At 49.0% G+C, this 71,904-nt stretch overlaps 1 pseudogene; it reads right to left on the bottom strand.

Annotated features, from left to right (window-relative positions):
• Positions 1-25,988: 25,988 nt before the first annotated feature.
• LOC133751842 (large ribosomal subunit protein uL10-like) lies at positions 25,989-63,017 on the bottom strand (annotated as a pseudogene).
• Positions 63,018-71,904: the final 8,887 nt, after the last annotated feature.

The raw sequence follows: 71,904 nt of genomic DNA, 5'->3' as shown, positions 1-71,904 counted from the left end.
CAATAGTTACGAATATATACACAATAGGAGACAGAGAGCAACAGCAAGAAAACAATCATAGTAGCATTTGTAAGGTGGGTTGGCTAAAAGCCAGATTGGCAGGAGAGAGATTTTAATATCTCTAAATCTATGACAGATAAACTAGATGAAAATATTAAACCAGGATATAGATTATTCCAGTAACATAAATATGTAGTAGGTCCAACTGAGCATTGAACTCTGAAAAGCCTTTGGAATACCAAGGAAACCAATTTAAGTTGCTAAGGAGACTACATTGTATTCTAACACATAGAAATGAAGAAAAATTACTCTGTGATCACAATATGATAAAACAAGAAACCTGTGATGATACACTATGATAAAACAAAATCAGGAAGCAAGAAATTGAGATTTCAATGGTTTCACCCTTAAACACTCCCTAGTTCAAGGAGAGAATCAAAACTAAATTTTCAGAATCTCTAGAAAATAATATAAAATCATTATCCATCGCATCTATGGAGTAGAACCATAATAATACTCAGGAATCTTCAAATATTTAAATTATTATACAAATAAAATATTAACAACTGAAATATAAGAATTAAGTGTTTCACTTAAGTATTTTTAAACAGAAAACAAAATAAATTTAAAGAAAACAAAAAGGGGCTGGTGTTGTGATGGTGTAGTAGGTAAAGCCACCACCTGCAGGGCTGGCATGCCATATGGTGTTGGTTCATGTCCAGTGGCTCCACTTCTTTTATTTTTTTAAGATTTATTTATTTATCTGAAAGGCAGAGTTACACAGAGAGAGAAAGAGAGAGGTCTTCCACCCACTGGTTCACTCCCCAGATGGCCGCAACAGCAGAGCTGCACGATCCGAAGCCAGGAGCCAGGAGCTTCTTCTGGGTCTCCCGCATGGGTGCAGGGGCCCAAGGACTTGGGCCATCTTCTACTGCTTTTCCAGGCCATAGCAGAGAGCTAGATCAGAAACCAGGACTCAAACCTGTACCCATATAGGATGCTGGTACTGCAGGTGGCGGCTTTACCTGCTACACCACAGCGCCGGCTCCACAGCTCCACTTCTGATCCAGCTCCCTGCTGACGTACCTGCGAAAAGTGGCAGAAGATGGCTCTAGTGTTTGTATCCCTGCAACCCACATGGCAGAGTCCCAGATGAAGCTATGGGCTCCTGACTCCCAGCTCCTCCTTTGGCCTGGCCCAGCCCTGGCCATTGTGGCCATCTGGAGAGTGAATCGGGGATGAAAGATCTCCCTCCCTGTCTCTCTGTAGCTCTGACTTTCAAATAAATAAGTAAATCATCGGCCAGCGCCGTGGCTTAACAGGCTAATCCTCCGCCTTGCGGCACCGGCACACCGGGTTCTAGTCCCGGTTGGGGCGCCGGATTCTATCCCGGTTGCCCCTCTTCCAGGCCAGCTCTCTGCTATGGCCCGGGAAGGCAGTGGAGGATGGCCCAAGTCCTTGGGCCCTGCACCTGCAGGAGAATCACCTGGCTCCTGCCTTCAGATCAGCACGATGCGCCTGCTGCAGCGGCCATTGGAGGGTGAACCAACGGCAAAAAGGAAGACCTTTCTCTCTGTCTCTCTCACTCACTATCCACTCTGCCTGTCAAAAAAAAAAAAAAAAGAAAGTAAATCATTAAGAAAGACAGGAAGGAAGGAAGGATGGGAGGGAGGAAGGGAGGGATGGAGGAAAGGAAGGAAAGTAAAAAGAAAGAAAGGAAAAGATCCACGCCCAAGGCCCTTGAAAACTGACAGGTGCCATGGCTCTGCTGGTTTGCCAGCTGCACCTCACCTGCACAGGCCCACCCAGCAGCCCTGCCCCCTGGGGACCCATGCCAACAGATGGACACTCCGTACTCACAGCAGAAAATGTATTCAATAAAATTCAACATCCTTTCATGGAAAAAAAAAAAAAAAAAACCCTCCCAACATTAGTATAGAAGGAACATAACTCAGTAAGGGCTATTTGTGACAAATCCATCATTCCAAATGGGGAAAGCTGAAAGGCTCTCCTCTAAGATCAGGAACAAGACAAGGACACTTGCTTTGAACAGGCTTGTTCAATATGGTATCGGAAGTCTTATCCAGAGCAATAACGCTAGAGAAAGAGATGAAGGACATCTAACAGAGGCAGAGAGCATCCCATTACCCCTGTTTGAAGATGAAACTATTTTATAAATCGACAAATCTGAAGACTCCACCAAAAAAAGCCTGTTAGAATTGATTTAAAAATCCAGTAATGTTGCAGTATACCAAATTAACATATAAAAGTAAGCAGCTTTCATACACATCAATAACAAATTTGCTGAGAAAGAAATTTAAAAAGCAATCCCACTCACAACAGCTGCAAAAACAAAATGCTTAAGAATAAATTTAGCTAAGGAAGTGAATGCTCTCCACAATGAAATTATAAAACACTAATAAAAAAAAAAAATAGAGAATGCCCCAAAATGGAAAGACTGGGCAGGCAGTTAGGACATCACGTAAAATCACGTTGGACACCCACATCCTTTATCAGAGGACCTGGCTTTGAGTCCTGGCTGTACTCCTGGTTCCAGTCTCCTGTTAGTGTGCATCCTGGGAGATAGCAGGTGATGGCCCAAGTAGTTTGGTCCCTGCCATCCATGTGGGTACCCAGAATGAGTTATAGGCTCCTAGCTTTGATCGGGCCCAGTCCAGCTGTTGTGGACATCTCTCTCTCTCTCTCTCTCTCTCTCTCTCTCTCCCTCCTTTTCAAATAAAATTGATTAATTAAAAGATAACTTTAAAAATATAAATACATCCTATGTCATGAGTTGCAACAATAAATATTGTTGAGGCCAGCACTGTGGCACAGTGGGTTAACACCCTGGTCTGAAACACCAGCATCCCATATGGGCACCAGTTCGAGACCCGGCTGCTCCACTTCCGATCCATCTCTCTGCTATGGCCTGGGAAAGCAATGGAAGATGGCCCACGTCCTTGGGCCCCTGCACCCACCTGGGAGACCCGGAAGAAGATCTCTCTCTCTCTCTCTCTCTTTCTCTGCCTCTCTTCTCTGTGTAACTCTGACTTTCAAATAAATAAATCTTTTTTTAAAGACTTATTTATTTGAAAGACAGAGTTTTACATAGAGAGGTAGAGACAGACAGAGCAAGAGAGAGGTTTTCCATCCACTGGCTCACCTCCCAAATGGCCGATCTGAAGCCAGGAGCTTCTTCCGGGTCTCCCACATGGGCCATCTTCTACTGCTTTCCCAGGCCACAGCAGAGAGCTGGATTGGAAGAGAAGCAGCTGGGACTAGAACAGGTGCCCATATGGTTTGCCAGTGCTTCAGGCCAGGGCGTTAACCCACTGCGCCACAGTGCCGGCCCCCAAATAAATAAATCTTTAAAAAAAGAGAATAAATATTGTTAAAATGTCCATACTACCCAAAAAGATCTACAGATTCATAGCAATTGCCATAAAAAGCCAATATTCTTCATATAACCAGAAAAAATCAACCACAAAATTCATATAGAACTACAAAAGACCCTGAATTGTGAAAGCAATCCTGAGCAAGAATAAAGCTGGAGACATTACAATATGTGACTTCAAAACATACTACAAAGCTACAGTAACCAAAACATGGTACTAGATAAAAGCAGACACATTGACCAACGGAATAGAATACAAAATCTAGAAATAAATCCATGTATTTGCAGTTGGCTAACTTTTTGCAAGTGCAGCAAAAAAGCATTCATTGGAGAAAAGAAAAATCTCTTCTATAAGTGCTTCTGGGAAAACTGAATATCCACATGCAGAAGACAGACACTGAACCCCTAACTCATGATATACAAAAGTCCACTCAAAATGAATCAAATATTTAAATACAAGATCTAAAACTAAGAAACTAATAAAAGAAAACATAAGCGAAATGTTTCAGGATATTGTTCTGAGCAAAAATGTGATGGATATGACCCCAAAAGCACAAGCAACAAAAGGAGAAAAAATTGAAAACAGTGGGATGACAACAAACAAAAAGGCTTCTGCACTACAAAGGAAACAGTGGAGAGACAACCTAGGCATGGGAAAACACATTTGCAAGTGATTCCACTGGCAAGACTTTAGTTTCCAGAACATATAAGGAACCCAAACAGCTCAACAGCACAAAATCAAACAATCCAATTAAAATATGAGCAATGACCTGAATCGACATGTCCCCAAAGAGAATACGCAAATAACCGACCAGTATACGGAAAAATGAGCAGTGGAAATGCAAGTCAAAATCCCAATGAGATAGCATCTCACCCTACTTAGGATGGCTGTCGTCAAAAACAAAAAACAGGGGAGGGGTCAGCATCGTGGCATAGCAGATTCAGCCTCCCCCTGCGACACTGGCATCCCATACGGGCGGCGGGCCATGTCCCCACTGTGCCACTTCTGATCCAACTCCCTGCTAATGGACTGCAAAAAGCGGGGAAAGATGGCCCAAGGGTTTGGGCCCCTGCCACCCATGTGGGAGACCTGGAAGAAACTCTTGGCTTCTGGCTTCAACCTGGCAACCAACCCTGGTGGTTATGGACATCAAGGGGGTAAACCAGCAGATGGAAGATTCTCTCTGTCTCTCCCTCTCTCTTTGTAACTCTGACTTTCAAATAAATAAATAAATCTTTCAAAAAATATAATAGGGGTTTCTCACTAACTGTTGTAACATAGCTTGGTATACCCATCATGAAGAACAGTATGGATTGTTTTACAAAAAATTAAAAACACAACTACCATATGATCCAGAAACCCTGCTCCTGGGTCTAAAGGAACTGAAATCAGTATGCTGAAAATACATCTTCAATCACATGTTTGTTACAGCACTATTCACAACAGCCAAGACGTGGAAGCCACCTAGGTGTCCATCAATGAAAAAATGGATAAAGAAATCGTGTTATATATCCACACTGAATAATGTTCAGCCATAATGAATGGAACTGGAGGACATCATGTTAAGTGAAGCAAGCCAAGCGGTGAAAGACAAGTACTGCAGGTTCTCACTGACACATAGAAGCTGACAAGTTGACCTCATAGGAGTGGAGACCGGAGCCTGGGAATGAGAGGAAGGACGGAGAGAGGACGGGGGATGGGCACAAAAACAGCTGGATGGGAGGAATAACTTCTGATATTCCACAGCACAGTAGGTCAACAGGGTTGCCAATAAGTAATGGGATATTTCAAAATGATTTGTAGAAAGGACTTTGAATGTTCCCAGCTGCTGTGAACTGAACAGGGTTTGGCTCCCCAAACTCATCCAGATGCATCAAACTCAGGCTTGTGTGAGCGGCTGATGGATTTACGCTAGTGTTGGATGGGTAGGGTGGAGGCTTGACTCAACTGCGGCGTCTTCAGCTGGGGTCTTTGGAAGGTGATTTTGGATTGGATTAGGTTGCTAGGGTGACGGCTTTGCAAGCTCCTGTGTTGCTCTGCTTCCTGGTTCACCACAGGATCACTCCGCCCCCCCATGCTCCACCATTGCCCGCCTCTGCCGGACACCAGACTAATGAGGCTGCCAATCTTGGCCCATGAACCTCCAGGCGGAAATAAACTTTCTCCTCCCCTCAGTGGATCCCCTGTGTTATTTTACTTAAAGTAATGAAAGCTCACTAATACACCAGCAGAAGGGAGTGCCAAATGTCTGAAATGATAAGGACGCCAAATGGCAAAGGCATTGAGGCACAGCAGGGTAAGCTGCCACTTGCAACACCTGCACCCCTTATCAGAGTGCTGCTTTGAGTCCCTGCTCCTCCACTTCAAATCCAGCTTCCTGCTAATGTGCCTACAAAGGCAGTAGAGGATGTGCACTGAGTTCCAGGCTCCTGGCTTCAGCCTGGCCCAGTCCCAGTTGTGGCATTTGGGGAGTGAATCAGCAGATGGAAGATTCTCTCTCTCTTTCTCTCCACCCCATCCCATCTTTCAAATAAATCTTTTTTAAAAAATATGCAATTATACTGACCCAATCATTGCACATTGTATACATGTGACTTTAAAAAAAATCTTACATTCTCAATTACTTGACTCAAACTGACACTAAAATAACCTTGTACCCCCACCAGCAGCCAACCCCACTGAGTGAGCTCAGCTTGGACACTGGCTGGAGAGAATCCTCGAAATGGGTGAGGGGATGTGATTGTGAATTCACTCAACAACCAGACTAAAATGTCTCAGCAGTAAAGATGGCAGTTTATGTTCCACTTAGGTGTCCTCGGTAAGCCCCTGCCACAGATCCACAGATTTCCGTAGCAAGGGCTTGTTAACGAGAGAGGGGAAATGGAGGGAGAGAAGGGGGCATAGAGAGAAAGCCATGTGTCCCAGAGATGCGGGTGCTGCAAGGTGACAGGATGGGTGCCTCGTGGGTCCAAGCTCCCCTCGGTGCACGGCCCTAGCCCCAGCCCCTCTCATGGTCCCTGCCACCTGCTGCTTCTGGACACTCACCAACCTATGGCTCACAATGATGACTGCTGGGGAAAAACACAATGCCCCTCTCCCCAGCACTGGGGTCTTCCCAGGTGTCATAGGAAGACTTCAAGGCCTTTGTCAAGAGCTGGAGGTGTGAATTCCCAGTGTGCATTTCTGCCGGCCTGACCGGCAGAGGGGAGGACAGGGTTTCTGAGTCCAGGCCCACAGATCTCACCCAGGGACTCCCACTCTGAGCCTTCTCTCTGGGCTGAGCTCAGCCACGTCACAACTCGTGTGGCCAGATTAGATGATCATTGCCATGTCTGTCCCTCCTTCCTTGAAGCGAGAGAGCACATCTCTCACCTCGTCTGCCTGGTGCTGAGCACACAGTAGGTCTCAACAATCAAGAACTGGGAGTGCCTTTGTTAACTAACGCAGGCGGGCTTTGGCATGTCCAGTGTGAAGTCTACTCCAGGTCACTGCGCTGCTTGCCCAGATGACAAAGGTCACCAGCCACATAGGAATAGGACGCAGGGCAGAACGGGCCAGGCTTTCCCTCTGTGAGCCCAGTGCTCATGTACAGAGCCAGGGAGCACTGCGTGGGCCCACGCCCCAGCTAGGAATTCTCCCCAGTCCAAGTCACATTCCCTCCCTGAAGCTCCGTTTCCCCACCTGAACGACATGGGAATGGGATCAGGGGATCTGGGAAACCTGTCTGCTCTAACGTTTCCCAGCACAGAGACTTGGCTAGAGAGCAGGGAGGACACTCAGCATTGCCACCTCTCCATGGGCACCTGTAGATCTTCCAGACTGCAGTGAGCGGCTGGGGGTGGAGGAGGGGTTAGAGACTAGACTGGAACCTCCCTAGCAGAGAGAATAGAGACATGTGTCACAGGGCTGGCACTACTGATAGGCCACACCATGTCTGTTTCAAATGCCATCAAGGGTGGACAGTGACCCTCAGTTAACTGGGAGCTCTTTCCCTCCCGACTGCTGCTCTATCCATCTGCAGAGGGGCTAACCCCAGCGGAGCAGGCAAGGGCCTCCCAGGCAGGGCAAAGCAGGAGACTAATTCTGAGCGGGTGGGTCTCTGAATACAGTCTGTCACAACTGTGTCCAGAGAAAAGGGGGAAAGGCCCTGACGTCTTCCTGAGCAACTCCTGGAGACACGGTTGTCTAAAATCTATTTATTCATTTTGAAAGGCAGAAAATCCTGTATGACTTGTACCACAGCACCCACCTTGGTTCAGTCTGGCCGCATTGCGGGGGCTCAGTAGCCCCCTGCAACTGGGCGGCTGCCGTACTGGAGAGCTCTACACTGAAGTTAGACTTCACCCTATAGACAAGAGCCAGCCGAAAGGGATGTTATCAGAGGAGTGAAATGCACAAACAAGGCAGTTTAGGGAGTGTTCAGGGGCCTACCTCCCCCCTCCCCCATCCCAACCGTGGTCCAGGCTCTGGACTGAGACACAGACCCCCTACTTCCCATCTCCAGGGCCCTGCACCGAGAGCTCCTAGTGCTTCCTTGGGCTGAAACAATCAATCAACAAACCACCAGGAGAGGGGGCACTGCAGGGGTTTGGGAAGCAAGTTAGAGCGAGGGGTCCGGATGAGCACGAAGCTGGAGCCAGGGCTCGGGGAAGCGGGATGGAGCGGACGGATAGGGTGTGGGGAGAGCCCAAGAGGTTGCACGAGGGACAGGGGAGACCCAGAACGACTTTCACTCTGGGCCTGGAGGTGACAGGAGGCTGCTGAGACTGAACCTCTGGTTAGGGGAAGGCAGAACTGGAGCCGGGCGGGCGGAAGTCACTCAGCAGTCACCAGGAGGGACCAGCACTCTGAGCCAGAGCAGAGCCGACCAAGCACAGAAACGAGATGGGTGTAACAGCCACGGGGAATCGAAGTTCCTGGGGACACCGGGTCTCAGAGGCTTGGAGCGGCTGGGAAGGTGTGGCTGGAGGTGGCTGGAATCATTTGGAGAAGTGAGGAGGAGCCAGGGGGAATGGCCCCGGGCTTTGCCCAGCCAGGCAGGACACCCCCACCGACACAGCCCTGGTCAGACGCTTCATTAGCCACTGACGTCCCCGGGGACCTGGGGGCGCGGCTGCTCGGCTAAAGCAGCTGCTTTCACTTTAAACAGTTTTAGATCAAAGCCCGCAGCACGCGGGCGCCCAGTGTGACGCTGTTAATGAAGAAGTCTCCCAGCTGCTCAAAGAGGGGGAAAAATCATGCAAATAAAAGGTTGTGATATTCATCCAAAAGACACTGGCTCCTCGATAGCCACGACTTCCGTGAGCAAGTGTGTCAAGGACGCGAAAAGTCAAGGCTAATGAGTGAGCAGGGTGCGCCCCTTGCAGGATCCGAGCATGCTCAGTGAGCTGCCCGTGACCGGGAGAGCGGCCTCTGAACCCGGAATTAACAATCTCCTAAATTACCCAGCCCGGCTGCTCCTGCTACGCCAGAAACCCTCCCTGGGGAAGGGCAGAAGCATTGCATATTGCTATGAGGAAAGGATTAAAAGAACACATTCCTGTGATCAGGGAGATGGATCTCCAGCAGGCTGCGTGGAAACCCTCACTTTTGAACCTCACGGAAAGCTATGTCAATCAAACTGGCTAACGTCACCAACCAGACTTGACAGATGAGAAAATTGAGGCTGGGAGAGATTAAGGGACTTGCTCAAGGACACTATATTTATTCTTCCTGTGCAAAGGGGAACAGATGGGGCCAGGAAGAAGGGCCCAGACCGGCTTTAAGAGCACCTGCGCCTTGGGGCGCTCACCCTGCCAGGACCCCCTCACTCTCCGCCTCCTGTCGCTTCTCTGGCCTTGCTGCATCAGGCCAGCAGCTTCAGCGGCTCCAGGCTAATATCCAACAGCCTCCCAATGAATGAGGAAACCACATCTCTTCTGCCAGTGCCCTTAGCAGAACCTGGGAGAAACACTCTGCTTGGCTAGATGGGCTACAGCTATGACCGTGGCCATGGCGAAACACTGCTGGCCTAGCCCAGTCAGCAGGCTGCACCCACTCCTACCTGGGTGTGCTTGAATCTAGACTAAGAAGAGGAACAGGTGCTGGTAACCAAAACTCACAGCAACAAACCAAGGCAGAAGGCAGCCCTTCATCATCTGTGACAACTGTGTCAACAAGGACAAAGGCTCTCCAAGAAATCTGCAGGAAAATGAATGAAAAGATCATGCACACTTTCCACGAACGATTGCACTGGGTACCTAGCAATGACCTCTCTTAGCAACACACGATCTAGTAAGAGAGGCAGACAGTAAATTGGTAGGTTGTTTGTGACAAGCACATGAAGGAAGCCAACGGGACAAAGTGACAGAGAAGTAGGCAGTTACGCAGCTGGGATGTTGAGAGAAGGTTCTCAGGGGAGGGGCCTAAGACAATAAGGAAGGTAGTGGGGGGGAGTCATGGGGAGAGCATTCTGGGCCCAAGTGGTGGCTGTGTGTGCCCGTCGCCAATGTGAGGAACTAGGAGAAATCCAATGTGATTGGAACCCGGTAGCAAGGGGACAGTAGGCAGATCTGCACTTGAAGGGCAGGCAGGGTGCAAGCACACAGGGCAGGGCGCATGCTAAACCCATGCAAAGCCATTCACGGGTCTTTGAGCCTTTGAGTACTGTGACGCGATTTCTGTCTCACAAAATTTGTATACAGAAACTAACATGGAGGGAGACAGGAGTGGGCAGAGAATGGGACAGGGTGAGTGACTGTGAGTGCACACAACCAGCCAGAGTTGATGTGGCTGGAACCAGAGCAGCGGCAGTGGACGTGGAAGGAGTGGGGAAGATGAGAAATGCTTCTAGGAGCAGTAAAGACACGGAGCCTGTAGTAACAGATGCTCTGTCCGAAGGGTGCTGAATGGTGGGGTCATCTACAGAGGGAGGGCAAGTGTGCGGAAATGGAGATTACAGCTTTGAATAATGAATTTTGAGTTGACTGTGAGATTATGATGTCCAGGCACCTGGACATTTAATGCTAGAGTTTAACAGAAATTGGAGCTGGAGATTAAAAATTAGGAGATATCAAAACATAGGCAATATAGAAAAGCAAAGGCGTCCATGAGATTACTTAGGCAGTGACAATGGATAGAAATGAAAACAAAACCTAAGACTGAATCCCAGGAAACTCCAAAACATACAGGTAGCATGGGAGAGCCGAGCAAGGGGGCAGGAGAAGATGAGCAGGGAGATGGGAGGGAATGGTTCCCTGGAGACAAAAGAGGAGACTGTTTCAAAGAGGCAGAATTTGCCTCCAAGCTCCCGAGAGGTCAAGCACTGTCAGAGCAGAAGAGTGCCACTGATTTTGTCAACAAGGAGGCCATTGAGAACTTTGCCAAGAGCACTTTTGCTGGCAGGTGGGGATGACATCCAGACAGGAGTGGGTCCATGGGAGAGGGAGGGGAGTGTGGAGCGTGCAGACTGCCCATGCACACACCCTTTGCACACCCTTTCCAGTGTGGAGAGCCGTGGAGAAGAGGAACAATAGCTGGGAAGAAACTGGAGGTCAATAAGTGGTTTGAAAGAACCGGAGATAGTTACACAGGAGCTCTTCCGTCCACTCTGCAAATTGGCTGTGTGCAGGCAGCTCGCATCTGAACAGCACTCCCAGGCTCTAAAAGAGGCATTCCACGGGGCTAGATGTGCTCCAAGTCCCTTCATATCTGGCCTGAAGTTTTACAAGAATTCCTTCTCAAAGGTCAGAAAGAAAATATCCAGGACTGGTATTCAAGCAGCTCCCACCTCGTTGCTCAGTTCATTTATTTTTTTTAATGACAATTTTTTTAAAGTCTCGTTTATTTATTTGAAAGTCAGAGTTATAGAGAGAGAGAGAGAGAGAGAGAGAGAGAGAGAGGACTTCCATCTGATGGCCACAACTGCCGGAGTTGCGCCGATCCGAAGCCAGGAGCCAGGAGCCAGGAGCCAGGAGCCAGGAGCCTGGAGCTTCCTCCGGGTCTCCCACATGGGTGCAGGGGCCCAAGGACTTGGGCCATCTTCTACCGCTTTCCCAGGCCATAGCAGAGAGCTGGATTGGAAGTGGAGCAGCCGGGACTCGAACCAGTGCCCATGTGGGATGCTGGTGCTTCAGGCCAGGGCATTAACCCACTGCACCACAGCGCCAGCCTCACTCAGTTCATTTAGTCATGATTTTGACACCCACATCCCTAGAAGGTGAGTGTCACTAGGGCAGGGATTTTTGTTGTTATGTACAAATGGGCACACAGCAGGTGGGCAATAAATATTTGCTGAATGAATTCACAAATAGGTGGATTCCATAGTGGGCATAGAGTGTGTACACATGTGGAGCTCACTCAAGGTCCACTCAATAAATGTTACATGCTAACACATGCCAGGCTGCATGCTAAGCAAACCTCATTCAGCCCCTCCTAAAAGTGGTGGAAACTGAGCTGGAGCTGTGGCATACAAGGTTAAGCCTCCACCTGCAGTGCCAGCATCCCATTTGAGTGCTAGTTCCAGTCCTGGCTGCTGCAATTCTGATCCAGCTCCCTGCTAGTGCACCTGGGAAAGCAGCGAAGATGGCCCAAGTGCTTGGGCCCCTGCACCACGTGGGAAGAAGCTCTTGGCTCCTGGCTTTGGCCTGGCCCAGCCCTGGCCATTGCAGCCATTTGGAATGCAAGATATCTCTCTCTCTCCCTCTCTCTCTCCCTCTCTTTCTTCTCCCCCCCCCTTCTCTCTCTGTAACTCTGCCTTTCAAATAAATAAATAAATCTTTTTTAAAAAAAAGTGAGGGAAATGAGATCTGTTCCACCTGCTTTATGAGAATTACAGGCTTTCAAAACTTGGCAAATATTATAGTACCTTAGGAAGATAAAATGTATCACTAAATATCATTTCTGCCCTCAAGGCATTGTAGTAAAATTGAAGAAATGAGAAAGAAGCACATCAGAGTGCTAGAATCACTATTTAGTGGGTACCAAAGTGTGCATCGGGCCCTGGGGTGCTCCACAGGCCTCTCTCACCTGTTCTACCCACACCCCAAGGTGGGCGCCACTGCCCCATCATGGAGATGCAGAGACTGATACTTGGCAGGTTTAGAAATCGCATCATTACTCAGATGGTAAAAAAAAAAAAAAAAATGCATGAAAACTGAGGTCTGTCTATTCCCAAAACTCTTACTCATTCAAAAGTATATTTTTCATACAGAAGCAAATCTTAGAAAACATCTAAAGTCATTGTCCCTGAATTTCATGGAATGGGGAAGGAAGGCAGGAGTTATCATCTACTGCACGTTCATTAGTGCAAGACCCATCATTCATTCCTGTTTGCTATGTAGAGTTTACCCACTTCACACAATAACATGAATGTCTTGAAGTCCCCCAGTCTACTGAACTTTAACTAAAGTTGGCTTGAGCAGATCCTGTTATTCTGTGGGAAACCCAATTCTACTTCCAAGGTCTTTGAAAATTCCCAGGATTTCATGTTCTTAAGACAATTCCAGTTCCAAACACACCCATCTCATCACGCTGGTCACGCACAGAGGATCTCCCCCTTCTGCTGAGCACCAATCCAGAGCCTGGGACTCCACTCAGACCCCTGACCCAGGCCTTGAGAAGCCTATGGAAGGCTTTGCCATATGTTTGGGGAGCAGAATAGTTTGGCATCCCAGCAAAGCCAACAGCTCCAGCTCCCTGCTAATGCACCTGGGAAAGCAGCAGAAGGTGGCCCAAATACTTGGGCCCCTGCACCCCCCTGGGAAACCCAGATGAAGCTCCTGGCTCCTGGTTCCGCCTGGCCCAGCCCTGGCCCTTGTGGCCATTTGGAGAGTAAACCAGCAAAAAGAAGATATTCTCTCTCTCTCTCTCTCTCTCTCTCTCTCTCTGTAACTCTGCCCTTCAAATAAATAAATCTTAAAAAAAAAAAAAAAAGTTTGGATCTCAAGGACCCCTGCTCATCATACCCTCTGTTCAGGTGCTGCAGTGGGTTTCTCGTGCCCCCGTCTCCGCAGACCCCAGCCTTCCTCTGAAGACATCCCCCTCCATGTGAATTCCTCTAGTGAGCATTCAGGGACTTTCCAGCCTTTACCCCTTATGGGCCACAAGGTCCTCCCATGACCCTCCCTAGATGATTGGTCAAGATGTGGCCATCTAATCCATGTTCAACCAGTGAGACTCTTCCCTGGGACTTTTGGCATTTAAACTGGAGAGGTGATTGGGTCAGCCCCTCTCTGATGGTTGAGGCTATAAAGAATACAGTTCTGGAGGTGCAGGATGATATGGTTCAGCAGGTTAAAAAAAAAAAAAAAGCCAGTTTTCAGGATATTTAGAAAAAGAGTATGGAGGACAAAAAACAAGGGATGAAGAGAGGAAGAGAAGACAGTCGTGACTGGTTTGGGGTTCCCGGAGCCCAGATACATTCCTCCTTAGCAGATCCACCTCTCGGGCTGCTGCCTTATAGCAAGAGAAACTGTCAAAGGACTGATGGGTCGGTCTTCCTTCTCTCCTCCACATTCGTTGTGTGTGAATGAAACCCATCAGAGAGTTGCCACCCACCCTTATGAATATGTCTATAGTGTTACAAGACAGGGACCCTTGGCCGGCGCCGTGGCTTAACAGGCTAATCCTCCGCCTTGCAGCGCCTGCACACCGGGTTCTAGTCCTGGTTGGGGCACCGGATTCTATCCCGGTGGCCCCTCTTCCAGGCCAGCTCTCTGCTGTGGCCCGGGAGGGCAGTGGAGGATGACCCAAGTGCTTGGGCCCTGCACCTGCATGGGAGACCAGGAGAAGCACCTGGCTCCTGGCTTCGGATCAGCACGATGCGCCAGCTGCAACAGCCATTGGAGGGTGAACCAACGGCAAAAAGGAAGACCTTTCTCTCTGTCTCTCTCTCACTGTCCACTCTGCCTGTCAAAAAAAAAAAAAAAAAAAAAAACACGACGGGGACCCTTGGCTCCGCATGAAGAACTCAGCACAGATCAGCCCTGCCCAATTGTGACTTAAACATGGGCCCACTGTGTGCTTCCTACAAGGAGGCCCTATCGAGTGCCAGTGAGAATCAATGATCAGGGTTCTTATCACCACCGCCTCCCATGCCCTAGCCAAGGCTTGGCTTACACTGCTGGCTGCGCTGGGGGACGGGGGTGGGGGAAATTGTTCAGGAAGCCTTGTCTGTCTTCCCACCATGCACAAAAGGGAACAGGAATAACCAGAATCCCAAGAAGAAACTTAAAGAAATTGACAAATGGACAAGTGATATGGCACAGAGGGTTAAGCCACAGCCTGCGGTGCCAGCATCCCATATGGGCGCCAGTTCAAGTCCCAGCTGCTCCACTTCTGATCCAGCTCCCTGCTGATGTACCTGGAAAAGCAGTGGAAGATGGCCCAAGTGCTTAGAACTCTGCACCCATGTAGTAGACCCAGATGGAGCTCCTGGCCCCTGGCTTTGCGGCCATTTGGGGAACAAACTAATGGATGGAAGATCTCTCTCCCAGTCTTCCTCTCTGTAACTCTGCCTTTCAAATAAAATAAATATATCTTCAAAAAAGAGAAAGGACTTGTCAAAGTCAGAGCAAGGAAGACGCAGAAGCAGAATTTGAAACCAGGTCTGCATGTGTTTTGTTAACTCTATGGTGGACAGAATAGCAGGCCCAGGAGAGCAGGGCTGGGACGTGGGGCTGGGAGACACCCACCTGCCAGGGGTCTATGGAGCTCTCCATTTCCCATGTGGTTCTTCCTGTCTCTCCTCCCTCCTCTTTTCCCCACCTGTCATTCCTTTCGTCTTCTTCCTTGCTTCCCCTCCATGCCTCTGAGCCCGCGGGACTTCCGTGAACATGAAGGGACACAGGCGCCTTCGCTCTGACTGCTGACCATCCCCCTGAGGCCCATCGGGAGACCTCGAACAAATTCATCTTTGCAGAGAGGCCGCTGCGCCCCGCTAAGGACAGGTCGCAGCAGAGAAAATGCCGAGTGAAGGGGAAAAAACCCAAACCCTGGAGAGAGGGCTGCGCCTTGCTCACTGCAGTCCTTGAATAGCCTTCCTCAGATCCTCTCTCTTCTCATCCTTTACAAAATGAAAGCTAATAAGGTCTACCAAGGTCCACCGTCTATTGAAGCAAGGTTGTCCTCAGCCCTGCAGACCGTAATTCCAGCCGCTCTCCTGGTCTCCACAGCAGCAATCTGTGCGACCTTTGGAAAGACAGTTAAGAAGAAGCAAAAAAAGAAATCAAATCGCCCCGTAGAGTCTGGTCCAGATTGTACAAAGCCTGGGAGATGGATGCGTCCCTGCACAAAGAAAGAGGCCAACACGAAATGTGCCAAAATATTCTCCAGGGGCACATTCCAAGTAATGCCATCTTCGCATTTGTCTGTATTTCCCACCGTTTGTGCAAGGCACGTGCGTTACTTTTATAATTAGAAAATTCCTCACTGACTTTCCCTGGGCTTTGGTCTCCATGGGTATCGAGTGTGGGTCACACCTGCTTTGCTTCTGTCACAGAGCTATTTAGGGAAGGACTGAGATAATGCCTGAAACCACAGGAGCCACATCAGCACGCTGAGGTTACCACCATGAGCACGTTCCTTTCATTTTTCCAATTAATCACTTGAGCAGCTGCAAGCTGCTGTTATTAAGCAGTGCAGCATCCACCACCGTGCGGCCTCACCTCCGGCGCATGAAGAACGGGTTCCCCCGCAAACAGCAGCACACCCAACCCACAGCGGCTCGCACAAATAGGAGGCCATTTCTCTCTCATAACAAAGAAATACGGAGTGAAGTGGTGCAGGCCAGAATGCCACACCAAGGTGTCTTCAGGATCCGGGGCCCTGGCTCACCTCCCTCGGGCTGTGATGCACGTCTGTGGTCACGAGAAGGCTGCCTCACCACTAATCAGGAAGCAGAGGGAAGCACAAAGGGCAAAGAGATTTTTTTTTAATTATGATTTTCATTTTATTTGCAAGGCAGAGACACAGAGAGAAACAGAGACCTCTCATCCATGGGTTCACTCCTCAAATGCCCACAACAGTGAGTGTTGGTCCATGCTGAAGCCCAGGAACCCCATCCAGGCCTCCCATGTGGGTGGCAGGGACCCAAGTATTCGAGTCATCGCCTGCTGCTTGCCAGGGTGTGCATTAGCAGGAAGCTGGAATCAGAAGCAGAGCTAAGAGTCAAACCCAGATGCTCTGATACGGGAGGCAGGCATCCAGGCAGCATCTTAACGGCGGCAACAAATGCCTGCCTCCAGGCAAAGAGGTTTTGTCTTTTAATTTGGAATGGGGGGCGGGCGCTGTGGCATAGCAGGTAAAGCCACCACCTGCAATGCCGGCATCCCATATGGATGCTGTTCAAGTCCCAGCTGTTCTACTTCCAATCTGGCTCTCTGCTGTGGCCTGGGAAAGCTTTAAAAGATGGCCCAAGTCCTTGGGCCCCTGCACCCACATAGGAGACCCAGAAGAAGCTCCTGGCTCCTGGCTTAGGATCAGCACAGCTCAGACCGTTGCAGCCATTTGGGAAGTGAACCATGGATGGAAGACCTTTCTCTCTGTCTCTGCTTCTGCCTCTCTCTATGTGTAACTCTGACTTTCAAATAAATAAATAAATCTTTAAAAAAAATAAAAAATAAATTTGGAATGGGAATTCTTTGAACATCCCATTGTCTAGAACTACAACACAGGACCACCTCTTGCTGCAGGGGAAGCTGGGAACTTGAGTATGTTCATTTTCCAACCTCTCTCCTAGAAAGATGCAGAGGGTAGGGGAGAAGCTTAGAGTGGCTTTTGTTTAGCCAAATCCCTGAATCTACCACACCACTGAAGGGCTCCGGTTCTGAAGACCTGGTGGAGTGAGATCTGGAAACTGTCCCGTCCACAGGGAAGACCAGCTTTGCTTTGGCTGCCGTGCAGGGCCCGCCATTCACCACCCACCCCACACACTCAGGCCACCCCTCCCTCACTGCAGAGGGGATGCTCTCATTGCTCCAGTTGCCCGTATGGGCACGGGGCTCTCGTGCTTGACTGTCATGTTGCTGTCATTTAAGCCACACTGACGCGCCACTCCCATGGAGGGAGGCCGTCACCTCAGCCATGCTCTGTGTCGGAAATGGATCCTGTGGAATCCCAAGGGACCCAGTTCTGATGTCTTACTTCTTCCTGGAAGATCCCGGAGTAGATCCTGCCAACCCACCAGAAAAGGGCTAGTGCAGCTGAACCTCTAACTGGAGGCAGTTAGAACCTCGATGCCTTCCCCAGGGGTGGCTCCTCGACCCTACAGAAACGTGTGCACCTGTTCTCTCAAGCCAGTTCAGAGTACAGGAAGCATTGCTGGGGCTCCTCTCCATCAGCCCACAGTCCACAAAGGCCCCAGGAGGCCCTTCGACCAGTCCTCGGGGGCCTTCCACTTCCACAACTACAAGGATCCTCTCCAGGTCCTCGCCCTGCACCCAAATCCACTGCGGAGTGATTTTCTGTGAACGTCTAGAGAAACAACCATGCAAAAAATGTATTGTGTTCTCCCAGGGAAGGCACCTGCTACATGCATACAAAAGTGATTTAAGACAGAAGGAGATCAAATATTCAAAGCTTTCCGAGTTTGCAGCTTGCTGGACCCTTACAAAGCATCCTCAAGAAAGGGCAGAGATGCTGGAAAACGCATCACAAATCCTCAGCTGAACCCTCCAAAGAAAGAAAAATAAAGTCTCCAGGGCCCACAAATACAGAGTGAGCAAAGACCCGAAGAGCAAGCATGTTGGCCTCTTACACCTGCTCAGGGGAGGTCTTAGTTGTTGTTGTTGTTGTTGTTTTTAATTTTTCAATTGTATAATTAGAATACAGTGAAATGCACAGTTCTTAAGCCTAGAGCTTAATGAATACATGCACGCAAACGTGCACACAATGAGGGGGCCTCAAAAGTTGGTGGGGATGTCACACGCTCACTTGACTCCATTTTCCATGAGCTTTTTAAGGCCCTATGTAGGCTCCCTGATGCCTGCCTGCAGCCAGCGTCCCCCTCAAGGGAAACCTGTGTCTTGACTCGTCATCAAAGGTTAGCTCAGCCTGTTCTAGAACCCCATAGGAATGCAATGGTCCACTGGATGTTTTTCGCCTGGTCTCTTTTAGCCAAGAATTACGCCTGTGACATTACCCAGGTTACTGCATGTGTCAGCAATTTGCTTTTGTCAATTGCTGTGTAGTCCTCCATTGTGAAATCTACACCACTGTTTATTTATCAGTCCTATTGGAGACCGGCACCCGAGAAGCAGGGTTATGAAGCCAGCACAGGAAACCAGGGCCATCAGAGGACTGGACTCCTGGAGCCCACGCAGACTCCAATACAATAACACCCGTAAGCGCAGGCAGCCGTAAGAACACCTGTCTGTCTCTCCATGAGCTCTGCAGGGGAAAATCAACCTCTCCCCCGGGAATTTTTAATCACAGCCCAAGACCTCAAACACCTCTGGAGTTAAAATTTACACTATCAGCATGGTCAGAAAACCCCATGCTGCTGAATTAACAGAGAAGTTTGTTACAAGCTGATGTTATCCCTGGGCCCCAGGCAGAAGCAAATGAAAACCTTTGTAGAAGAACACAATTTGATCCCACGCTGTGCATGATTCTAACAGATAAATGTTTACTGACGATAAGCCCAAAATTAAAAAGCAAGGGAGGAACCAGCCCACCTTGAGGGAGACTCTGCAAAGATGCACAGTTTAAAGGGGGAAAAATGATGCTACACTCACAAGTGCTTCAGATAATAAGACAATATGATAGAGGTTATCAATAAATAAATTTTATGATCATGAACCAAAGTACATTGAAAGCATAAGAATAACTCGAGTGGGGGTGGGGGACAGATGGAACGTTTTTTAAACAAACAAATGGAATTTCTAGGAATGGAAAATTCCGCCATTTATACTATTGACTTGTACACTTTAATGGGTGAACTGTATGGTATATGAGTTGCATCTCAATAAATATCCTTTCACATGTGAGTGTTCGACATAGTGGTCAAGATACCAATTAGGGCGCAAACATCCCACACTGGAAGGCCTGGGTCCAACTCCCATCTTTGGCTCCCGATTCCAGGTTATTTTTTTTTCTTTTTTTTTCTTTTTTTTTCTTTTTTTTTTTTTTTTTTGACAGGCAGAGTTAGACAGTGAGAGAGAGAAACAGAGAGAAAGGTCTTCCATTTCCGTTGGTCCACTCCCCAAATGGCCGCCACCGATCCGAAGCCAGGAGCCAGGTGTTTCTCCTGGTCTCCCTTGTGGGTACAGGGCCCAAGCACTTGGGCCATCCTCCACTGCCTTCCCGGGCCACAGCAGAGAGCTGGCCTGGAAGAGGAACAACCAGGATAGAATCCGGCGCCCCAACCAGGACTAGAACCTGGGGTGCCAGCGCCGCAGGTGGAGGATTAGCCAAGTGAGCCGCGGCGCCAGCCGCTGATTCCAGGTTTTTCCTAATGTGGACCCTGGGGGCAGCACGTGATGGCTCAGGGAAGTGGGTTCCTGCCACCTGCATGAGTTCCAGCTCCTGATTTTGCCCTCAGCCTAGTCCCAACCACTGCAGGCACTGGTGAAGTGAATCAGCAAATGGGAGTGCTCTGCCACTCTTTCTCCCTCTCTCTCTCTCTCTCTTCTCAAATAAATAAGTAAAAAAGTGTAAAAAAGAAAAATCACTTTTAAAATTCTGCCATTGAAGCAATATTTTTAAAATGGAGAGCAATTTAGCAAAGTAGGGCTAGAGAAAGCCAGAATGGAATGGTGACTAACTAGAAGGCGGACTTGGGGTAATCCTGCGGACCCCATGCAGTCAAGATGTGAATATATAAAAGACCATCTGTGAGAACCGAGGACACTGTCCACCTGCGTCCAACAAGATTTCCAGAGAGAAACGGCTGAGAATGTTCCAGAATTGATGAAGACATGGCATCTCAGATTTCAGAAATCACCAATGAGTAGAAAGGAAATAAATCTAAAGCTATCCACATCATAGTGGAATAACAGCGCCCCTAAGACATAGGGAAGTTTTTATGAGCAGCTAGAGACAAAAGACAAACTCCGGACGATAGAGTAGCAATTGGGTGGGTACAGAATTCACAGGAACAGGTTTTCTACAAAATAACGAGTGAACAGTACAGACTTTTCAACAGCATCAACAAAGGACAGGACATGGGAAAAATCTTCCAGATGCTGAGAGAATGCGATTGTCAACACCTAACGTGACACTGAACTAAACCAGGCTTCCCAGCAGGTCTCAACCAGAATGGTCTGAAAATTGCTAAAGATGAAGGAAATTAAACAAAGAAAGAAGATACAGAAAGCAATGATAATTATTGTATTTTCCCTTGTAGAACAGCACTTCAAAAAAAATTCCATGGAAAATGAATCTAAAAGATAAGGTTATTTTGGTGCAAAAAAATTAGAAATGCTTGCATAGGAGGGACCTTCAAAAAGTTTGGGAACGCACGCTATTAAAAAAGTATGCATGCATCAGGGCTGGCACTGTGGCGTGGTGGGTAAAGCGGCCGACTTCAGTGCCTGCATCCCATATGCGCACCTGTTCGAGTCCTGGCTGCTCCACTTCCAATCCAGCTCTCTGCTATGGCCTGGGAAAGCAGTAGAGAGTGGCCCAAGTCCTTGAACCCCTGCACCAGCATAGGAGACCCAGAAAAATCTCCTGGCTCCTGGCTTCGGATAGGCACAGCTCCAGCCATTGCAGCCATCTGGGGAGTGAACTGGGAGATGGAAGACCTCTCTCTTCCTCTCTTCCTCCCTCTCTCTCCCCCCACTTCTGCCTCTCTGTAACTCTGCCTTTCAAATAAATAAATAAATCTTTTTTTAAAAAAAATGCATATATTTCAAATTTCACACCAAAATAAATTTATCATTCTTTTTTTAAAAAGATTTTTGGCCGACGCCGTGGCTCAATAGGCTAATCCTCCGCCTTGCGGCGCCGGCACACAGGGTTCTAGTCCCGGTCAGGGCGCCGGATTCTATCCCGGTTGCCCCTCTTCCAGGCCAGCTCTCTGCTGTGGCCCAGGAAGGCAGTGGAGGATGGCCCAAGTGCTTGGGCCATGCACCCGCATGGGAGACCAGGAGAAGCACCTGGCTCCAAGCTTTGGATCAGCGCGATGCGCCAGCCGCAGCAGCCATTGGAGGGTGAACCAACGGCAAAAAGGAAGACCTTTCTCTCTGTCTCTCTCTCTCTCTCACTATCCACTCTGCCTGTCCAAAAAAAAAAAAAAGATTTTTATTTATTTATTTGAAAGGCAGAGTTACAAAGAGAGAAGAGGAGACAGAGAGATAGAGATCTTCCAACTGCTGGTTCTCTCCCCGACAATGACCAGGGCTGACTCAGGCCAAAGCCAAGAGCCAGTAGCTTCATCCAGATCTCCCAAGTGTGTGGCAGGATCCAAGCACTTGGGCCATCTTCCACTGCTTTTCCCAGGCTATTAGCAGGGAACTGGATTGGAAGTGAAGCAACTGGAACTCAAACTGGTGCCCATATGGGATGCTGGCATTCCAGGCTGCAGCTTTACCCACTAAGGCCACAACACCTGCCCCGATAAATTTATCTTTCAATTCTATTTTCCCACAAACTGCTTTTTAACAATTTTTGAGCAGTTGATTTATGTATTTACTTATTTTTCATTTATATTTCAGAAATAGGGAGAGATCTTTCATCTGTTGGTTCACTCCTCAAATGCCCAGTCTGGCTGAGCCAGACTGAAACCAGGAGCCCGGAACTTAATCTGGGTCTCCAACATGAGTGACAGGGACCGAAGTTCTTGAGCCATCACCTGCTGCCTCCCAGGGTGCTCATCAGCGGAAAGTGAATCAGAGGCAGAGGGGAAATAACTTCACTGCAGCACCAAATGCCTCCCACCTCCATGGGCTTTTGGAAGCACTCTCACATTGATCATATTTTGTATTTAAGGGTTTAAGGGTGTGTGTGAGTGTGTGTGCGCGCGCGCGCGCGCGCAAGCACGCAAGAGAAAGAGAGAGAGAGAGAATGTGTGTATTCTACGCATGAAGTACACGGCTATTAACATTATCCACCTGGGGGACCCATCCCCTTCCGGACACTGATAAATAGGTGCAATGCTATAAAAGAGTGTGGTTCCAGAGACAACAAGGAAAAACCTGGGGGTGTTAGAGGAGAATCAGCATCAAGCTTGTCATGGCAAGCTGCGGAGACACAAAAGCACATGTGAACAGGGACACAGCCAAGCCCCGCTGAGAAGGAGCTGGTAGGACAGGGCATGGCGGGGGGAACAGGTGTCAGACAACAGACCGAAGCATAATGCATGACTGCCTCCCCTCACAGAGAGAAAGAGACAAAGAAACCCACTGTGCCGCAGAGGCAGAGGCACAGGACAGGAACTGGAGACCAAGGAGGTGCAGAGAGGACTTCGAGGCACCTGAGACTCTAGCCTGTGGCTGAAAAATAGCCAGCATCCTTGCTATCTGAACCTGCTGCCCTTCCTAGATTCCAGAGTCTAAGGCAGCAGCACACGGGCGGTTGAGAGCTTGCTCTGTCCTGCTGGGACGAAACCAGGACAAGGCACATCCAAGAAATCAGAACTCCTCCCTCTGATAAGAAAATCATAGCTGGGAGGAAACTCTGGGACCATCTCCAGAGACCCAGATGCACTCCAAAATTAAGATGCTATCTGCAAAATGATGAGAACATTGAATTTGCAAGTCCTTGAATCAAGCAAAGAACTTTGGAATGAGGGGACGGTCCTAAGCCAGACCAGACATAGGCGGACTCTGCTCTGCATTTTGGTGCGAGATTTCCTGCCATGTGTTACTTTGGTGTGTCATAGAGTTCGTCTCCATTCACCTAACTGATGACCCTTTATTTACATACCCGGATGTCTGAGCAGGAGACTTGCTCAAGAAAATGATGGCATCTCACAAACGGCGTTCCGAGTAGCAGACACTCATGATTCATTAATTGTATTTATGACTCATTGTAAATTCAGACGTTAACTCAAAAGGAACTTTTTAAAATTCCTTTCCTGCCTCTCTGGGTTTTCTGAAACATAAGGTCCCAGTAGTCTTCATTTTTGAGACAAGCAGTTATAATTTGCGATTCTCTTCTGATGCAGCTAATAATAAAATAAAGTAAACGTGTGAGGGCTGTCATTACTTCCTAGGTCTACACGCTAGGCAGTGCTTTCACAGCTTTCCTCCATGTTACTTATCTGAACCAGGCAACATCTCCTCTGCACCTGTTGCATTGAATAGAAGGCTGGGGCGGGGGGTGGGCATCGGCTGAGCATCGGGGCAACTCAGTGAGATGGTGGGAGTGGGAGACAGACAAGACATCCAAGGCCAGGAGCTTGTGAAGTATCCAGAAAACCTCTCTCCCACTGCTGATAGGCTTCTTCTCCATACCAATGGAAGCCTTTCCTTCTGTGATGAGAGGAAACAGTGATTCAAACCTGCATATTAAATGATTCCTGGAGAGCAAATTGTGTTGGTGTTGAGGGAGGCAGAACTGAGAGCTTAATTCTTACATGGGCCAAAAAGCCCCGTGCACTGTTGTCTTGTGCAGTTCCGACAAGTCTATGAGTTTGGCAGGGCCCATGTCCCTGTTTTACATTTGCAGACCCTGGAGCCCAGAAAGGCTCAGCGACAGCCTCTGGGTGCCATGGCTGGTGCAGCAGGGATTTGAACCGGGACAGTGTGAGCCCAGTGGCAGTGCTCTCCACCGTCCTGCTGGGATCCTGAGAAACGGCTTGGGAACTGTGCCCAGCCCCAAACAGCAAAGGCAAATGGATCTAGTCCAGGCTGGGGGTACACCTGCTGAGAAGGTCTAAGCCAGTCACCCTGGGGCTGATCCACACAGCTTTCTCCCTCAATCTCCCTATCTACCTCCTCTATGTCTGCCTCCACACTGGGGAACCCCCAGGAAATGCTTTTAGTTTGAAGATCATTTGGATTTACAATCACACCATCTGCCTAACCTTAGTGGCTCCTGCTCACTGCACCTAGTGGTCTGGAAGCCTCCTCTGTGCCCCACGGCATGGGAAGTTACGAGGCCAGTGAACACTGTTCTGCCAGCCATGTCCCCCTAAGTTCATATGTTGAAATGTCAATGCCCATGGTGAAGGTATTTGGAAGTCAGGCCTATGGAGTGATTAGGTCATGAGGGCACAGCCTCCAGAATGGACTAGTATCTTAAAAGAGACCCCAGGGGGCTGACACTGTGGCACAATGGGTTAAGCAGCCGTCTGCTGCGCCGGCATCCCATATGGGCGCCAGTTTAAGTCCCGGCTGCTCCACTTCCAATCCAGCTCGCTGCTAATGTGTCTGGGAAATCAGCAAAAGATGGCCCACGTGCTTGGGCCCCTGCACCCATGTGAGAGGCCCAGGAGAAGCTCCTGGCTCCTGGCTTCAGTGGGGTCCAGCTCCGGCAGTCGTGGCCATCTGGGGAGTGAACCAGTGGATGGAAGGTCTTTCTCTTTGTCTCTCCCTCTGTCTGTAACTCTGCCTTTCAAATGAATAAATAAATCTTTAAAAAAGAGAGAGAGCCCCCCCACACACACACACAGTAGGAGCACACAGGAAGTGGCTCTCACCAAACAGGGAAGCTGCCAGCACCTTGAACTTGCACTTCCCAGCTCCAGAACAGGGAGAAACAAATGGCTGTGGGTTATAAGCCTCTCGGCCTGTGATCTCTTGTTACAGCAGCCTGCGTGGACGGTGACAATGGGATGCCTTCCTTTCTCTTGAGCACCATGGAGCCCAGCACCAAAGGAGAAACACAGATTTCCCAAGTTCAGACCATCCCCAGCGGTGGGAGTAGCGCACCCCACACGGCCATCAGGGGGCGCTTCAGGCCAGTGCAACCGCAGCCCCACCACTCCCATCCCCCAGCCCCAGTCCACGGAAGACAAGAGACGTGTGGGGTTCTCAGCCTTTGGGGGAGCACAGCGACCACAGAGGCGCTCCCTCTGCACCCCGAGTTCTTCTCCCCACTGAGTGCAAGGGAGGAGGTGCCGCTGGGAGTGGAGACCAGAGCAGGAGACCTGTGCGGGGAGAGCTGCGTGGGGCAGTGGCCCAGGGTGGGAAAAAGAGGTCTCCGACTTCAGAAAGAGGGGGCGTGCCACCAGCTACCCGTGTGGCCTTCGCCCAAGACAGCCTGCACCCGGTGTGCTCAGCACACAGCACACCCACGGTCAGTAGCAGCCTGGACCACACGTGACCGGCATAGGCCTGCAAGAGCCTACTCCCAGCGCTCAGGGAGAGGACCTGGGGCCTCGGAGGTGGGACAATGTGAGGACCCCAGCTGAGCGCTAGACCCAGACATTCCTGGGCCTGACAGCGGGATGTCCTTGGCAACTCAGTGAGTCTCCTGGAGACTGCCCTGAAGACACCTGAGGGGCTCAGAGGTGCCCCAGCCCAGCGCGAGGAGGAGCCTTTGATGTGCAGAGCTCAGGCCAGCCCCACCTGCTGAATGAGAACCTGCTCTCCTTGAAGGCTGGCCAGCGCTCCTTCTGGCAGCCCCTGCAGGAGTCCCATGTTGAAGCCTAACCCCGCCCACCGCCCCCCCCATGGTTATTGGGGGGCAGGGCCTTTGGGGCGTGACCACGTCATGAGAGTGGAGCCCTCATGAGTTGGATTCGTGCCACTCGCCCACTTCCACCACGGGAGGACCCCGGGAGAAGACATCATCTGTGGACCAGAAAGTGGACCGGTACCGCCTGCAGAACCTGCCAGCACCCTGAGCCCGGGCTCCCCAGACTCCGGAACCGTGAGAGAGAGTTGGAAACAGCTCAGAAGCTGTTGAGTTCCTGGTATCTTCACGGCACTCAGAGTGGACTAAGACAGTGGGCGGTCGGTGTCCTTTAACAGCGCCTCACTCTGGAGGCGGAAGGAGCCTGAACTTGGCCTCAGACACACTGGACCTCACACGGATGCTTCCCGTCTCTGACACTGGGAAAAACTCCGCGACCTGGCAACCGGGCTTGCCTCTCAGAGCGAACGTGAAGGGCGCACCAGGGGCTCCCTGCACCTGCCGGCTCAGGCGGCTCAGACCAGTGCAACAGCTCTTGGTTCACTGCCTCCTCTGACAACAGCCACGTTCGACCCTCCTCGCTCTCCATCCAGCCCTCACGCTATCATGCATTCACAAACCGACAGCACAGTTCTTTCTGTGCGCCTACCGTGTGCCAGTCACCACAGCTGCAGCCCCTGAGCTCCGGAAGCTGGGAATGAAACAGACCTGGTTCCCCCACCTGCCCTGAACGCTGTAAAAGCAATGCCATCACCCCTCACAGCAGCCATCTCCAACAATCAGTCTCAACTCCCAGCCCGGATGTGCCTCCATACTGAGACAAAGCACTTTTTCTAGGGGGGCCGGAGGCATTAATTAGTATAATAATGCAATTAAAACGCATTCTCCTTCCACTTATTTAAATTACTCTTTTTTTACATCCTGGGAAAATGCCTTCTTCCTTGGAGATATTTAAAAAGATTCACAGAGGCTTTTTAGATAAAGCAAAGATGGCCCTAAAGGCAAAAACGCACATGACTGCCCACGCCCACGGAAGCACATTGAGGTTTCCTAAAAGCCCTGAGGCAGAGTCTCCCAGGACCGCCTTTGAGCCCGCCTTTGTCAAACCACCTCCTCTGCGGTGTTTTCCTGCACTGGACTCAGAATCTCTGTGCCGGGCACCAGTACAGAGGTGGGAGGACACAGTCCCCACCCGCAGGGCACTGTCTGGTAGGAAGCCATCCATGCAAACCAGAGGGCCACCCAGGGCGCCAGGGCTGGGACAGGGAGACACAGGGAGAGGAGGCTCCGCAAAGCCAGGCAACCAGGGGTGACCCCTGTGCTGAGTCCCCAAAGGAGAGGGGAGAAGGGGCCAGCGAAGGCGGGGTGGGGTGGGGATGGGGCGGGTAACAAGGCATTGTCCCATCTGAGATTAGCGGCCACGGAGTCCTGGGGACTTTGTGCTGAAGACCTGAGGGAACCAGAGTGCGCCCCCAGGTAGCAGAAGGAGGAGCCCGCAATCACAAGACAAGCCAGACGCTCACAGCAAGTCCCAGTCGCCCCTCCAGAAAGCTCTGGAATGGGGACCCTGCGTTATTGGGTTTGTGTCGCCACCTGCCGGCAGGATTTCTTAAGTGCAGCCAGTTCAACCAAACTTTCAAAGAAAACCAGACCTCAATAGAACTTCCTTGAAACGACGAAGACCAAACTACAGCCACCCTTATTAGAAGAAGAATATTACTAGAGTTTCCTTCAGACCCAGAGAAGAGCGCATCCTGTGAGAGCCATGGGTCTAAATGCCAGTTCTGCTCGTTAAGTGGAAAAATCCCTTGAGGCCTCCGACGTTTGGTTTTAGCCCCGGTCAGGTGAGATAAGAACTCCCGCACACACTCACAGTTGTTGAGCGGCACGGAAGGCATCGCCTGACTCTGCGTGGGGGAACCCAGCAGGAGTTGGGGTTGGGCTGCTGGAAAACAGCCTTGCAGGTGCCTTCGGCTTCGTCCACTTCCTCTGACAGTGTCGGGAAGCTCTGCTTCCCCCTTGAGATCCGCACCTCGGGGAACGCACACGCCCCCAACCGCGTCCCGCTCTCCTGGCCTCTCACACACTCCTGGGCACCCCCGTCTCTGTCCGTCCGTGGCCTCTACTCTCAACCTGGCCACCTAATGAGAAGCTTTCCTGGTGCCCATCTTCCCCTGATTGCCAGGAAGCTCGCCAATCCGCATCTCGACGGTACACCAATGCCGGCCCCTGTATAAATATGACAAAGACAGACGGCTGCACTCTGTGGACGTTGAAGAGTGGTCGCCTGGGCCTCAGGTGGGAGGAGAGAATGGGAAGGGCTAAGCAGGCATGTCCACCCTGAAACAATTCATCAAACTCAACTTCACCCTATATATGTTACATTTCAGTAGAAAATTCATGGGGCTGACGCTGTGGCAAAGCGGGTAAAGCCGCTGCCTGTAGTGCTGGCATCCCATATGGGTGCCGGTTCGAGTCCCGGCTGCTCCTCTTTTGATCCAGCTCTCTGCTGTGGCCTGGGATAGCAGTAGAGGATGGCCCAAGTGCTTGGGCCCCTGCACCCATGTGGGAGACCCCGAGGAAGCTCCTGGCTCCTGGCTTTGGATCGGCATAGCTCCGGCTGTTATGGCCATCTGGGGAGTGAACCAGCAGATGGAAGACCTCTCTCTGTGTCTCTACCTTTCTCTGTGTAACTGACTGTCAAATAAATAAACAAATAAATAAATCTTTTTTTAAAAAAAAAAAAGAAAATTCATGAAAAGGAAGAGGGACGAATGATGGTGGAGACACTGTCAGATAAATAAGAGCAATGATGACTTGTTACCAATACATACCCACAAAAAAAGAAGGAAAAGAAGGGCCCAGCGTTATGCCACTGCTTCCGACCCCTGCTTTTCGTATCGGAGTGCAGGTTCGAGTCCCGGCTGCTCCACTTCCAATTTGGCTCCCTGCTAATGCACCTGGGGAGGCAGCGGGAGATGGTCCAGGTGCTTGTGTCCCTGTCACCAACATGGGAGACCAGGATGGAGCTCTGGGCTCCTGACTTCAGCCTGGCCCAGCCCTTTGGAAAATGAATCAGTGAATGGAAGATCTTTTTCTCTGTCTCTCCTTCCACCTCTGTAGCTCTGCCTTTCAAATAAATAACTAATTAAATATTTTTTCAAAAAATTTCTAAAGGATGCACTTTAGAAAGAAGAGAAGTGATCCCAAGAAGGAGGACGGGATGTGGCCGGGACCATGAGCATAGCAGTAGGGAAATCCTTGGGCAAATCCAAACAAGCGTTGATTATACAAAAGAATAATAAAAACACACAACGGGTAGAGTTAACAGAACAATGCAAATAGATTTAAAATATGGAATAAAAATAGAGACAAGCTAAATGTAGGTGATTCATGCTGGAGTGAATTAAGATTTTGCAAGAGCAATGAGATATTGTTGAACTTTCAGCTTTGCTATATTAAATGACAAAATGAGAAAAAGCACAAATAAGGACCCATGCTTCGCTTCTATAACCAAAGACGACCACGAGCCCGTGAGCGAAACACTGGAGTCTCCCACAGCAATGGAAAATCACAGCCGCCCTGGACGCTTCCCCAGTAGGAGACAAACCCAGAGCCGTTTGTAAAAGGAGAGAGCAGGTTCCAAAGACGAGAACCTTGCTGTTTACAACAGGTACTCTAAGTATGTTCCTCCCACTGTTGTTTATCAGCTGGGAGGCGACGGGGCTGCCTGGGGAGTGTTCCTGTCTGAGGCTTCCAGGGTGCATCCACCCCACCCCATTCCCTGGCACAAGCCCTGCAAAACCAGACAGATGGTAGCGGGAGACAGGCGAGGGCTGAGAACTTAACGATGGGGTAGGCACACTGGCAGCTGCTGCGCCAGAGGCGGCATCTTGATCAAAGCGGATGCTCACAGCCTCACAGCCATTGCCCTGGCTCCCTAGGGAAGGCTGATCAAACCACTTCCTGCCCCCCCGGGAGCCACGGCTGTCCACGTTCCCACCTTGTCCTAGGGCTACAGGAGCTCTCGCGTCTATGATGATAAAGGCTGACCATGCAGACCCTCCAAGCTTGCTCCGTCGTGTTGATGACATCACTTAGTCTGTCGCTGGAGACAGATGTGGCAAGCACTCTGGATGTCTTGGAAAGAGGCATTCCTACCAGAAAATGGGAGACAGCCCCCAACCGCCATGTTGGCCAAGGTTTTAGGAGGCTGCGAGGTCTGGTGTATGCCAAGATGTCCTTGGCAAAGGACGAGTTACTCACCTTATGCTGCCTGCCACTGAGAGACACAACCCTTGCTTTAGATTTTGAGACAGCCTATACCGCACTGTGGAATACTGCTGTGAGCCCCCTCCAGGTGACATGGAAGGCTGCCTGTTTTGGGTGATGCACAGGCAAGAGACAGCTTTGCAGCACATTCAGGATTCAAAACCAGAGGCCCTGCTGTTTGGGCCATGCGGTTTGGCAGAGTCCATGATTTCAGACTGTCTGCGGGAGTTGACGACCCTGTATGGAGTCTCCGACAAGCCTTACAGGAGACGCATAGCCCACACCCCAAGGCCATGCTGTCCACAGCAGACATGGACTTGCCGATCAAAATGCAGCCCTGGCACACAACTGGACCCTGGGCAAAACTGAGAGTCTAACCTTAGGACATCGTAAACTGGACCAGTTTCCAGACCCACCAAATCATAAGCTCAGGCAGGCACAATCAGAGTGCAATCTGTTAGGCAGTGACAATGGTACATTTGGTATCAGGCTCAGCCAAGCATGGCAGAAAGAATTCAATTGTGTGAGCAGGTGGTGGCCCAGACCCCAGAGCCCCCTGCCTCTCCCGCACTGCTGTCCCTTGCACATGTAGGGCTGCGTGAGGAGCCTATTGACAAAAAAGAGGAGGAATCAGTCTTACACTGACAGGTCAGCGTGATGCATTGGTGAGAGCTAACAGTGCAAGACTACAGCACTGCAGAGCCACTGAGAGCGGGCCCTGGGTGCTAATCCAAGTGCGGTTGGTCATCCACTTTATGCTAAAGCCTTCTAAGTGGTGGAGAGTGGCCTGGCTGCTTCATCGAGGACCTCAAGGGAACAAGGCTGAAAGACTGGAAATAAGGGTCTCTGGGGAAGAGGCACGTGGCTAGATGTTGCCACGTTGTGCGCGTGTCCGTGCCCACCCGAGAGCACGTGTGCCTGCAGAAGAAGCACCAAACAAGAAGGTGGGCAGGACGACGTACCCAGCAGCCGCCAGTCCACCACCCAGGTCCTCACAAAGAGCGGTAGAGGTGACCGGATGGCCTCAGCATGATGGCCTGACGTGCTGGGCTCCCGCTGACCAAGGCCATGTGTCTGCCACCTGCTGCCCCACCATCGGGAACAGAGACCAATGCTGAGCTCTTGATACGGTACAAATCCTGGCGGATGTACGCAGCCGCTGGGTGACACGTTCATGACCTCAGACCCCTTCCACCCTAGAAGGGGCAACAGTTCATCTTCAGCAGAGATGATATGCAAGGGTGTTTCAAGAAGTTCATGGAAAAATGAAATGGAAAGATAAGTTTTCTTTGGTGCAAAACAATTTTGAAAGTCATGCAGAGTTTTCTCATAATATGCATTTTCCGTGAACTCTTCTGGTTATGGGTTCACTTCTCTGTCAGGAGTTCTCTCGCCAGCACTTTCATCCAGAGGACCACTTCTGAGGGAACCACATGTAAGAGAGTCAACAAGAGGAAAAGGTGATCAGAGAGGTCAGTGTTGTGGCACAGTGAGGTAGGCGGCCACCTGCAATGCTGACATCCCTCATCAGAGCACTGGTTCAAGTCCTGGCTGCTCCACTTCCAATCCAACTCCCTGCTAACAAGCCTGGGAAGGCAACAGAAGATGCTACAAGTATTTGGGCCCCTGCCACCCATATGGGATACCCAGATAGAGTTCCAGGCTGGACCAACTGCAGCTATTGGCCATTTGAGGAGTGAAGCAGCAGATGGAAGATCTTTCTTTCTTTCTCTCTCTCCACATTTCAAATAAGTAAATCTTTTTTTAAAACAAAAAGTTGGTTCCATGAAATGCCTAATAAAATGTACAAAATTCTGGCAAGATTTGACCAGGAGAAGGCAAAAATAGATGGTGCTGAAAATTTTTTTAAAAGACAAAACTGTATGTGCATGCTGTTGAGATTAAAAAAGGAATAAGGAGGCTGGCATCATGGCATAGCAGGTTAAGCTGATGCCTGCAACACTAGCATCCCATATGGGTGCCACTTCATCCCCTTGACTGTTCTACTTCCAATCCAGCTCACTACTGATGGCCTGGAAAAAGCAGGGGAAGATGGCCCAAGTGCTTGAGCCCCTGCCACCCACATTGGACACCTGGATGAAGCTCCTGGCCCCTGGCTTCAACCTGGCCCAGTGCTGGCCATTGTGGCATGCCAGCACATGGACTTCTCACTCTCTGTTCACTCTCTCCCTCTTGAACTTCGGTTTTCAAATTAATAAATAAATTTTTAAAAGTAAACAAATGGTGTCTGGTGCTGTGGTGTAGCAGGTAAAGCTGCCATTTGTAGTGCCAGCATCCCATATGGGTGCTGGTTTGAGACCCGGCTGCTCCACTTCAGATCCAGCTCTCTGCTATGGCCTGGGAAAGCAGTAGAAAATGTCCCAAGTGCTTTGGTCCCTGCACCAACATGGGAGACCTGGAGGAAGCTCCTGGCACAGCTTCAGCCATTGTGAACCAGTGGATGGAAGATCTACCTCTCTGCCTCTGCCTCTCTGTAACTCTGCCTTTCAAATAAATAAGTAAATATTTAAAAAATAGATAAATAAAAAGAATAAGATAAATAACTGGGAGAGGAGAAAACCCTTCCTGCAGAATACCAAGTAGTAAATACAGAAGGGATGAAGATACTAGAAAAATCACTATTTTGCAACCATCATAGTAACAGCCAATACAGCAGAAATCAATAACAGATATTCCATAGGAAACACGAGAAAAACTCAAGACAAGAGATTTCCACACAATTGTCCTCTGCACTCCAAAGCATCAGTCCATGAATAACCGAGAAATCTCTGAGGAACTGGTCCCAATAGGAGGAAACCTAAAAGACAACACAAGGAGTCACGCACAGTTGAGTCGACTGCAAAAAATCAGAGAGCAGAATAGTGGTGACCAGAGACGGGAGGGGTGGGAGAAGGGGAGGGGAGGGAGAGGTCAGCCAAGAACAACACAGCTACAAATAGGGAGGAGGAGGGGGTGCTAAGGTTCTGCTGTGCAGGGGTGATGGCAGTTACAACAGTGCATGTACGTCCCCAGTTAATTGGAAGACAGGTTTATGAAGACTTTCACCACAAAGAAGTATAAATGTATGCAGGGACAGAAAAACTAGTTACTCTGATTTGATCATTGCATAATATAAACAAGCATTGAATCAGAACATCTCATCCCACAAATGTGTACAGATATTACAGGCCAATTTCAAAATAATCCAGAAATACAGGGATTAAAGGAGGTCTAAAGTCCAGAGGAATAGCAACTAAAGGCAGCTGTCAAGTAAAGAAAAAATTGTGCTATAGAGGCTGTTATTGGAAGAGCTACCAATGGAGGATGTGAATTATATTAGATAATGTTAAGTTGGCTGAACTCTTAGATTAGTTAAATTTCCTGAATTAATTAACTGTTCTGTGAAGCAGAACACCTTTGGGGTTGGTGCTGTGGCACAACAGATTAAACCACTGCTTGCAACACGAGCATCCCATATGCCGGTTCAAGTCCTGGCTGCTCTGCTTCAGATCCAGTTTCCTGCTCATGTGCCTGGGAGGGCAGCGTAAGATGACCCAGGTACTGGGGTCCCTGCTACTCATGTGGAGACCCAGATGGGATTCCTGGCTCCTGGCTCCAGTCTGGCCCAGTCCTGTCTGGCTGTTGTAGCCACTTGGAGAGTGGACCAGTGGGTGAAAGATCTCTCTCTGTGTGTCTCACCCTCGCTTTCTCTGTTTTTCTGACTTTTTTGAAAGACCAGTTTTAAAAAGGGAAGCACCTTTGTTCTTTGGAAATGAATATTGAAATACCAAGGTTTCAAGAGGCATAATGTCTGCAACTTAGTTCAAATGATGTGGAAAGGGCAAGAAAAAATGAAATACACAAGGCAGAGAGATAAATGACAGAGCAAATATGGAGCAATATCAGCAGTGGGTGGAAATGGGCAAAGGTTGCAGTGTAACTATTGTCATCTTTCTCTAAGTCTGAAATTATCTCAAAACAAATATTTAAACAAGCTTTACGAATAAATGAATCAGAAAGTATTGTGAACAATATTGTAGCACTAAATTTTAAAACATAATGAAATGAATAAATTCCCAGAAAAACATCAATATTGATAATAAAATTACTCAAGCGGAAAATACACAAACATTTTAAAAATCAAAAGGAATCTAAACTACATCCAGCAGATGCACTATTGATATTGTTACTTTGAAAAGACATGGACACAATAAACACAACTTAGCCTCGTGATTATGGTTTCTAAACACCATCAGCCAGCCGGCGCTGTGGCGGAGTAGGTTAGGCCTCTACCTGCGATACTGGCATCATATATGGGCACCAGTTTTTGTCCTGGCTGTTTCTCTTCCAATCCAGCTCTCTGCTATGGCCTGGGAAAGCAGTAGAAGATGGCCCCTGCACCCATGTGGGAGACCTAGAAGAAGTTCTTGGCTCCTGGCTTCAGATTAGCCCAACTCCAGCTGTTGCGGCCATTTGTTGAGTGAACCAGCGGAGGACCTTTCTCTCTGTCTCTCCCTCTCTCTATCTGTAACTCTGCCTCTCAAATAAATAAGTAAACCTTTTTAAAAATTACAAATATCATCACCTCCAGAGGACACCAAAGCTCTTTGGGCAAATGACTAGTCCCAACCCTGATGTGTTTTGTCTTAACAGTAACCCATGAAATGACTCAGTGACGTCTGGTGCTGTGTCAGTGGCACTGACCACACATGGAATAACTAGAGTATCAAAGGTGAAAATTATTCTCATATTCCACATATATGCAAACACATTTCTAAACGCTGCAAGCATATGATAATTCACTGATTCCTGGTGATCTCCCAATCTACCACGGGGTGTCTTCTGGGGTTGCTAGGGCACCAACTTTTCTGAAATGACACATGAAAGAATCAAGCATTTAGCCGGCTTTTCCCGTTCTGGCCCTATTTCAGCGTAACCAAATAATTGATGAAAGATCCCCTTTATAGAAGAATCATTACTAAGAAATGAACATAGCCTTCAACTTTAGAAAAGCAGTGGGTTTTTTTTAACTTTTATTTAATGAATATAAATTTCCGAAGTGCAGCTTATGGATTACAATGGCTTTTTCCCCCCCATAACTTCCCTCCCACCCGTGACCCTCCCCTCTCCCGCCCACTCTCCCCTTCCATTCACATCAAGATTCATTTTCAATTATCATTATATACAGAAGATCAATTTAGCATATATTAAGTAAAGATTTAAACAGTTTGCAACCACACAGACACACAAAGTGTAACATACTGTTTGAGTACTAGTTATGGCATTAAATCACAATGTACAGCACATTTAGGACAGAGATCCTACATGAGGAATAAGTGCACAGTGACTCCTGTTGTTGACTTAACAAATTGACACTCTTGTTTATGGCATCAGTAATCACCCTAGGCTCTTGTCATGAGTTGCCAAGGCTATGGAGGCCTTTTGAGTTCACCGACTCTGATCTTATTTAGACAAGGTCATAGTCAAAGTGGAAGTTCTCTCCTCCCTTCAGAGAAAGGTACCTCCTTCTTTGATGACCTGTTCTTTACACTGGGATCTCACTCTCAGAGATCTTTCATATAGGTTTTTTTTGTTTTTTGTTTTTTGTTTTTGCCAGAGTGTCTTGGCTTTCCATGCCTAAAATACTCTCATGGGCTCTTCAGCCAGATCTGAATGTCTTAAGGGCTGATTCTGAGGCCAGAGTGCTGTTTAGGACATCTGCCATTTTATGAGTCTGCTGTGTATCCCGAGAAAAGCACTGTTTTGCAACCTGTAATGAAATCACAGCTACAGAGACCATCAACAGCTGCCAAGAGCATGGAGTAAAAGGTGGGTGAGAGACTGCATACTGCGTGGATAAAGGGTGACCCCACTGGACCAACTGGGCAGTTTTAAGATCACTCACTAATAGTGAGAAAACCAGATCTATGCATATTCCCATGTGACACAATCCAAAACACACGGCACAGCTCATAGAATAATTTTGCCAAATAGATACTTTAAATTTTTCTGAATTTTTATTTATTTAGTTGTTTTAATTTTATTTGAAAAGAAGAGAAAGATCTTCCATCCAAACTCCCAAATGCCCACAACTGCCAGGGCTGGTCCAGCCCAGAGCCAGGAGTCATGCGCTCCATCCAGGTCCCCATCAAGGGTGGCAAGGACCCAAGTACTTAAGCCTTACATGCTGCCTCCTGGGGTGCACATTTGCAGGAGTTGGATCAGAACACAAAGCAGGCACTTTGATAGGAGACACAGGTATCCCAAGCAGGAAATTAACTGAGTCAAATGCCCACACTGTGTTTTACAATTTATTCAAGAAGAACCTAAATCTAATCTACTCTCTGATTCTAATTATTAGTTTTTATATGTAAGACAATAATTCAAAGATTAAACTTAAAAAATATGAAGGGCAAGGACTTCTAGGATACAAATGCTTCCATTTCTTCATCAAACAAGCAGCATCTACAAACAAAGGATGAACTTTTAAGAATTTAGAGGTTTAAGAAATGTACTCATCAAATGAAACGTATGTACCTTTTATATCCTAGCTCAGAGAAACTAACTGCAAAAATACAATAGTTGGAGAACTTTGGCCGGCGCTGTGGCTTAACAGGCTAATCCTCCGCCTTGCGGTGCCGGCACACCGGGTTCTAGTCCCGGTCGGGGCACCGATCCTGTCCCGGTTGCCCCTCTTCCAGCCAGCTCTCTGCTGTGGCCAAGGAGTGCAGTGGAGGATGGCCCAAGTTCTTGGGCCCTGCACCCCATGGGAGACCAGGAGAAGCACCTGGCTCCTGCCATCGGAACAGTGCGGTGCGCTGGCCGCAGCACGCCTACCGCGGCGGCCATTGGAGGGTGAACCAACGGCAAAAAGGAAGACCTTTCTCTCTGTCTCCCTCTACTGTCCACTCTGCCTGTCAAAAATAAAAAAATTTAAAAAAAAATAGTTGGAGAACTCAGGGAAACGATGAACACATATCAGACATTAAAAGGTAAAGAAATGATTATTTTGGAAGGTGCTCATGGGTACTATGGCTCTGCCTCTCAAAAGTCCTTATCTGTGATAGGTGCTTGGCCAGGGGTTAAGACACCACTTCGGACGCACATAGCCTATGTCAGAGTAGCTGGGTTCGAATTCCAGCTTCTGACTCCTGACTCCAGCTTCTCATTACTGTGCACCCTGGAAGGCAGCAGGGGATGACCCAAGTGAGTTGAGTCCCTGCCTCCTACATGGGAGACCCAGATTTATTCCCTAGATCCCAGCTTTGGCCTGGCCCCGTTATGGCTGTTGTCCATATTTGGAAAGTGAACAAAAGGATAGAGGCTCTCTGTGTGTCTGTCTCTCTCTGTCTGTCTCCCTCTCAAATAAATAAAAATAAAGTTGTGAACTATATAAAAAGTACTTACCTGTTAGAGGTACATACTACAGTATTTACAGATGAAGTAATGGTGCCTGAAATGACTTTCAAGTTTTCCAACAAGAACGAGTGGAGGGAAGGGAGGACAGAGAATGTCGGGATTTGATCATCTTTGAAGCTGGATGATGAGTCGTGAGGATTCATTATCAGACTCTCCCTACTCTTATGTATATTTGAAAATCTCTGTAATAAAAAGTTAAAGATAAACATATAAGCATCTTAATAGACGCAGGAAAGGTTTATTTGTTCATGCTCAACATTCATTTATAATTCATTCATAATTGCTTTTCTCAGCAAAGTAGAACTAAAGGGAAATTTGTTTAACCTAATAAAGTGTACCTATCAAACTCTACAGCAAACATGATGGTTCATAATGAAACAGAAGCCTTTTTTCAAACCACAAATAAAACAAAGCTGTCCCAAAGAAATTGATGAAAGAACTGGGAAGCAAAAGAATTCAATTTCCTGAGAAAAAAAAAAGGATTGTCTCCCTAGAAAATCCAGTGTAACTATAAGAAAGTTATTAGACTCATTAAGTTGAGCGAGATAACAGAATGACATCTGCCCTCAGTGGTAGAGCCTGGAGGGGAGGAATGCACTGGGACAGAGCATGGCTTGTTTTACTATCCACACACCTTGATGCACGTGTGTGTACATGTGCATGTGTGTATGTGTATGTGTGTGTGCTTATGTATGTGTGTTTGTGTGTGCGTGCACGTGTGTGGCCCTGTACGGAATACCACATGCTACAGTGTGAACACGATTTGGCTCCCCAGCCCACGCAGATGTTTAAGCCCCAAGTCATGTGTCAGTGGTCCTGAGAGGAGGGAAACAATCCAGTTATGATGTCTGAAGGTAGGGCGGTTGGGATACGACTGCACGGAACCAGGCTGTTGGAGTGGAGCCTAGGGACCTTGGTCTTGGCAGAGAAACGACATGCACGAGCACGCTCACATGTGACCTGTCTCTCCCTCTTCTCATGCTATGCCATCCACCGCCTCATCAGACACCAGACTCATGGGGCCATCAGATCCTGAACTGTGAACCCCCGAACCCATGAGCTAAAACAAACCTTCCTCCTTCCTAAGTGGCTCCTCTAAGGAATTTGTTACAGCAACAAAAGGCTAACTAATACGTTACATAACTTAAAAGTAAAATATCTCAAAGCATCTAAAAACCAAAGGATTCCTTATGGTTGGAATTTCTAATGCATAAAACATATGGCCATGTCTATTGAGAATATTGTAGAACTAATGCTTGCTTTGACTTGGAAAAACATAATAATTCCTTCTTGAATGTTACTTGCCATTTTCAAAAGTTCTGTGATGTTCATATCCCCAACTGATGGCTGAGTGTGAGTGTGCACCTGGGGTTGCCAAATTGTCAGACGCTTATAAGAAAAACTAGCAATCAGGGCCAGAATTGTGGCACAGCAGATTAAGTCACGGCCTGTGATGCTGGCACCGATTCAAGTCCTGGCTGCTCCATTTCTAATCCAGCTCCCTGCTAATGCACCTGGGAAAAGCAGCAGTAGATGGTCCAAGTACTTGAGCTCCTGTCACTCACATGGGAGACCTGGATGGAGTTCCAGTCTCTTGACTTAGGTTTGGCCAAGACCCAGCCATTGTGGCCATTTGGGGAGTGAACCACTGGATCTCTCTGTCTCTCCTTTCTATCGATCTCTCTCCTTCTCTCTGTAACTCTGCCTTTCAAATAAATAAAATAAATCTTCAGGTTAAAAAAAAAACAGAAATAAATTGTTTTCTATATGCAATTAATTTGTCTATTTTGAAACACTGGCGGCATCAACCTTGCGAAGGTCAAGCAAAAGACATCCATCTTTAGGCCACCAGGCCATAATCTCTTTTGCAGACTCGCAGTCTCAGAGGTAGTCTCAGACCCCGAGTGAGCAGGATCACTCCCCTCTAACAGGGTGAGTCCTCCGGAACACCTGAATTCGCCACGCTTCTCACACTGCATCCTCCCGCGTGCCTGCTTGGCCCTCTCTACCACTGAGAGGCATCCACCTGTAGTTCTCTCAACTCGCCATCGGAGGGCAGGCATGGAAAACAAAAGGAGAAAAAGACTAGACTTGGTCCTTTCGGGGACAAGGGATCCAGGATTCAGTATAAACATCCTCTCTGTGTTGATCTGGACTTGGAAGTATTCTGCAAGCGGAAGCTGAGGGTGGGAAGGCTCCTGCTTTGCCAGAGCTCATAAAACTAGTAGCAACCAAGCGTGGGGGACCTTACCTGGGGTCTGTTCTGAGAACCAGCCAGGCACCCCTCAGCCGTGGGGCTCAGAGCACCCAGGGACTTGGCTTTTTGCAGAAATTCTTACAAATGAATGAGTGGTTCCGTATGGTCCCTCACACGCGCGTGTTTCTGCTGAACACGTGTCTTTTCTGTGCTGTTCCCAGAGAGGAAACTAATTCTTAGCAGGGAGACTGTCCTTGGGCAGAGGATGGGATGGCTCAGTGCCTCGGGGAGCAGGCAGTCACGGTGTGCAGCACAACACTGGGAGACGCTCAGAAACAAGCTCTCAAACAAAGCCACAAAGCTTCGATTGGTAGTTCTCACTCATTTCTATGGGTAAGCACCCCTGGGCTGGCTCGCTGCACGCTACTGACTTGGCGTCACAGAACCACAGTTGACAGGAGATGCGCACGAAGGGCTCAGGCCCCTGGAATAAGCCCTGCGTCCCACCACGGACTCCCTCCCACCCCCTACCATTGACATTTGCAGGGTTTGGGGAAAGATTACAAATGGAGGCCTACATACTATACATGTAAATATTTAAGGTGAAAATCAAACTAACAAACCACATACTAGAATCTGTCTTATTTTGTTACCTTGACAAATATACCTTAATAAACACCTAGAAAGCCAGGATTCACTTTAGAACCCTGTGCCTGAATCTGACCACACTGAAGACAACATCCCAGGCCTAATTGCCTCCTTGTCTCACCCACAGCACGTACAGCACTAACCTGTGTTTCCAACTGCCAGCTGTACCCTATGCAAGCTGCTGGCCCTCGGCCATCCCTTGGGCCCAAGCATAAGCACACTGGCAGCATAATCCGTGCGCAGGAGAGTGGCACTAGGCAAGAGGTCACCCTGCTTAAAGGTCATTTGAGATCATTTGAGCAAAGAACTGCAGGACCCCAACTATGCAGCACAGAAGTGGGAGTTAGGCTTCAAACGGACATGTCCCCCAGGCCCTGGGTCTTCCTCAACTCAGGGAGGGCAAAGCCAGAACAAGCCCTTCAAAACACAGGACTCAGGGCAGAGCGCTGAGAGTGGTGACTGCGCCAAAGTGGCCCCTGCTCTCAGGATCTTCCCATGACTTTCAGAGTCCAACCTTCCTCCCTCGGAGCTCCTGAAATTCCAAGCACGCAGGCAGAGCACCAAGCAGCTACAAAGTGCAGGTGTTGAATTGACAAAAAGGGACGGGAGACCCTTCTGCCTAGGTGTTTGCGAAGTGTAATTTATTACGTGTGGCTCTCTACTTGTACTTGGGAGCAAGGGCCATCAATCAGGAACCACAGGCCAAATCCTGCCCACCTGCTTTGGTCAGTCTCATGAGCTTAGAAAAAGGGGACTAGAAAGAGTCAGCAGGGGGTAGGGGAGCAATCAAATGAACCGTGATATTTCTGGGCGTGGAAAAAGCATACAAAATTCGAACTCCAGTGTCCATAAATAAGATGTTATTGGAACACAGCCCTGTCCGTTTGTTTCTACATTGTCTGTGGCTGATTTCACACAACAGCAGAGGAGTTGGATAGCCTGTCAGTGGCTTTGCAACTCACAAAGCCAAAAATATTTCCTCTCTGGCCCTTTACAGAGAATGTTTGCCGATGCTCGCTTTGGAGTTCAGTCTCTGTGAAGATCGGCGGTAGGCAGCGTAAGAAGGACGTGACCCTCTGAGAACGAGGGGCAGGGAGGGGTCAAGGCCAAGTGGAGACCAGAAGGCCATACGGGTCAGACAGCAGCACTTTGCCCCCAGGAAGGGAGAAGCCGCATGGTCAGCACTGACCTGCAGGAGGGCAGCCAAGGACAAGAAGAGAAAGAAGATGGGACCCGGAAGCCTGTCGCCTTCATCCACACACTGTCCAGAGTTTCCCTTTGTTCTCCCATCCTAGGACGTGAAATCTCAGCCGTGGACGCCACCACAGTCTCTTTGCTGGGTGATCATCCTTGTGGTAGAAGCAGCTTTGGAGCCGCATCAGTAAACCATCAAGAGCAGCTGTGTCTGATAGATAATGAGAGGCAGAGATATTGCTTTAACGTTTATAATAGCTCCATTTTGAAGAGTAAAATGACGGGCCGGCACCATGGCGTAGCAGATAAAACTGCCGCCTGCAGTGCCGGCATCCCATGCAGGCACCAGTTGGAGTCCCGGCTGCTCCACTTCTGATCTAGCTCTCTGCTATGGCCTGGGAAAGCAGAAGATGGTCCAAGTCCTTGGGCCCCTGCACCTATGTGGGAGACCTGGAAGAAGTTCCTGGCTTCGGATTGGCCCAGCTCCAGCCATTGCAGCCATCTGAGGAGTGAACCAGCAGATGGAAGACTCTCTCTCTCTCACTCTCTTAGTGTCCTCTGCCTCTCTGTAACTCTGCCTTTCAAACAAGTAAATCCTTTTAAAAAAGAATAAAAGGAATCTGCTAAGATATATGACTTTTTTACTTACTTATAAAATCTTCAAAATATTAATGTTTCAATATGTAAAATCAGCATGAAAATCACAATGAGATATTCTATGTTCTTTTTTATACCAAGTCTGTGAAATTTGGTTTCTATTTCATACTTAAAGCACATCTCAATTTGTAAATCTCACACTAAGTTGTCGTCAGAAATACTTGATAGGTATTTATTCAATTACTTTTATTTTTAAGAGAAGTAAATATTTCCTTGTTTCACAAACAAAGCTGAATTGATTGTGTTTTGGTGATGGATTGAAGGCATGGAACCCCGTATCCTCTTTTTTTTTTTTTTTTTTTTTGACAGGCAGAGTTAGACAGTGAGAGAGAGAGACAGAAAGGTCTTCCTTCCGTTGGTTCACCCCCCAAATGACTGCTACAGCTGGCGTGCTGTGCCAATCCAAAGCCAGGAGCCAGGTGCTTCCTCCTGGTCTCCCATGAGGGTGCAGGGCCCAAGCACCTGGGCCATCCTCCACTGCCTTCCCCGGGCCACAGCAGAGAGCTGGATAGGAAGAGGAGCAACTGGGACAGAATCCAGCACCCCAACCGGGACTAGAACCCAGGGTGGTGGCGCCGCAGGCGGAGGATTAGCCAAGTGAGCCACGGCGCTGACCAAAACTCTGTATCTTCATCTAGCTCCTCTGACTCTTCATCGGCTTTGGCCTTGGCTGAGGCTGCAGCAGCAGTGGGGATGGCAGTCACAAGTGCAGGTGTGTCAGCCAGGAGAGCCCTGACCCTGTCAGCAAGCAGGAAGGAGGACTCAGGTCCCACTGGTACCCGCTGGTGGCGGAAGGGGATCCTGACAGTGTGCAGACACACGGGCAACGTTGTGCTCAGCCCCCAGGAGGTGAGTGGGCAGAGCTTCCTCTGTGATGTCAAAGCCCTTCAGGGCTGTAGATGCTGGTGTTGTGGAGTAGCTGCGTGTGTGGTCAGCCCGAGGAGAAGCGGGAGGTTACGTTGCGTGGCTTTGCTGGGTCCCACTTTGTCTCCAGGCTTTATCAGCATCACATCACTCAAGGCTCTGTGGTTGCCCCTGGAGATTGGAGCGGTGACGCCCAAAGCCTGGACGACAGAGGTCTGGGCTAGCACAGTAACTCCAGCAGAGCACAAGGGCCCCAGCACAGACGCCTCACTGGCCAGCAGCATGTCCCTGATCTCAGTGAGGTTATCCGCGGTGAACGAGAAGCCCACCTCCCCCGAGACAGGAGGCAGCAGCTTGTCCAGGGCCGGGTTGGCTGTCAGATGCCCGTGGAGGGCCTTGCCCATCCCAGTGTTCTTGCCCATCAGTGCCCTGGCCTTCCCGTGGAGGGACATGGCTCTCTGCCTCATCATCCCTCATTGTCTGCTCCCACAATGAAGCATTTGGGATAATCCTCCGTGGGTTGGCTGACCTTAAGGAAGTAGTCGGACATCCAGGTCACTCTGACTTCCCAGAGTATCACAGTAGTGTGCCAGGGATTGCCACACAGGGTTCAGAGACGACATCACTCTCACAAGGATGCTTGGCAAGAGACATCTGTGTTTATATTTCACAAAATCCACAGTGGGTGCAGTGGGTATTTAGCCTAGCAGTTAAGACATCTGTGTCCCTCATCAGAGTACCTGGGTTGGATTCCTGGCTTCAGCTACTGATCCAGCTTCCTATCAATGTAGCCCCTGCTGGCTCAAGTAATTGGGTTCCTGCCACTTATGTGGGAGATCTGGGTTGTGTTGCCAGCGCCCACCCAAGCCATTCCAGGCATTTGGGACATAAAACTAACAGATAGAAGCTCCCGGTCACTTTATCTCTCTCTCTCTCCCTCTCTCTCTCCCTCTCTCTCTCTCTCTCTCTCCCCCCTTCCTCCTCCTTTCAAATAAAATGTAAAAAAGGCATAGTGTCCAGAATATATAAAGAACTCTTATAATTCAACAGTAGAAAGACAAACAGACACAGAAAAATAAATACTGCTTGTTCCCCCTCCTGTGTGGAAGCTAAAATTAACTGTCTGTGCGGGTTAAGCCACCATTTGGGATGCCCGCATCTCATAGCTAAGGGCCTGGATTGAGTTCCACCTCCACTCCCAAAGCAACTGCCTGGGAAAGCAGTAGAAGATGGCTCAAGTTCTTGGGCCCTGCCCTGTGTGGGAGACCCAGAGGAAGCACCTGGCTTCGGATCGGCCCAGCTCCAGCCGTTGCGGCCATCTGGGGAGCGAACCAGTGGATGGAAGACCTCTCAAACCAACTGCCTGCTGGTAAGCAACAAGGAAGGCAGCAGATGATGGATCAAGTACTTGGGCCCCTGCCACCCACAAGAGATCTCTATGGAGGAGCTCCTGGCTCCTGGCTTTGGCCTGGCCCAGCCTTGGCTGTTGCAGGCATTTGCAGAGTGACCCAGCAGACGGAGGACTCTATATGTGCATGTGTGAGTCTCTTAATCTGTCATGCTGCCTTTCAAATAAATATAAATAAGCTTTAAAATAAGCAAGTCCTACTTAAACCTGTTTATAATCACTTCCAAAATGAATGTCTACCACAGAGAAGAAATATGTATTTTTTAAAACTTAGTCTGAACTCAGCCTAGTGATTCCTAGAAGTTATGGGATGGGGTAGAGAGAGAGGGAGGTTGGATAAGAGGTAGCAAATCAGAGTGAGAGAGAGAGAATAAGTTCCTATTGTTACACAACACAGTGAGTGACTGCAGCTCACAACGACCTCTTACATACTTTATGAGCAAACAGGAGAGAAGGGCTCCAAGGCTCCAATCACAAAATAATGTCAAGGAGAGAGAAATGTTGACTGATTTGATTGGCATGCATCGTATACCTGAGCTGAAATGTCACACTGTACTTCATAAATATGTATAATTGTTGGGAGTAGAAGTTTTACAAGGACAAAGAGCCCAAATGTTACAATGGGCAAAGGGTTTGAATTGACATTTTTCCACACATGGCCAATAAGCTCATAACAGCTGTTCAACACTGGCACTCATTTTAGAGACACAAATCAAAACCACAGGGAGAGATCAGCTCACAGGCACTAGGACAGCTATAATTTCTAGAAACGGACAGTAACAAGTGTTGAACCCTTGGGAACAAAGGGAGCTTCACAAATTGCTGGCAGGAATGTAAAATGCAAACTGTGGGAGCCAGCTTGGCTGTTCCTGCAAAAGTAAGCAGTCACCCGGATGATCCAGCAATTCTGCTCCTTGGTTGATGAGGGGTCTTCAAAAAGTTCATGGAAATGCACATTACTGAAAAAGCTAGGCATGGCTTTCAAAGAACATTTGCATCAAAATCAATTTATCTTTTAATTTCATCTTTCCAAGAGTACCCTCATACATCGCCAAGAAAATGGAAGTATATGTTGATGCAAAAACGTGTGTGTAACTGTTCACAGCAGCATCATTCATGGTAGCCAGAAAGTGGAAACAACTTAAATGGCCCTCAGCTGGGGATGGATTAATTCCATTTCCATATAACAGAATGCTATTCAGCCTTAAAAAAAGAGGGGCCAGTGTTGTAGCACAGCATCTGAAGCTGCTGCCCATGATGCCAGCATCCCATATGAGCTCTAGTTTGAGTTCTGGCTGCTCCACTTCCAATCCAACTCCCTGCTAATGTGCCTGGGGAGGCAGCAAAAGATGGTCAAGTGCTTGGATTCCTGCCATCCACAAGGGAGACTTAGATGGGGTTCCAGGCTCCTGGCTTCAGTTTGGCCCAGGCCCAGCCATTGGAGCCATTTGAGGAGTGAACCAGCAGATGGAACATCTCTCTCTCTCTCTCTCTCTCTCTCATTCTTTCTTTCTCTCATTCTTTCTCTCTCTCTCCCTCTCTGTCTCTCTCCCCCTGTCTCTCTCTCTCTTCTCTCCTCCCCCAACTTCTGTCTCTATAACTATGCCTTTCAAATAAATAAAAGTTTTTTTAAAAAATAAAGTACTGATATATGCTATAACACGAATAAGCCTTGGTATATTTTTCTTGGTGAAAAAAACCAGACACAGAGGGCAATGCTGTGGCGCAGTAGGTTAATGCTCTGGCCTGAAGTGCTGGCATCCCAAATGGGCACTGGTTCGAGACCCAGCTGCTCCACTTCCAATCCAGCTCTCTGCTATGGCCTGGGGAAGCAGTAGAAGATGGCCCAAGTCCTTGGGCCCCTGCACCCACATGGGATACCTGGAGGAAGCTCCTGGCTCCTGGCTTCGGATTGGCACAGCTCCAGCCACTGCGGCCAACTGGGGAGTGAAACATCGGATGAAAGACCTCTCTCTCTCTCTCTCTCTCTCTCTCTCTCTCTCTCTCTCTCTGCCTCTCCTCTCTCTGTGTAACTCTGACTTTCAAATAAATAAATAAATCTTTTTAAAAAAGGAAAGAAAAGAAAAAAGTGGACACAAAAGGCTACCTATGTATGATTCTATTCATATGGAATGTCCAATGTAGGCCATCCACTGAGACAGAAAGTGCATCCATGGTTGTCAGGGCCTGGAGGAGGGAAAACCAGCAGTGACTGCTGATGAGTATTTGGGTTCTTTTTACTTTTAATGAAAGATAGTAAGTGCCATTTATTTATTTGTTTATTTTTCCAAATTTTTATTTTATAATTTTCAAGACTGAAAGCTGGTACATGTGTATTTGTTCTGTATCTCACTAACCAATCATTAGTCTTTCTGTAATATTCTTTATATATTATAGACATATTCCTATACAACCACAATAGCTCAATCCAAGAAATTTCCTGTTGCTATGGTATCATGTAATACTCCCTATGCAAATTTCTGCAATAATCTCAAAAACATTCTTATAACTAGGAAAACTATAATTTATCATTTAAATCAGGACACTTTTTTAAAAGGGAACACAACTTATATATGTTAAAATACGCACACGCCTTAACTGCATAGCTCTGTGATTTTTGCAAAAGGATGTGCCCAAGAAACTGCTACCCAAAACAAGACTTGCTTGCTAATGGAAGTATAGTGGGAGATTTGGTATAAGAGGAGTACATGGGGCCAGTGCTGTGGCGCAGTGGGTTAACGCCCTGGCCTGCAGCACTGGCATCCCATACGGGTGCTGGTTCTAGTCCCGGCTGCTTCTCTTCCAATCCAGCTTTCTGCTATCGCCTGGGGAAGCAGTAGAAGATGGCCCAAGTCCTTGGGCCCCTGCACCACATGGGAGACCCGGAAGAAGTTCCTGGCTCCTGGCTTCAGATCGGCGCAGCTCCAGCCATTGCGGCCATCTGGGGAGTGAACCATCGGATGGAAGACCTTTCTCTCTGTCTCTACCTCTCTCTGTAACTCTGTCTTTCAAATAAATAAAATACATCTTAAAAAAAAAAAAAGAGGAGTCCATAAACTATCGTAGTGGTGGAATACAATTATTAATTCGTTTTATATAAATTCCAGCTTACTAAAAGCACAAAACCTACGAGAATTGGGGTCACTTAATGCCGACATTGAGACAGCTCGTGTCATCAGTACTGACTGCTTCCTTGTGATTACATTCCTAGTAAGTCCTTTTGGCCAGGGTATTACCAGCAATACTAGGTAAGTGCCATTTTATCATACCAGAAGACACATTTCAACTTTTCCCATTCCTGGTGGTGCTAAGTTTGAATACGCAGTTAAGATGGACATCACCAAACTTCAATTTTTGTTTATAAACCCCTATTTTGTCAAAACGTAGACATTTTATTGGTGTGTTTTTAGGCAAATTAACTCCAGTCCAGTGAACTGGGATTTTTTAAACTCCTTTTCCGCCTTTCCTTGAAGATGCTGTAACATCCACTTCCGGTTCCTGTAGGGGAGTTTCACAGGTCTGCCTCCAGCAGCGACATCTCGGCACAGCCCCTGTCTTCAGCTCCGTAGCTGCAGTACCCACCCACTCTGGAGTCTTGCAGGCCCTCGTGGAAATTTGGAGGGCTGCCTCCAGATTCCTCATCCCATTGCATGGCCGTGGCTTGATGTCCGGCTGGGAAGGGAGAGTGCAAACCTCTTCTCTCAGCTCCCCTAAGCAGCAAGATGCCCACACAAGGTCCTCCCTCTCCCGAGGAGTTCGTCTGAGGTGCCTGGAGTGTATCAGCTGCAACTCTTTGTCTCTCTTCCTCCTGACAGCGTGGGAAGGGGCGGAGGGGTGGCGGTGGAGGCAGAACGCCACACCACATTGAGAAAAGCAAGCCAGAGGAGCAAGTAATAAAAGACCTTGGACTTAAGCCTAGCAACCTGACGAACACATGGATCCTCCCCAAGTCCTACAAAGTCCCCTAGAGAGTAAAGGAAAGCCCTCGATCATTTTAACTTGCATGCAATGACTATGCACACCAGGCACAAAGCACACAAAGTAGCCGGTGGTGATTCCCATCATACCCCACACACGGCAGGCAGAGGGCACACAGCAAGCTAGAAACATCTCCATTCTGGTCCTGGCTCAGTCAGCTTCCTCCTGGCTCTCCTTGCCTTTGAGTGGTGTCACCACTCTGCTTCTGACTGTTCTGGGCATTATTTCATTTTTCCAAAGGACAGGATTAAAGGAGGGCAGAGAGAGAGGAGGGAAGGAGAGATGGAGAAAGCAACCCTGTAAAACAAAGCAAAAGCAATACGAAAATCCAAAAACCAGATTTAGCACCTGGATTATAGAGCAAATGCAAATGCTGAGTCTCAGGTTTTCAAGAAATGTCAATAAATATTCAGATTGCAATTCACTGAATTAAAAAGTCATAGTAGGTTATTGGCTTAGAAATATTTGGGTCATAAGTAACACTTTGAGAAAATGAAGACAACTTATCTTGCTATCATCCAACCCAAACGTTTGCGTATGGATTCACTGGGACTAAAACTAGTGAATAAACTTCTTCTGACTGGTATCTTAGATGCAGGGCTACGAGGTATTATGGATTGGTTTGAATTAATGGTGTGCTCTTTGAAATATTTATGATCAGAAAGCCTCCTGAACACTTAAAAACAGTATCTGTTTCCACAATGTATAGCTGGTAACTAGTATTTCCATTAGTCCAGCTGCTCTTCTTGGCTTACTAAAAAAATAACAAAATCAATTTTTAAAAGGAAGAAAGAAAAAAAATGCTACCTGCTAAGCTGACAATGGGAAACACAGCCTTGGGGCCGGAGTCAGCAGGGGAGTGTGGCTGGGCCAGTGTTCTGGACTTGGAGGTTTTCCGTGGACTGTGTGCTGAGTGGACGGACTGCATCCCCTGCTTCAGCTGTGACCCTTTTTTGGGGGGTGACAGAAAAGACAGTAGCAGAACTGGAGACCCCACAGGCCCAGCCCGGGCTCTGCCAGCTGTGTATGAACACTTGCCGGGGACCACTCTTGTGCTCCCACAACAATGGGAGGTGCAGGGTTGGTCTCCAGGAGCTTGGGGCCCGCAGCCATCACACCGGACTCAGAGATGGCCCTGTTGAGGTCTTGGTGGCCCTACTGTGCCTTTCCAAAGCTGCTTGTAGTGACACGGCTGCTGAGCAAAGTCCAGTAGTTTCTTGGTGGTGGCGGGGGGAGGGGAGCATCTGAAAGGAGACAGGCCTTAGGATTCGGAGGATCCACCTGCACGTGGCTGCATTCCACAGGCCATTGCTGCTCCAGAGTGCAGGCCACAGGAGAGAAGGGACCAGTAAGCCACAAGTGTCCCTTGATTCTGGTGTTTTAGTCTTACTGAGGGCTTCTTATAACGACCTTATTCCTTGGACACATCTGGGCACAATGTAGGTCTTCCAGGTATGGGGTGGGAAGTCGCAGGCAGGAAGCAAGGGGAGCACACTCCCTCTCCCTTTCCTTCCTCCGGGAGCTCAGGCTTGCCCTGTACGAAACCGCAGCTGAACTGCCTCCTCCTCCGACACGGCTGAGCCGGCACAGTCTCGGTGCTGGTGTCACCACAGCGGTGTTCACTTCTTCCATGGGCGATGGCAGCAGACTCGAGGGCAGGCAGCCCCTCCCGGAGTGGAGGAGCCGGCTCAGGGCCATGGGTCCCTGCAGAACACAGTCTTAGTGCTTCCCAGGGGTGTTTCCCCTGTGTCCACCTTTGATGGCATCCGTGCTGGCGTTTTGATCCTGGCCTCTCTTGCTGTGATGGGGTCCCACTGGGAGTGCGGCTTCTGAGATGGAAAAGCATATCCACGTAGTCACTGGAACACCTTGGAGCTTTGCTGTGACTGCTGGTACCAGGCAGCACAAGGTCTCTGTGAAGCAACTCCATGGGCGGCAGGCAGTTCAGTGGGCAGTGGAGAAACTCATGTCTCCTGCCAAGGTGTTGGGCTGCTGTCACACCGTGCCTTCCCCCTTATCAGTTTTCAGAGATCCTCTGTTTAGGGCCCCCCTTTTCTGAAGTGCTTGGCTGAGGGGGACCTGATCCTCCTCATTTTCCCTGGACCTCCCCCTGGGATGCCACTCCTTGCCTCTGGGTTTCTCCATACTCAGGGGAGAAATGAAGCAAATTCTTCTACTTACATGATAATCTCTGGCCCAAGAGTGCTTTTTGTTTGAAAGGCAGACAGAGAAAGAGAGCAAGAGAGAGATCTTCCATCTACTGGTTCACTCCCAAAATCCCAGAATGGCCGGAGGCGGGTCAGGCCAATGCCAGGAGCCTGGAGGCCAGGAACTCAGTCTTTGTCTCCCACATGGGTGGTGGGAATCCAAGAAGTTGAGTTAGCATCAGATTCCCACAATGAAGACTGCCCCACTTCCAATGCCAATCACAAGTCCAGGCCTGCCACACTTCTGACTGCTTGACTATAGATGGGGGGAGGTACGATAACTTGCAGGAATGGCCCAGAGAAGTCAAGAAAATAATTTACCTGTTTACACTAAGGAGCACAATCCGGAAAAGCCAGATGGAAGAGATGTCTAGGGCAAGCCTGGGGGAGCAAGGAGTGGCCCAGAGCTTCCAAGCCCCCTCTGACCAGTTACATCATTGGCGCTGAAAGTTTCAATCCTGTAATCACGAGGTTGGTTCCCCTCCCAAGCAGTCCCCATATCCAGGGCTTTCCAGAGGCCACCTCATTAACATCGGAGCAAGTACTCTGGAAGGGGCTTGTTATGAAAAACAAAGAACAGGGTCTGGCACCGTGGCTTAGTGGGCTAAAGCTTCCACCTGCTGCCCTGGCATCCCATATGGGCGGCTGGTTCTAGTCCTGGCTGCTCCTCTTCCAATCCAGCTCTCTGCTAGGGCCTGGGAAAGCAGTAGAAGATGGCCCAAGTGCTTGGGCCCTTGCACCCGCATGGGAGACCTGAAAGAAGCTCTTGGCTCCTGGCTTCAGAATGATGCAGCTCTGGCTGTTGCGGCCATTTGGGGAGTGAACCAGCGGATGGAAGACCTCTCTCTTTCTCTTCCTCTCACTGTCTGTAATTCTACTCCTCAAATAAATAAATAAAAATTTTAAAAAAAGAAGAAGAAAAAGAAAAACAAAGGACAGTCCTTTGCATCCATTGTCCCCGTTGCTTAAGAGATTACAAGCGTTTTAGGAGTTCTGGTTGGGAACGAGGATGAAAACCAAAATATTTATTTCATGTTATATCATAATATCACAATGTGCATGTGATTTTTTTTAGAATGTATTTATTATGCACCTTTTTATTTCCTAATAGTTTCAGAAGATTGCAACAGAGTTTGGCACTTTCATTTGCCCTTTGCCAAGCTTCTTTGTCTTAACCATAGAATGAATAATCCATAGAATAATCTTCAACAGGGCCAACAGTGTGGCATAGTGAGTTAAGCCACCACCAGCAGCACCAGCATCTCATATGGGCATCAGTTTGAGTCCCAGCTTCTCCACTTTGGTCCAGCAGCTCCCTGCTAATGGCCTGGGAAAGCAGTGAAAGATGGCCCAAGGACTTGGGCTCCTGCACCATGTGGGAGCCCCAAAAGGAGCTCCTGGCTCCTGGCTTCAGATCAGCCCAGTTCTGGCCATTGTGGCCATTTGGGGAGTGAACCAGTGGATGGAAGACCTCTCTGTCTCTCCCTCTTTCTCTCTAACTCTGCCTCTCAAATACGTAAATAAATCTCTTAAAAATATTCATCAATACCAAGAAAGTGTTTATTTTCATTTTATTTGAAAGAGCAAGAGACAGACAATGACAGAGAGAGATTTTTCCATCCCCTGGTCCACTTCTCAATGCCTAAAAAAAAAAGCCTAGGCCGGGTCAGACCAAAACTAGGAGCCTGGTAGGGGTCCAAGTACTTGAGCCACCACCTGCTGCCTCCCTGGGTGTGCATTAGGAAGAAACTGGATCGGACGCAGTGGAGCCGGGACTCAGACCAGGACTCTGTCCCATCTGGAATGCAGGCATCCCAAGTAGCATCTTAACCACTGTGCCAGATGCCTGCCCCACCTCTGAAGAGTATGTGCTGGTTATTTTGTAGAACGTCTCTCTTGGCCAGCGCCGCAGCTCAATAGGCTAATACTCCACCTGCGGCGCCAGCACACCAGGTTCTAGTCCCAACTGGGGCTCTGGATTCTGTCCCGGTTGCTCCTCTTCCAGTCCAACTCTCTGCTATGGCCCAGGAGTGCAGTGGAGGATGGCCCAAGTCCTTGGGCCCTGCACCCCATGGGAGACCAGGAGAAGCACCTGGCTCCTGGCTTCAGATCAGCACGGTGCACTGGTCGCAGCGCACCGACGGCGGCGGCCATTGGAGAATGAACCAATGGCAAAAAGGAAGACCTTTCTCTGTGTCTCTCTCACTGTCCACTCTGCCTGTAAAAAAAAAAAAAAAAAGTCTCTCTGTATCTGTCTGATGTTTATCCATGATTCATTTCAAGTGGGCATTTTTGGCAAGAACAGGCACCTCTCAGTGATTTTATCAGAAGGCATGTGACGCTGATTTTCCCATTACAAGTGACAATGTTGGCCACTCGTTAGGAGGTGTCTCTGGTGCATGAGTTTTCTGTTTGTGATTAGTAAGTGTCTTGTAGAGAGATATTTTATGGCTATGCAAATATCCTTTTTCATTAATTCTTTTGCCCACCAATTTAGTAACCACTAAGGGTGCTTGCTTGTGACAATTATGATTGCAGTGTTTGTTCAGTGATGATCTTCTTTGGCCATCGTTTCTGTATTTACCAATTTGATCTCCTGTAATGAAGCATCTCTCATTCCTTATTTGTTACTTCCATCAGTATACACTCCTGGCTATTTATTCTACTCTGTGAAGTACAAGCCATTACTATCGCTTTTTATTTTGGTGCACAAATTGCCCAGACTCGGCCTCTAGCAGCTCTGTCAAATTGGCCTCTGACTTTGCCACGCCCCCACCATTTTCTGAGTATTTCTTCGCTTTCCCAGGCTCATTTTGCACTTTGGCCAGGTCACCTCCCAATGACTTCCTATAGAATACTATTCTTGCTGTGGCCGTTAAGGTCCCTTTTACTACTCAAACCTCCAGTCCTGGTGCTCTCCCCAGTACACACTTGTCTTCCAGTTGAATGTTCTGACAGTTCCTAGGACATGCCTAGCTATGGGAGCCTCAGCACTGTTGCACAGCTAGCTCTTGGTCATTCTTTAGCTTTTACCTAACATCACCTCACAAAAAGGCTGCCTTGACCTCCCTAAAGGGGCTCCAGCGCTCGAGGTACTTATTGTCCCACTGAGGTATTCGTCTTACAACACTCCTTAGTGTTTGGTGTAATCTCTGTTGTGTTGGCCTTAAAACTTTCACATCACCAGGGCCAGTGTTGTGGCATAATGTGTTAAGCCGCCTGGGAAGCCAGCATCCTATGTGGGTGCTGATGTGAGTCCTGGCTGCTCTATTTCTGATCCAGCTCCCTACTGGTGTGCCTGGGAGAGCTGTGGAAAATGGCCCAAGTGCTTGGGCCCCAACACTCCCATGTGGGAGACCTGAAGAAAGCTGCTGGCTCTGGCTTCGGTCTGTGGCCGTTTGGGGAGTGAACCAGTGGGTGGAAAATCTTTCACATGGCCAACACTTTTTCTTTACTTTTGACACTTTAAAATAAGGATTAGCAGCAGGCACTCAGCATAGCATTTAGGTAACCATCTGCAATGCCCATATCCCGTATGAAAGCGCCTCAGTTCGAGTCCCAGCTCCTCTGCTTCTGATCTAACTTCCTGCTAATGCCCATTCTGAGAGGCAGCAGGTGATGGCCCAAGTACTTGTCACCCACTTGGGAGATCCAGATTGAGTTCTAGGCTCCTGGCTTTGGTCTGACCCAGCATGACTGTTTGAAACATTTGGGCAGTGAACCAGTGGCTACAAATTGGTCTCTCTCTGTCTCTGTCTCCATCTCAGTGTGTGTGTGTGTTTGTGTGTGTGCATGCGTGTGTGTGACTCTGCCTTTCAAATAAATAAACATAAAGAAAGGAAACCCGGGGCCGGCACTGTGGCGTAGCAGATAAAGCCGCTGCCTGCAATGCTGGCATCCATTTGAGTGCTGGTTCTAGTCCCGGTTGTTCCACTTCTGATCCAGCTCTCTGCTATGGCCTGGGAAAGCAATAGAAGATGGCCCAAGTTCTGGGCCCTTGCACCTGCATGGGAGACCTGGAAAGAAGCTCTTGGCTTCTGGCTTCGGATCAGCGCAGCTCTGGCCATTGCAGCCAACTGGGGAGTGAACCAGTAGATAGAAGACTTCTACTCCCTCTCTCTGCCTCTGCCTCTTTGGAACTCTGCTTTTAAATGAACAAACAAGGCCGGCGCCGCGGCTCACTAGGCTAATCCTCTGCCTTGCGGCGCCGGCACACCAGGTTCTAGTCCCGGTTGGGGCACCAGATTCTGTCCCAGTTGCCCCTCTTCCAGGCCAGCTCGCTGCTGTGGCCAGGGAGTGCAGTGGAGGATGGCCCAAGTGCTTGGGCCTGCACCCCATGGGAGACCAGGAGAAGCACCTGGCTTCTGCCATCGGATCGGCGTGGTGCGCCGGCCGCAGCAGCCATTGGAGGGTGAACCAACGGCAAAGGAAGACCTTTCTCTCTGTCTCTCTCTCTCTCTCACTGTCCACTCTGCCTGTCAAAAAAAAAAAAAAATGAACAAACAAAAGGAAAGGAAACTTTAAGATAAGGATTAAATAAACCTGAATGCAATGGGGCATTCAAATCTGATAAACAGTGCTGCCCCTGGTGACAAGATTTTTAGCGCAAGGAACAACACTTGGCAAAGTTCCAAACAACACAAAGGACATTCTCCTCAATTTACACAATTGCGTTCCTAGAAAATTCAGTGTTTATTAAAATTGAGCAAAAAATACTTTCATGTTTACATATAAAATAGAATTGGGTTTCAGGCTCACATCACTACACATGGGTTTTCACCTGCTTGAACAACAGGCAGGGCGGCCGAGAGTGAGGTGCATGTACAGTTCCTCTCTGAGCCAGCCTGTCCTAGCTTTGTAGGGCATCTAGCGCCCTTGACCTCTCCCTGACCTTGCCAGCAGCATCCCACAACCCCTGAGTCCCCACTACGTTTACATTTCTAAAACATTCCTGGAGGTGAGGGGCCGTGATGTTTGTTTTTTAAGACTCTGTGGCCAGCCCGGTGGCTCACTTGGCTAATCCTCCACCTGCGGTACTGGCACCCTGGGTTCTAGTCCCAGTCGGGGCGCCGGATCCTGTCCCGGTTGCCCCTCTTCCAGGCCAGCTCTCTGCTGTGGCCCGGGAGTGCAGTGGAGGATGGCCCAAGTCCTTGGACCCTGCACTCGCATGGGAGACCAGGAGGAAGCACCTGGCTCCTGGCTTCGGATCGGCGCAGCGAGCTGGCCGTAGCTGCCATTTGGGTGGGGGGTGAACCCATGCTCTGTCTCTCTCTCTCACTGTCTAACTCTGCCTGTCAAAAAAAAAAAAAAAAAGACTCTGTGAAGCAAAGGGACGGCAGAGTGGGGCCACCCCGGGCCCGGCAGCTATCACCATGTTGGGAATAAGCTCTCACTGCTGGGAAGACAATTCTAGGCAGGAAAGGAACAGAGCACCCCTGCATGCGTCCCTCCAGATCTCTCTGATGCTCACTGGCAGTCAGCCTGTCTTCACAGCCCTATGTTGATCCTGGGATCTGGGCACACAGCCGTCCACCTGCTCAGCCTGCAGCACCAGGAGAGCATTGTCTGACCCCACCCCCACCCCCAACCCCTGCATCCCCTGCATCTCCAGCACCCTTTCTGGAACCCCACAGGTGCAACACTCAGCCAGCATCTGCCAGGGAAGACTTGGGGGCAAGCAAACCCGAGGCGAGTCCTTTCCCAGGGGTGCATGTGAAGGCACTGCTCATCTCTGTGGCTACTGAGGCCCCCCTTGGTGCCAGGCCCCCACACCTGTGGCAATGATGGCACCAGAGAAGTGCCAGGGGACTGGGCAAGCCTAGAAGAGATGCAGTGAACTCTCTCGGGAGCAGCTGGGGCTGGAGAACAGATCCTCAGTTCTGGGCAGAGCGAGTGACAGCCCAGGGAGGGTGACGATTGCTCCAGAGAGAGCCAAGATTGTGAAGTTACTTTAGAACCAGCCGGTGGGTGTTGGCATTGTGGCTCAGAGAGCTAAGCCGCCGCCTCTAATGCCGACATCCCATATTAGAGCACCAGTTCAAGTCCCAGCTTCTCTGCTTCCAATCCAGGTCCCTGTTAATACAGCTGGGAAAGCAGTGGAATTCTAGGCTCCTGGCTTCCACCTGGCCCAACCCAACCATTGCAGAAATCTAGGGAGTGAACCAGCTGATGAAGGTTCTCCTCTCTCTCTCTCTCTCTCTTTCTCTCTCTCTTTCTCTCTCTCTCAGAAAACAAAACAAAAAAATTGTTTAAATGCTGCTAATTCACTCCACCTCAAGGGATTCCTCAGGTACTACATTCCTCTGGCTACCAGGAGGTCAGAGAGGCAGGGGCCACACAGGGACCAAGCCGCAGAGCATAACTTACCTACTTTAGTTAGCTACCTTGCCATCTGAACGGCAGAGAGACAGAAAGGTCTCCCACCTACTGTTTGACTCCCCAAATGCCCTTCATAAGGGGGGCTGGTTCAGACCTAAGCCAGGGGCACAGAATTCCATTCAGGTCTCCGATGTGGGTGGCACCCAGGGTGCGCATTAGCAGGATGTAAAAGACCACCAGGGCTGGCAGTGCTGTGGTGCAGCAGGTTAAGCCACCACCTACGACACCAGAATTTCACATGGATGCTGACTCATGTCCCAGCTGCTCCACTTCCAGTTCAGCTGCCTGCTAGTGCCTTGCAAAAAGCAGTGGAAGATGCCCCAAGTGCTTGGGCCCCTGCCACTCATGTGAGAGACCCAAATGGAATTGCTTGCTCCTAGCTTCAGCCTGGCCCAACCCTGGCTGTTGTGGCTATTTAGGGAGTAAACTACCAGATGGAAGAGTCATTCTCTCTCTCTCTCTCTCTCCTCCCCCCTCCCCTCTCCTCCCTCCCTTCTTCCCTCCCTCTCTGTCATTCTGGCTTTCAAATAAATAAATAAATCTTAAAAACAAAAAACAGCCAGCAAACTGTATCTGTATTGGCCAGCCCTGCCTCTCCTTTTTGAAGCCCAAGAACTAGGTTCCCACAGGGCTTATAAAAGCCCTCACGGCTTCCAGAGGCTTCCAGCATGTGGACGTACCTTTTCCTTGGGGATGTTATGGCCCCAGAGCAACATCTGTTCTAGAAGTTTGACCTGGTTCACTTGACTTTCTTTCCTCTGTCCTGCATTTGTGGAGAAGGCAGAGGCTCTTGGGTTTAAGGAGCTCCTACTCTGTATCTGATGTTGTTCTAGGTGCTCCACATCCAACATCGTGTGTGATCCTCCAAATACACACACAATAGGTGTTCATCTTGCTCATGGATGAGGAACCTGAGGTGCAGAGAGGCTGTGCAACTTGTCCAAAATCACACAGCTCCTGAGTGGCATAGCAGTCCCTCCCCACCCCACCCCCATGCCCTTCCTGCAGGCTGCCATCTCTCACAGGGTCTGGATGGCAGAGGGGTATCTATATGGTGACATCAGGGGCAGGATTTCCAAGGAGTTTCCCTGGCCAGGAAGAAGAATCTGCCTGTTGCAGGGATTGGGGCACAATATCAGGTCAGAAAAACTCAGGGGTCCGGTGCTATGGCGCAGTGGGTTAAAGCCCTGGCCTGAAGCACTGGCATCCCATATGGGCACTGGTTCTAGTACTGGATGCTCCTCTTCCAATCCAGCTCTCTGCTTTGGCCTGGAATAACAGTAGAAGATGGCCCAAGTGCTTGGGCCCCTGCACCTGCATGGGAGACCCAGAAGAAGCTCCTGGCTTTGGTCAGCACAACTCCAGCCGTTGCAGCAATCTGGGGAGTAAACCAGTGGATGGAAGACCTCTCTCTCTGTCTCTGCCTTTCTCTGTAACTCTGTCTTTCAAATAAAAATAAAAATAAAAATAAAAATTTTTTAAATTAAAAAAAAATAGAAAAACTCAGGGGGAACCCATCTGGACCTGTGTGTTTCCTACTCCTACCCTGATCTAACCATGCTGCTCCTCACCCTGGATACTTGGTGCACAGTTAGGGCCTCTGTATGTCAAAAGACTCTCAGCAGGAGACAGGCAGCACACAAAGGAGTCAGCTGAAAAGACTTCAATAGAGGTGCTTACAGGTGGGGAAAAGGCAACCAACCAATGAAGAGCTGTGAGCTACCTAAGAGCTGTGAGACCCTTTCTACCCTAAGACTTGCAGGGACAAAAGGAAGAAGTGGAGTTCTCTGAGTCCAGAGAAAGCGGGGAGGGTCTGCAGGGAGGAGGGGCTGCCCCAGGGAGTGATTCTCCCCCAGGGAGTGATCCTACATCGGTACCCAGACTTCAGGGAGCACCTACTGGAGGCCTCAGTAGATTCCAGGTCAGACCAGGATCTTGCATTTTTTTAAAAAGTTGTTTCTTTGTTTATTTATTTATTTATTTGAAAGTCAGAGTTACAAAGTAGGAGAGACAGAGACAGGGAGAGAGAGAAAGGTCTTCCATCAGCTGGTTCACTCCCGAGATAGCAGCAATGGCCAGACCAAAGTCATGAGCTTCATCCTGGTGTGCCTCGTGGTTTCCAGACACTTGGTCCATCTTCTGCTGTTTTTTGCAGACCATTAGCAGGGCGCTGGATTGGAAGTGGTATCCCAGGAAGCGACTTTACCCCCTACACCACAACACTGGCCCCAGAACTTGCATTTTTAACAAGCAAATGGATGATACAGGTGCTACTGGTCCATGGGGGAACAGACCATAGTGGGGAAAGAACAAACAGGTGGTGATTACCCTGACTCTCTCTTCCCACCTTGAGGTCATATGCTGGTGTTCATTCTGGCCTGACACCAGAGGGCCAGGAGCCAGGAGGGAAGGTCCAGGCAGGTCTGGCTCCTGGAACCCAGAACAGTCACAAATATTAAGTCTGAGAGGATAATCCGAAACTCGCCCAACCCTTTCCCAACTCCTCTGTTTCCATCAGCCCAGTAAGCAAAGAACCCTTGCCAAGTGGAGTATCATCTATCCAGTGGCTTCTTTGAATTTTCTTGTGTGCTAGAATACAGCACCTTTTGCTCAGAGGCTACAAGGAAACTATGATTCCCTCAATCCAGTGTAATAAATAAGCTACATGTCTTGGCACCCTGCAGTGATTGTATTCATTTCTCGAAGTGAAAAGTGTTGAGATGCACATTTGGGACAAAGTTACCCATTATTCACCCCTTTCGTTTGCAGCCCTTCCCACAGCTCTTTGCAAAAAGGCTGATAAACACATGGCATTTTCTTCTTAGAATTTAAGATTTCTGCTGTTTTTTGCTTAAGCAAATGACAAAAATATTTTAAATAGAGCATTTAGATTTTATTTATTTATTTATTTTCACTTTTACTTGAAAGGCAGAGAGAGAAAGACCTGGTGCTGGTGTTGTGACATAGCAGGTTAAGCTGCTGCTTGCGATGCCTACATCCCATATGGGTACCAGCTCATGTCCTTGCTGTTCCACTCTTATCCATCTCCTTGCTAAGGGCCTGGGAAAGCAACAGAAGGTGGCCCAAGTGCTTGGGCCCCTGCCACCCATTTAGGAGACCCAGAAGAAGCTGTTGGCTCTTGGCTTCAGCCTGGCTCAGCCCTAGCCATTGCAGCAATTTGGGGAATGAACCAGTGGATAGAAGGGATCTCTCTCTCTCTCTCTCTCTCACATTGTAAGCACAAAATCCTAAGTCCTGTGGTAGAAGGAAGGTTGTAGATAGTCTGTAGGAATATATGGGGTTGCTGGAAGAGTGGTAAATGAAAAGCTTGAAAATAAGGATGACTCCACAAAGAAGATTCCAGGCAGGGAGAGCCTGTACAAAGGATAACCAGGGTACAAGACCATGACTGGCTTAGGAGCCACAAGACATCGAGGACGGCCAGTGAGGAAGGGTGAACTCATTAGAGGGAAGGAGGGAGTGCTTTGCCATGAACTAAACTATGTCCACTAAAAATCACACGTTGAAACCATAATCATAATGTCATGGCATTTGGAGATAAAGCCATTAGGAGGCAATTAGGTTGGGATGAAGCCATGAAAATGGAGAGCTCTAGGATTAGTGCCCTTATAAGAAGAGATTCCGGAGGGCTCTCCCTCCTCTACTCCTCCCTACGCCCACCCTCACCAGAAACCTACTTTGCCAATACCTTGGTCTTGGACTTTAAATCCTTCAGACCTATGAGAAAATAAATATCTGTTGCTAAAATCGCACTGTCTGTGGTATTTTGTTATGATAGCTCCATCTGACCAAACACCCCATTTCCCAACATGTGCAATAATAGCAACTAACTTTTAGTGGGTGCCTGCCACCCCCAGCTCTGTGCTCAACCTTCTGTGCATTCCATCCTTGTAGGCCCTCCACAAGGCACTACCTGCTACAGGTCCAGATCCCTTGCCATTGCTCTGAAGTCCAAAAAGTTCTGAAAAGACCAAAAAACAACAAAAAGTTGTGTTCCATTTTTTCCCCAGAAAAACTTGATCTGAACCAATTGGAAGATACTCATGATATTTATTTATCCCACTTCTGTGTAACAAATCACAGCAGAAAGACTAATGTCTGTCTGCCCCAGAACCCACTAGGGGTGTTAGGTCACACACAGTACATTTGCTGCAGGATATCTCTAGAACCTGAAATTGTGAAGTGAAAGAGAAAATCCAAGAACCTCCACCAAGAACCTGGAAAAAACAACTCCAAGTGGAGCCTGTGTCTCCCATTTTCCTTAATGGTCTCTTCCTTTGGAAATCATCTCCACCCTGGCCCCAGTGCAGGCCACATCCTGGTCTTGACTGGCCTTGAAGCAACTGATGCAGCCTAGAGCATCAACAAGGCAGGCTTAAGAAGAGGCCAAGCGAGACAGGCACAGGACATGGAGGAAGCATCAAGACCTCTCTTACACAAACTGAGGGTCAGCATCTCATTTTCATAACTTTCAGGCCTGCCCTGGTTAATATTATGTCTAGGAAAGCTACAGGGTGGTTCCTCAAAGGCTGGAACAGGATCCTAGGCTGCCACCATAAAGAGGTCCTTCCATTCCTTCAACATAGAGGTAGAGAACCATACTGGACACCTACAATGAGCGAGGTCTTGGGGATATAATAGTAAGGAGCCAGATCAATTCATTGCCCATGTAGTTCTATGTTCTTATAAAACAGGTAGACCAGGGGCCAGCACTGTGGCGCAGTAAGTTAATCCTCCACCTACAGCACCAGCATCCCATATGGGTGCCGGTTCGAGTCCCGGCTGCTCTTCTTCCAATCCAGCTCTCTGCTATGGCCTGGAAAAGTAGTAGAAGATGGCTCAAGTCCTTGGGCCCCTGCACCCCTGTGGGAGACCTGGAAGAAGCTCCTGTCTCCTGGCTTTGGATCAGTGCAGATCTGGCCATTATGGCCATCTGGGGAGTGGAACTAGCAGATGAAAGACCTCTTTCTCTCCTGTCTCTCCCTCTCACTTCCTGTTACTCTACCTCTCAAATAAATAAAATCTTTAAAAAAAAAAGAATGCCATGGTATTTTTTGAAAATAAATAAATAAACAAAACAGGTAGACCAACGAAGGAATAAGATTATTGTAAACTGGAAGAAGAGAAGAAATCCTAACAATGGTACAAGTAACTGGTGGAGGAACTTCGGGGAGAGAGGTGGTGGTGAAGACTTCTCTGTGGTAGTTGAACTTAGGCTGGTGGTGTTTTAATTTGCACTGAGAAGTGAAGACAAACCTGGCACAGAATTGCCACAGGAAGCAAAGACCTGGAGGTGGGAAAGGGTCTGGAATATTCCAGGACCAACGAGAATGAAGCCATGCAGCAGAAAGATCAGGGAAGGGCTAGCAGCAGGTAAGCTGGCCATGCACGAGGAAGCTTGTAGGCGAGTGGTGTACACTATTCACAGCTGTGTAACAAAGCGACCCGAAACCCTGTGACTTACAACAACAGCCATTGCACTTGCTCACAGTTTTGTGGGGCAACAATTTGAGCTGGGGCCAGCGGGCAAACTACCGATCTCCCCCACTCTCCTTCATGTGGCTGCCTTCATCGGGTGGCTCTGCCCAGACCGTGTGCCCTGAAGTGGCTTCAAATGCATGGATGGTGGCTGCGGTTACTGGCTGGAAGAGCACGTCTTTGTCATCCTCCTGCAGGCTACCAGGCTGCTCACCTGTTGGTTACAAGAAGACAAAAGTGGAAGCTGCATGACATCCTACAACTTAGCTGTAAGGGACAAATAACGTCACCTACTGCATTCTGTTGGCCGCCACAAATCACAAGGCCAACCTTGATTCAGGAGGGGGCAGTAGACTACTGTTCTTCATGGGCAGACTGGTGGTCACATTGCCCAGGGACATCCTGCGACCAGTTTTTTATTTAGGTTTTAGAATGGCAATGAGAAGGGAAGACATAGAGAGAGAAACAGAGACGGAGAGAGATGTCTCATCCACCAGCTCACTCCCCAGATGCCTACAACAGCCAAGGCTAGGCCAGGCCAAAGCCAGAAGCCTAGAACTCCATGCAGGTCTCCTGCATGGATGTCAGGGGCCAAAGTACTCAGGCCTCCACCTGCTGCCTCCCAGGCACATTAGTAGGAAGCTGCATTGGAAGCAGGTTCAGGACTCAATCCCAGGTACTCTAAGATGCAAAGATTCCAAGCAGCAGCTTTAACCTGCTGTGTCACAATGTCCACCCCGTGATCAGTTATTGCAATAAATTCATACTCCACCGAGGTAGGAAGTTTACACTTTAAGAGCAATGGGAAGTCACTGACGAGTTTCAAATACAGGAATTGAGGAAATCCAGGTCGTGCTTTAAAGGCTTCACTCTAGTGAATGGGGTAGAGTGAGGAGGAAAGTGAGGCAAGCGTGTTAGCACAGAGACTGGTTAAATGGCTTTGGGATGAGGGAGGCCGGCGCCACGGCTCACTTGGCTAATCCTCCGCCTGCGGCGCCGGCACCCAGGGTTCTAGTCCCAGTTGAGGCGCTGGATTCTGTCCCTGTTGCTCCTCTTCCAGGCCAGCTCTCTGCTGTGGCCCGGGAAGGCAGTGGAGGATGGCCCAAGTGCTTGGGCCCTGCACCCGCATGGGAGACCTGGCTTCGATTGGCGCACCTGGCTCCTGGCTTTGATTGGCGCAGCACGCCAGCCATAGCAGCCACTTGGGGGGTGAACCAATGGAAGAAAGACCTTTCTCTCTGTTTCTCTGTCTCTCTCTCTCTCTCCCTCTCACTGTCTAACTCTGCCTGTCAAAAAAAAAAAATTTAAAAAAAAAAAAAAAAAAAGATGAGGGAGCCTGGGCTGGGGAGCAGACAGCAGAGACGGGGAAGAGTGCCTGGCTGAAACCTACTGGGGAACTAGAGACGTTAGCACTTGCTTATAGCTGAAGAAGTGAGACACAGAGAACCAAACAGGACTGAGGCGTTCTTTTTTAAAATCATTATTATTTATTTATTTGAGAATGAGATGGAGACAGAATGCGTCAATCCACTGCTCCGTTACCCAAATGCCTGCAATTCCAGGACTGAAGCCAGGAGCCAGGAATTCGATCCTGGACTCCTGCATGGGTGGCAGGAGGCCAGTTGTTAGGAAGCTGGAGTCAGGAGAAGGAGCAGGTGGCAAGCATCAGTCCTCCAGTATGGGACACGAGCATCTTACCTACTAGGCTAAGTGCCCGCTCCCACCCCTGAGATTTTTTTTTTTTTTAACTTAAGCCAGTGGTGGTGCCAGTTACAGGAATGGAAAAGGCATAGAAGAACAGGAGAGAGTACAGGCAGGAGTAATCAAAAGTAAGTTTGGTGTGGGGTTTGAGACTCTCATGGTCATATTGGGTAGCAGTGTGATATTCAGATCTGAGCTTAGCAAAGAGGTTGGGGTTGCAGATGTCAGTTCAGGAGTTTGCTGGCCAGTTTTAAGAATGCACTTGCCTGGGCTACAGTCCCCAGTGACACTACCTGTGGGCGATCCCTTGAGGCTGCCTGCTTAGCCCATGCGGTTAGCCTGACTGCCAGCAGGCAGCGGGACCCCCAAGCACATTTCTCCCCACCCCTCCTTCTGCCAATCAGGTAAACTGCTCTGGGTGTGGCCCAGGCCCAACCTGGAAAGCCGCCCTAGCTATGTGATCTTCAAGCTGATTGGAGGGGCATATTGGCGCCAGTGTCGGTTCTGTCCTGTAGTATTGCTGTTGCCTTTAATTAGTTGCGCCCCTTCTCCCTGCCCTTTAAAAGTGTGCGTGGCTGTGAATAAAGACGAACAAAACTTGTCTCCAGTTCTTTCTGTGGGACGGACACTGTCGCTCTGCTCTCCTTGACAGTGGGGCCTTACAGAACAAGCAGCATCTGCCGAGTACCAATCAACGTATTATCATGTCACTGAAGTGCAGAGCTGAATTTAAGTAAGGAAGATGACCCTAAAGAATCTGGGAGGGGCTGATCGGTTCCATCTCAGGATCTTCAGGGAGAGCCGAGGCTTCCCTAAGGAAGAAATGCTGCCATTGGACGGCAGCTTCACCTCGTGCCTGAGAGCTGCGCTTCCTGACAACCTAGCAAACCCCAGGAGGACTCAGGTTAAGTCCTCACTATAAGTCTCTCAACAGATACTCTTGCTTGTTCTGTTTCTCTGGTTGAATCCCAAGTGATGCCGGAATCATCCACAAATACACTCTACTTATGGGATCTTAGGCTGTAAGATTGTGTAAAGATTGCAAGAAGAGACGAGGGCCAAGAACAAAACCTGAAAACAACGTGGTCAGAAAGAAGGGAGCAGCAACATGAGAGAAAATGAAGTTGTGAAGCTCACAGGATTACTGTGGACAGTGGTGCCTTCCCTGAAACGCACCCCAGCCTTTGCTGAAGCACCCCATGAGCAACGTGGGGCTGTTTAGCAGGGAGGACAGCCCCTTCTGCTCCAGGGTGGACAAGCAGCACAAAAAGCCACCTCTACCAAGGGTTGGAGCAGCGGTAGGCACTGATCCAGTAGGAATATTCCCAGCCACTTTAGAGAAATGTTGGGTGTGAAAAGGATCGCTCCCTTGATGAGATCGTGAGCTGCAAGGACTCCCTAAGCCTGAAGCTGCTGGAAGCATCACCCTCCTCTAGTGAGTGTCTGCTTGGGAATATAATGAAATGCTTTTTAGTCATTGTGTCAACAACTACCAGTTAGTGTTGGACCCAGGGCAATTTTGTTTATTATTATTCACGAGACGGAGAGAAAGACAGACAGAGCTCCCACTCACTGATTCACTTCCCCAAATGCCCCCAAAAGGCTGGGAAGAGGTCAAAGTCAGGAGCTGGAAATATGATCCAAGGACATGATTATCTGAGCCATCACCACTGCCTCCCAGAGTCTGACTTGACAGGAAGCAGGACTCATGAGCCGGAGCGGGGAATCAAACCCCGGGCACTCCAGTGTGGGAAGCAGGTGTCTTATCCACCAGATCCAAAACTCTGGCCCCATAGAATGAATGCAAAGCCCCTTTACAGCTTCCTCTACCAATTTCTAAAATGTGACCTTCAATCTCTCACATGAAAGGTGTGGGTCCAGGTCTCAAACAGTGACTCTGTTTTCGCTGCAGATTCAGATTCCGCTAGGTCAGGAATTTCCGTCTCTAACACTCCAGCGTTTCACTCAAGAGCCGCCCTCGCGGTACGCGTCCTATAACTCTGTGCTTTGGGAACATCTGTAAATAATTGGCTTGGATGGGGTCCAGGCTCTTTCTACCGAGTCCTGCTGTGTACAGAAAGGTGTCTCTGTGACCTGGCAGTGCGTTGGTTTGCTTAATAATGACAGGGGTCAGCAAGGTCAGAAAAAAGCCTAGAAACCACAGGCCGTCACCCAGCCAATGGGTGAAAATCAGAACACCCACCGGGGTTGCACCCAAACACTTCTGGGGGTTCCTGTCCTTCTAGCTGTTGCTTTGGTATTGATAGAACTAGACCTCTTTCTGTTGCAGGGAAGAAGAACCCAATTCCCAATTCAAACTCTAAAAAATGAAGGGAATTTGGTGTCTTCTGCAATTGACCCTCTTAGGGAAGTCCTCAAGTGTGGTTGGATCCAAGTGCTCAACTGACCTGCATAGAAATCTCTTCCTGGCCGGCGCCGTGGCTTAACAGGCTAATCCTCCACCTTGTGGCGCCAGCACCCAGGGTTCTAGTCCCGGTTGGGGCGCCGGATTCTATCCCGGTTGCTCCTCTTCCAGGCCAGCTCTCTGCTGTGGCCAGGGAGTGCAGTGGAGGATGGCCCAAGTGCTTGGGCCCTGCACCCGCATGGGAGACCAGGAGAAGCACCTGGCTCCTGCCTTTGGATCAGCGCAGTGCGCCGGTCACAGTGCGCCGGCCTCAGCGGCCATTGGAGGGTGAACGAACAGCAAAAAGGAAGACCTTTCTCTCTGTCTCTCTCTCTCTCTCACTATCTGCCTGTCAAAAAAAAAAAAAAAAATCTCTTCTTGAGGTCACCGTTTCACAGTTCTGTTGGAGCACCTCAGACAACCCCTGTCCCAGTGATGATAGGAGGTCACCTGGAGAGAGGTGTGCCATTCAGGAAGTCATTCTCTGGCCTGTTGGTTAACATGCCATTTTGGACACCTTCATCTCATGTCAGAGTGCCTGAGTTCAAGTCCCAGCTCTGCTTCTGATTCTAACTTCCTACTGATGTATGTCCTGGGAGGCAGCAGGTGATGGCTCAAGTAACTGGCCCCCTGCCACACCCGTGGGAGACCTGGATGTAGTTCCCAGCTCCTGGCTTCATCCTGGCTCAGCCCCAGCTGTTGCAGACATTTGGGGAATGAACCAGTAGATGAGAGCCCTCTGTCTCTCTCACTTCCCTCTCTCTCCCTCTCAAATAAAACAAACAAACAAACAAACAAACTTTTAAAAAAGAAACTCAATGTTTAGAAGATTATTCCTTTGAAAGGCAGAGTGATGGGTGGAGTGAGGGAGTGGAGACACACAGAGGGAGAAAGAGATCTGTTATCTTCTTGTTCACTCCCCAAATGCCTCCCCCTTCAGGGGCTGGGCCAGACTGAAGCCAGGAACCAGGAACTGCATCCAGGTCTCCCATGTGCACACCGAGGACTGAAGCACATGGCATGTCACCTGCTGTCCCCCAGACACATTAATAGGAAGCCAGATCAGAAGCATAGAGCAGCTGGGACTCAAACTGGCACTAAAACGAAAGAGCATACTCCTTTTTTAAGATTTATTTATGTTGAAAGTCAGAGTTACACAAAGAGAGGAGAGGCAGAGATAGGTCTTCCATCCGATGGTTTGCTCCCCAATTGGCTGCAACCGCCAGAGCTGTGCTGATCCAAAGCCAGGAGTCAGAACCTTCTTCTGGGTCTCCCATGCGGGAGCAGGGGCCCGAGGACTTGGGCCATCTTCTACTGCTTTCCCAGGCCATAGCAGAGAGCTGGATGGGAAGTGGAGCAGCCTGAACCAGCGCCCTTATGCGATGCCGGTGCTTCAGGCCAGGGCATTAACCCACTGCGCCACAGCGCTGGCCCCACCAGCACGCGTCTGATAGAGGATATGGACGTCCCAAGCCCAACCACAGTGCCCCTCCCATGAAAGCCACTCTTCAAGCACGAGGTGAACAAATGCAAGGAGAGAGAAGTGGTGGCCAGCAAGTGGGCCATGGGAGCTGCCCGCTCCAGCAGACACGAGAATTTCATCCCTGACGTTGTTTAGAATCACCCACACTGGTGATAATAAAAGACAGATCCACTCCTAATTCCCTTTATTACCTTTTTAAAACTATCTACAAACAATGCTCCCTTAATTTCTGCCAATGGTTGCCCTGCCTTGGATATACCACTAAGATGCCAGGGTCCCTCCTCCCTGCCAGCATACTTTCTGGAAGAGCTTAGCAACGACCATAGCCTCACCTAGCACCACGTGGCTGGTGGCTTCTGCATTTCTCTCTTCCTTGGCAGGACCATCCAGCTGTCTATAGCACATCTCTACTGAAACATCTCCCTCTGTCTGATACAGAACCTTCCCTTGGTTTCCCTATGTGATTATGTTCTCAGTAGTTGCAGATGCATCTTCTTATGCAACATAAGAAGAAGTTAAGAAAGCCAGCAGGAATGCATCCCTAATCTTTTTATTTTTAAGATTGATTTATTTGAAAGGCAGAATTACAGAGAAGCAGAGGCAGACAGAGGAAGACTGAGAGAGGTCTTCCATCAGATGGTTCATTCCCCCAAATGGCTGCAACAGCTGGAGCTGGGCCCACCCAAGTCAGGAGCCAGAAACTTCTTCCAGGTCTCCCACATGGGTATAGGGACCCAAGCACTTGGGCCATCTTCTGTTGCTTTTCCGGGCCATAGCAGAGAACTGAATTGGAAGTGGAGCCGCCAGCACTCGAAGCAGTGCCCATAAGAGATGCCAGCACTGCAGGAGGCAGCTTTATCCACTACACCACAGCGCCGGCCCCTGCATCCCTAATCTTTAAGGCAAACCAGCAAGGGTCTCCCACACAGTGGCCTTTTAGGGGCCTCTGCTGGGACTGACATTGACACCAAGTTATTTATTCACAAATCCTCTGCAAATGTCCCAGACGCACAGAGCCAAGGCTTTCCCCAGCCACTTCTCTGACAAAGGGAACAGAGTGCAGATCTCACTTCCTTGCTTCTTGACCTTTGTTCCCCCAGGAACACACGGTGCTCAGCCTGGAGGAGCCATGAGAAGTGCCCGAGTCCAGCTGGCAGACACTGAGGCCATGTAGGACAGGGAGGCAGGGCTGGGCGTGGGGGCACCACAGGGTTCAATCGTACCTGGGATTTATCTCCAACCTGACCCTTAGATACCAGTGAGGTTATTTCAGCTCACTCACAACACCCCAAGCTCCAATCCTCAACCTCGACAAGGCTAGTCCTTGCAAGGCTAGTTAAAATGTTTGCCAAATGTCCAAGTGTCTCTTTGACATTGACACACTCACCTGTTCTTTCCAACAATCCTCTAAGGGTTGGAAGAGAAGAGGAAAGTATGAGTAAAGCTCAAAGATACTGACAAGACTTGGCTAGGGTTTCATAGCTGGTAAGTGGGGGAGCCAGGACCCAAACCTGGATCTGTGTGCTTGAGACCTCTTGTCACCCTCGTTGGCAGGGGCAGGTGTCACCATCCTTGGCAGGGGTACTCCACTCCTAAATGCCTCTCCTGTTGACCTGGCCTGCTAATCAAACTACCACGCCTGCAAACCTTACCTTTGAGCAACAGAGTGGAGTTGCTGCACATTGGCTGGTGGGAATTCACCTATCAGATCACCTTCTGATGTTACAACACCACGGAGGTGGATGTCTTGCTGGGGAGAAGAGGGAAGGCAGCAGGCAGCCAGGTCCTGTGTGTTAAGGGGAGGCTTGCAAAGGGAGCCCTAATGGGGACTGAGACCCTCAGGGCACGGGGATTGACAGAGTAGTGCCAGGACCAGCAGGACAGCACATTTTCCCTCTGGCCATGTCTGAACCACGCCTCTGTGTGTATTTCCCTGCAAGCCTAAAACCAAGCATGCTCAGCAGAAAGACAAAAAGAGACCATAACAGAGGCTGTCATTTCCCCTAAAGCAGAGGCATGCCCTTACCCTGCCATGATCCTGGAGACACATCAACTCAAACACCAGGCACTGATCTCTCCATCCTGGCTTCACAGGCCAAACCCTCCAGGCCACCCCTTACTTCCCAGGTGCAGTACCCTAGGGAAGGCAGCCCCAGCGTCTGCCTAAAACATCAAGCTCACTCATCCACTTGACCCTGGGTCAAAGTTTCCATCAGTTCTTGGAAGCCATCAATGGAACCTTTACACATTCTTATTTATGACTAATGGGGATGCTGCCCCTGACCTTGGCTTCATCCATTGCCCACAGAATGACTCACTCACTGCTAAGGTTATTCCAAGAGCGGTACTGCCATGTTATTCTGCAAGAGCCACCAGCACACAGCGTGCTACAGAATGGAAGTCCTTCACGTTCACAATGGCAAGCACTATAAAAGGAATGAGTGTGCAAACAAACCAACCCGTGGTTGGACTTTGTAATAAAAGTTCATTTTTTAATGAGGACTAATTTTGTTCCCGTTTGGTAACAAGAAGCTGGAGCTGTCAACACAGACATTTATTTATACATGTCACAAAGGCCCTAAAATAGCACTTGCAGCCAGTCGCCAGATTCCATACAGCTGAGGCCTGAAAGGAACACTTCTTCCCTTATTGCAAAAGAATTTCCACATTGATAAATATGTTGTCAGCTGTGGCAAAGAAACATAGGGTAGGGGGTTTTTAAATAGCAACCACTACTGCCTTGCAGGAAGAACTGTTTACATTATATTTTTGGATTAATATTAGATTGGTGCATTTTAAGCAGAATTTTGAAGGGTAGGAGTCTGTTTTCTTTTGCAGAAATAAGATTAACTTCACACTGTTTTTAAGAAATGAATTGAGCTGGTTATATAGCGTCCCTGCTGCTTGCTAGCTGCTCGGAGGGTTTTAACAGTTCATTTGAAATGCCAACACAATCATAACAAGTAAAATAACATTCAACACGTGGTAGGCAGACAAATTCACGACATTTTGTGTACTTGGCCATGTGAGTCTTCTCCTTCTCTTTTCTTACTTTCCTGATAGTTTTCTGAGCTCAGAGCTAGGAACCCACTTGGATCCAGCTTCCCAAGAATACCTGATATTCTGGTTTGGCAGCTGCTAGCAATGCCAGCAGCCCGTATGAACACTGGTTTGAGTCCCAGCTGCTCTACTTCTGATCCAGCTCTCTGCTAATGGCCTGGAAAAGCAGCAGAAGATGGCCCAAGTGCTTGGGCTCCTGTACCTGTGTGAGAGACGCATATGTAGTTGTTGGCTCCTGGCTGTGGCCTGGCCTAGCTCCAGCCATTACAGCCATCTGGGGAGAAAAGAAGCAGATGGAAGAATTCCTCTCTATCTGTCTCTCTCTCTGCCTTTCAAATAAATAAATAAATCTTCAAAACAAAAATAAAAAAGAATACCTGCTCTCCTGGATGTCATCAAGCGATTACTGAGTGAGCTAAGGAGCTGACATGGGGCTCATGGCCAGGCCTCAGACCAGGGAGCCAGCTCTGCACAGGACACAGCATCCAGCCAGGCCAAGACGCTGTCCCAGCCCCATCAACCTTGACCTGGAAGCCAGGCCATCTTTATTTAGGATCCAGACAGAGCTGCCATGAGGGAAAGGAGTCCAGGGCCATGTGTGTGATACGCAGGATCAGAGTGTCTAATCTGGGGCCCGGCT

Source organism: Lepus europaeus, chromosome 2, assembly GCF_033115175.1.
Source record: "Lepus europaeus isolate LE1 chromosome 2, mLepTim1.pri, whole genome shotgun sequence".
NCBI lineage: Eukaryota > Metazoa > Chordata > Mammalia > Lagomorpha > Leporidae > Lepus > Lepus europaeus.
Note: the sequence above shows the minus strand (reverse complement) of the source record. Positions and strands in the feature narration are given on the sequence as shown.